Consider the following 70,705-nt stretch of genomic DNA (forward strand, 5'->3'; position numbering starts at 1 on the left):
TCACCACTGGAATGTGGCCCCCAGAAGGGAACGTGGCCCTTGGCAGAAAAGGATTCCATACCCCTGACCTAGCTAAACCAACATCCCGCTCTCACCGCATACCAACTAGACATCTGTGGGAATCCCAGAAGCCGGACATGAGCTCAAGAGCTCTCTGGTTCCATGTTTCTCACTGGGTGGAAGGTGAATTAAACTTTAAAGTTCCAAAAACATTTACATTCAAAATGTCTTGGGTGCGAGTCTCAAAAACTCTGAAGTCACAACTCTCTGTCTGAGAGTTTGTGGTGAGGAAGTGAAGAAGAAAAAACAAAACCTGAATGTAAACACCAAAAGGGTGTGACTTGTGTAAGTGAAGTGTGAAATAGCTATGTTCACCAGAAAGCTTTCCACACAAAAAAAAACACTAGAAAATCCTTGTGGATGGAAACGGACGTTTCAAGAATCAAAATCCCAAAATCCATATTTTGTAGGGTAGTTCTTCGGAATCTTGGAAGTGTACTTTTGAATTATGTTTTTCCATTGAGGCCCAGACCTCAGGAGGCTCCATTCAGCGCTAGCCTAGTTAGGAGACAGGTGACAATTTTTTCGCTGTTTTCAAAAAGTGGTACAAAAGAAACAACCACTGCTCGCAGTGTGAACATTCATCTGACTGTCACCCCTGGTAAATAGGTTGTGAAGGGCATGTGTGTGTGTGGTGTTTCAGAAATCTGTAAGCCCTGGTTGGTTGGTGTTGAGAGTGGGGCAATTGTAAATGCATGGGTGCATCGAGGGGGGGGGTGCCACTTTTGACTCTCTTAAAAGCTGTTGACTGGCTGGCTCAACAACTGGGAAACTCTGGATGAGCAGGGAAACTCTAGGCTTCCTAGAGCCCCGAGTAGGAGGCCTCTGTGCTTTCAGACCAAGTTGAATCTCTCCGGTGGCTGGAGCTCCTGGCATGTCTCTGCAGGAACGCATGGCTGACGCAGCCAAAGGATTCGAGAAGGTCGAGGAACCTGTTCTGAAACTTGATGCCCACAAAAGCGTAGAGCAGTGGGTTGAGGCAGCAGTGGAAGAACCCCAAGCTGGTGGTGACCGTCTCGGCCATGTCCAGTTTGGCCTCCCATTCGCAATCCTTCTGCAGGGCATTGAAGTCGATCAGGGTCTCGATAAACTCCACCAAGTGATAGGGCGTCCAGCAGAGGAAGAAGACGACCACCACAGCGAAGATGACTCGGAAGGCCTTGTTCTTCTTGGAGCCTTTGGAGTTCACGAGGCTGAGGATGATCCGGATGTAGCAAAAGGTCATCGCCACCAGTGGGAGGAAGAAAGCAAGAAGTTGGCTGAAGATGCGGATGAAGAACTTGGCTGAGCTTGAGCCTGGGGGGAAATTGAGGGTGCACGAGGTGGTGTTTTGGCGGGAATCAGGTTCAGAGGTCAGGTAAATGAAATCCGGAAGCGTGAGGAGAATGCAGAGGGCCCAAACGGCCAACGAGCTGAGGAAGATGAGAGAGGACCTGCCGCCGCGGTTGTACATGCGAATGACGTAAACAATGGAGAGGTACCTGTCGAAGCTGATGCAGACCAGGAAGAAGATGCTGGCGTAGAAGTTGATCTTGAAAACACTGCCAACTATCTTGCACATTACGTCCCCAAAGACCCAGCTGTGCATGGCCTGGACAGCCCAGAATGGAAGGGTCAACACAAGGAGGACGTCGGCGACAGCTAGGTGCAAGATGAACACATCCGTCCCAGGTAGGGATTCCTTGGCACGCAGCAAGACGGCAATCACCATCACGTTCCCACAGAGCCCCAGGAGGAAAATCAGGAAGTAGAACGGAGGCAGGAAATAGCGCCTGAAATCCTGGGTGCTGTCGGAGCCACAGAGCAAGGTGTCATTGTTGCTATCATAGTAGCTGAGGTATGTGTTGTTGTCCATGAAAGAGGCAATGTCAGCTTCCTCACTTGGATTCCAGACGTAACTCTAAAACATAATAATAATAATAATAATAATAATAATAATAATAATAATAATTGTACCATGGCCATCTGGCTGGGTTGCCACAGCCATTCTGGGCAGCTTGCAGCATATACAAAAATATAATTAAACATTCAAAGAAAATTCCCATTACAGGGCTGCCTTCAGATGTCATCCAAAAGCCAGTTAGTTGTTTATTTCCTTGACATCTGACTGAAGGGCGTTCCACAAGGCGGGCGCCACTACCAAGAAGGCCCTCTGCCTGGTTCCCTGTAACCTCACTTCTCGCAGTGAGGGAACCGCCAGAAGGCCCTCGGAGCTGGACCTCAGTGTCTGGGCTGAATGATGGGGGTGGAGATGCTCCTTCAGGTATATTGGGCTGAGACCGTTTGGGACTTTAAAGCACCAACACATAGAATTGTGCTTGGAAACATATTGGGAGCCAATGTAAGTCTTTTAGGACCAGTGTTATATGGTCCCGGCAGCTGCTCCCGGTCACCAGTCTAGCTGCTGCATTCTGGATTGGTTGTAGTTTCTGAGTCACCTTCAAGTTATCCAAGTGGGAGAAAACCAGGGCATGTGCAACTCTGGTGAGACAGTGTGCAGGCAGGCAGAGTTGTTGCCATTGGAAGCTCTCTTTCCTTCTCCCTGCTCTGTTAGGGTCAGACAATGCCTAGCATGGAAGATTTGTGATCAGATATCTCAAATCTTTTATATATTAAAAAAACCTGAAACGCAGCTGCTGGGTCAGGAGTGGTAAGCACTGTCAGTTTCCCCGAAGAAGCAGTGTGTGGAGGGAGGGCTTAACCCCTTTCCACCTACATTATTTTTCTGGTTAAAAAACCCCAAAGCTGTACCTGGTGCTCCAATTACTGTGCACTTTAGCAGCTGTTGAGGGGAATATGATTTGGCTAAAACTGAGGGGAGTCAGGAGCTGGTGAGCTTCATTAATGGGCCTCCTACAGAGATCGAATTCAGCAGTTTGCTCAACAAAAGTATATGTAATAAGAGCAGGAAGGGGATAGAAAGAGCAATTTTGCAGATCAAACCTGAAATAAAACAATATACCATAATATTGGTCTAACTCTTCCTACACTAGTCCAAGCTCCCCGCGCTCCTCCTGGGGATGGAGAGGAGTTGGTTTAACCTTCGGGTTTGCTAGTAAAACTGAATTACTGCGTCGCGAAATGATTCACGTCTAAAAAAGTGTGCCGCCAACATGAAAAGTTTGGAAAGCTCTGCTTTAAAGGGATTTGGGACTTGAGCAATGGTTGGCTCTTTCCTACCCATCACACATCCAGGTCACATTTGTCACACAGAGCTTTGGGCACCTCTGGGAGGTTAGGGGAAATGGTTTTGTGGTGTTGATTCACCACCAGATTTCTTCTTCGCCCTGCCTGACAGAACCCGTTTGTGTGTACTGCTCCTCTTCTCCCTTCCATGTTCTCTTATTCTCTTATTCTCCTTTAGCGAGCAGCCCTTTTCATTACAACCAGGCCATTTTCACACCATACACCTTTAAAGTGCTGCAGTACCACACTGAACAGTCATGGCTACCTGCAAAGGATTCTGGGAGCTGTGGTTTTGCTCAAGAGGCTCAGAGTTCTTAGAAGACCCCTATCCCCTCCCCCCGCTACATTTCCCAGAGTGGGTAGGCAATCGACCCCTCTTCACAGGAAACTCTGGAAATTGTAGCTCTGGGAGGGGAATAGGGGACATCTCTTGACAACTCTCAGCACCCTGAACAAACTGCAACTCACTTCTTCTCGTGGAATAAATGTGCAAATGCGAGCGTGACCAGAATGCCTCTCGCACATGCACACCACTGCCTCCGAAAGTTTAGAGTCTAGGTTCCACTGGGACCCCTCCCCTTATTTGACCCTCATCCCACTCCTGCGTTGCCTCACCGGCCCCACAATTCAAAGCTTAGTTCTGAGAGTAGAAGAGGGGACGCTTAGCTCGTTGGTTCCTTGTGGTGTACACACTTCATTTCACTTGCCCCTCCACCATCTCTGGTGAAGGCGGTTTTGCAGATTTTCAAGACACCACCACATCTTTCGAAACCTGTCAACAGAGTCATTCGGGGAACGAGTGATCACAGCACAGAGGAAGACGTTTCTCTTGTTGTACCTTTGGCTCTCCAAACAGGTTGGTAGTTTGTCTCCCCCTCCCCAAGTATGGTATTATTGATTTGTTATTTAATTAGAGCATTTTTGCCCCCCCAAAATGCTCCTGGAGTGGCTTACAATCAATCAAAACTAGACAGCCCCTCTCCGAGAAAACGTAGGTGCCAATTCTTAAATAGTAGTTCTTATAATGGCCCCCTCAGCTCGGGCGCACGAGGAGGTGCTTGACAGAGCTGGTTTGGGGGCAAACCTACTGCTCATCTCTCCCAATGAGGCAAAAGTAATGCAAAAGCGGAGTTGTCCTTTGACTCCCCTGCCCTTGCTTGAGGTACCATACTTTTCTGCTTATAAGACACCCCCATGTATAAGATGCCCCCTAATTTTGTTGTTGTTTAGTCATCTTAGTCGTATTCGACTCTCCGTGAACCAATGAACCAGAGCATGCCTTGGAAACTCTCACTTCCTTCTCAAAGCTTCTACTTGTTTATGTCCATGGAGTTTTCATAGCAAAATACTGGAGTGGATTGCCAGTTCCTTCTCCAGCCCCCTATTTTGGGGGGGGGGCAAATTTAAGAAAATGGGGTGAAATTGCCCAGAGTTGTTGAGCTTTTTGGGGGGAGGATTGCGCGCGTCAACGAGCCCACCAATCATCTGAACACAACACAACAGGAGCCGCAAATCGCCCACTCTATGGCTGCAACAACAGCAAATCCGCAGCAGCCCTGGACGCATCCATGACTCACTTGCAAAAACGCTGCTGGCAATCTCTGCCTCCCGTCTCTCATCAACCCCCCCTTCCCCCCGATGCACTATCTGTGTATAAGATGAGCACCCCATTTTTTAGGTTAGTTTTCCCGGGGGGGGGGGGGACCTCATCTAATATACGGAAAAAATATGGTAATGTCATCACCGTGTGTGTGTGTGTGTGTAAAAAAGAGAACAAAAGATGGGAAGTCAGAGATGGTCGCTGAGTTTAAGACTCCAAAAGCCCTTTCAGGGATGATGGTAGCATTGCCCCTAGAAATCAGATAGGGGAGCAGTGAACTTTGAGGTGTTTGTTAGTCGGACATCACTCAGCTTGTACTCATGTATAAATGCAATCCCATCCATCGCAGAATCGTCACAGATCTCCTTCCAAGCAAACAGAACCTGGGTGCAGGCCTGGTCCCCAGCATTTTCACCATGTGGGGAAACTGCAGGTCACAGCTTGGAGGCAAGGCATTTTCCTTGCACACACAGAAGCCCCCAGGTTCAATCCCTGGCTTTTCCAGGTACAGCTGGGAGAAACCAGTGTGCGAAATACTCTGATAGGTGGACAAAATAGTCTGACTCAGCATAAGATACGCCAAAGTGTGTCCTACCAATAAGGGACCATTGCCAATGGCACCTGCACATTCTAATTATCTCTCGCTTGGACTACTGCAATGCGCTCTATGTGGGGCTACCTTTGAAGGTGACCCGGAAACTACAACTAATCCAGAATGCGGCAGCTAGGCTGGTGACTGGGACCTACATTGGCTCCCAGTATGTTTCTGAGCGCAATTCAAAGTGTTGGTGCTGACCTTTAAAGTCCTAAATGGCCTCGGTCCAGTATACCTGAAGGAGTGTCTCCACCCCCATTGTTCAGCCCAGACACTGAGGTCCAGCGCCGAGGGCCTTCTGGCGGTTCCCTCGCTGCGGGAAGCCAAGTTGCAGGGAACCAGGCAGAGGGCCCTCTCGGTAGTGGCACCCACCCTGTGGAACACCCCCTCACCAGATGTCAAAGAGAAAAACATCTACCAGACTTTTAGAAGACATCTGAAGGCAGCCCTGTTTAAGGAACCTTTTAATGTTTAATAGGTTATTGTATTTTAATGTTCTGTTGGAAGCCGCCTAGAGTGGCTGGGGGAACCCAGCCAGATGGGCAAGGTAATAATAATAATAATAATAATAATAATAATAATAATAATAATAATATATTATTATTATTATTATTATTATTATTATTCACCCCACGGCCATCTCTGCTCATGTGTTTTATTTACTTATTTTACAGGGTGTGTTGGAAATTGCTCTAATATTTGATGAGTGGTAGTTTAATAATCATAATCATACAGTTGGAAAGAACTCTAAGAGTCATCTAGTCCAACCCCCTGCAATGCAGGAATCTCAGCTAGAGCATCCATGACAGATGGCTATCCAACTTCCGCTTAAGAACCTCAAAGGAAGGAGAGTCCATCACCACCTTCATGAATTTTACCCCGCCCATCTGACTGGGTTGCCTGTGCCTCTCTGAGCGGCTTCCAACATAATAGAAACAAACGTCAAACTTTAAAAACTTCCTGATACAGAGCTTCCTAGAGGTATTTTCTAAAAGTAAGATAGTTATTAATTTCCTTGACATCTGATGAGAGGGCGTTCCACAGGGAGGGCGCCACTACCAAGAAGGCCCTCTGCCTGGTTCCCTGTATCCTCACTTCTTTCAGTGAGGGAACTGCCAGAAGGCCCTCAGAGTTGGACCTCAGTGTCTGGGCAGAACGATGAGGGTGGAGACGCTCCTTCAGGTATAGTCTAATAATTTTATAAATGAAGTTAAGCAGTAGGAAACCCACTGTCAGGATGCTGTCAGCGGCTCATGGCTGGTTGCCCAGGAAAGTCTAAAGACAAGGGAAGGTTTCTCACTGTCCTTTTTCATTCAATATTTACAGAGAGGGGCTGTAGAACCCAGGTTCTTGGATAATGGCGTTGTCCCGAGTGAATCTCCACACACCACTTCTACGAGTGCTGCTACGTGCCCTCTGTCTTTGAGCTCTTTGCTCTCCTACTTTCAAGGCTCGCCGGGTTCTGGGGGATGGAGGGTCTGGAATACTTTCCAAGGACACCATGTGTGTCAGCTGTCGCCCCGCTTCCTCCTCCTCCTCCTCCTCCTCCACTCCCATTATTTCCAAACTTCCCCCCTCATCTGCCTCCAAGCTGTGACCGCCCGCAAACCCCTGTTGTAAATCTATACTGTCTTCCTCTTCCTCCTCCCTGGAAGGATCAGGCTGGGGAGGCGGTCTCCACTATTCCTCCTCTGCCCAGTCCCTGACACCCACCCACCCAAAAATAAATCCGGGCTGGGCAGTGAATCCTATGCGACATTTGCCTAAATTCGTACTTCCAGATAGCCTGCTTGACCTTAAGGGTGTAGCAAAAACCCTGCTGAATCAGCTCTTATCGGGCCTAGAATGTTGATTCCCACAGTGGTCAGACAAAGGACTCTTGAGCAGGAGGACACAAAAGAACAGCTTTGCGCGCCCTTCCTTTCTCTATTTCTCGCCCTCTCCTCTTTCTCTCATCACCTTCTCACCCATCTCTATTTCATCCAACCTTATCTGCAACCTTATCTCTCCCCCTACACTGTCAGCAACCATTTCCTCTCCACACCTTCTCTCTCTCTCTCTCTCTCTCTCTCTCATATCTCTTTTGCCACTGCCCATCTCCATGTCTCCCTCGCTACCTTCTCACTGGTCTCCCTCCCTTCCTCACCCCCTCAACTTCCTCCCTGACACACATCGCACCCTTTGAAGCAGCTTCCCCACCGCAAGCACAAGACAATGGTTGCTGCACATCATTCGCGATTCTCCTGGATCCAGCACTGTACATAATAAGTTCTAGTAAACGATCCTGGCCTGCAGGACTGCATGCCAGAGATGGCAGTTTAGGAGTGTGTGTGTGTGTGTGTGTGTGTGTGTGTGTGTGTCAGCCATGAGAAATAATACCTCTGCTCTGTCTCATACACACCAAACACACATGTATGTGGGCTGCATTCCTGCAAGAGAACCAACTTTTGAGTTAACCCAAGAATAGTAACTTTCCAGAATGCGGTTTAATGCACACATACTTCCAGGAAACATGTCTCAAATGTTGCTCTAAACAAGTTCAATGCAGGTAACAGCAAAAAGAAATAAAGAAAAGAAAAAGAAAGAACCACACACACATCTTTCATCCTTTACTCCAGTGTAAATCTTCCCTTTTAAATTAACTGAGCTTTCCCCCCCAGAATCAATTGTCATTATGCTCAAGGAGGGACAAGTATGGCAGTTTGTGGTTCCTCCTCAGTTTCTCGTTTTACACATTATTTTTCAAAGCACTGTTATATACTTTAATGTCTGATTTCCTTATATGTGCAATGTAATGCACACTTTATGCTAGCATATGCATTTTTGCAGACATTACAGTGGTACCTCGTGTTAAGAACTTAATTCGTTCTGAAGGTCTGTTCTTAACCTGAAACCGTTCTTAACCTGAGGTACCACTTTAGCTAATGGGGTCTCCGGCTGCCGCCGCCGCACAATTTCTGTTCTCATCCTGAAGCAATGTTCTTAACCCGAGGTACTATTTCTGGGTTAGCGGAGTCTGTAACCTGAAGCATCTGTAACCCGAGGTACCACTGCACTTGAATGAAGAACTGCAAAAGTCGGATGCGTGGGTTTCAAAGGACGGCTGCCTTTCAGTTCTTGTGCTGTTTCAGAGAGCGAATTGAGTGAGCTTGCATTTAAGCGCGAACTGGGTCATATTCCACCCTCCTCCTGAATTAAGGTGCAATGCCGCTCTTGATTCCGGCCGACTCGTTTCAAGTCAACCAGGAGGATGAAATCTGATCACCCTAGGCAGCCGTCTTGTGGTCTCTACAGCTTCAAACAGGCCCAGTTAAAAAGATTAAAAGAAGAAGAAAACTACTTTTGTCACTGTCAGCCAAGATGCCACAATCATGTCCCTCGGAACGTGAAGAGATCAAAGAGATCTCCTGCTGTGAAAGCATGCGGGGGGGGGGCTTTGGCTCCCATTCAGCTATGTGCACCCCGCTCTTGCCAGAGCTGTGCACTTCAAAAATGCAGCAGTTGCACCAGCCAGCTGCTCTGAACAAAGATAAGTGTGGACGAGCCTGGGAGTTCACGGGCAACAACACATGTGCAATCACGAAACCAACGGTCCTGTGTTCGATTCCTGGCACCTCCAACTCTGAAAAGAATCAGGCGGCAGGTGAGTCACCCCAGAGAGTCACGTCAGTCACAGTTTCCAGCCCTGATAAGTCTGTTCTGGCAAAAACAACAAAAGCACACACTTTACATTTATAGCACTCCCCCCACCAAAGAATCCTGGGGAACTGTAGTTTGCCTGCACAGAGCTTAACTTAACAAACTACAGTTCCCAGGATTTCTTGGGGTGCGTGCATGTGCTTTAAATGTATGGTGTGCGCATAACTGAAGAGAATCATCATCATCATCATCGAAATTAAATAAAGAAAAATAAAACAGAAGAGCCTTGAGGTGTGACATCCCATAAATGTATGCCGCATAGGTCACAGATGGACAGATAAATAGCCTGACCTGGTTTGTATGCTGCACAAGTTGGAAGGAGGAAATCAAGCTCCTTTGCCTCTCTCCAAACAGCTGATAGGAACAATCACGAGTTTTTCTTCAAAGAAGGACTCTGCACATGCCTCTAGGGCAGTGGGATAAGGGAGGGAAACATAGGGGGTGCCTTATTCTCTGTCGGCATCTTGACCCACTTAGCTCAGCATCATCTTCTCCGACCTGCAGTCGCTCTCTAAAACTTAAACTGTTTTCAACGTATTTTGAAATGTTGTAACCCACCCTGGGACCTTAGGGTGAACGGCAGATAATACATTGAAACAAGATTTTTTAAAAAAATAAATAAATAACAAAACCATTACTACAGTCATGGCAAGCGCAGTCAAAATCCAACTACTAACAAGAAAAACAGAAAAGAAAAGCTATTGCAGGTCATGAGTTGCGAATGAAAGTCAACTGCAGCAGCAGTCTCTAAAATAGTTATGAATGAATCTCTGTTGTACAGTCACAACCACCCACCCCATTTATTTCAGTATAAGAGAGTGTCATAAATATCCCCTCGTGGCTTATCCATTTCATCAGTAACATCAATTTGTTGCTGATGAGAGTTATCTTCTTTAGGATCAGAGACATATATAGTGTCAGCGGGAATAGGTTTAGAGGAGGGTCTCCCTTTTGCTCCTCTTAAACTTTGGAGGCAACAAATCTGAGACTGGAATCCTTCGAACATCAGGGAGTGAGCTTCCTTGAGCTCAACAGGACTCCTTACTCCTCAATTGTACGCACATAGGATCAGGCTGCAAAATAATCTCAGAAGGCAAATCTGGATTGCTGGCTCTCCATGCCTTTTGCAATGTTGTTTCTCGCTGCACAACGGGTCGAGCTCTTGAGTCTTTAAATGTCTCAAAGGGGCTTATTAGAACGGTGATGCTGGAAGTTTGAATCTAATATCTGGGATGTGGCACCTGTGGTTGTCTAGGCGATGCTGAACTCCCAACTTCCGTGAGCCCAGCCAGCATGGTCAGTGCTGGGAGTTACAGTCTAACAACATGTGAAGGGCTACAGGTTCCCCATTTCGGATATGAATGCAGCCTGATAATCAGCTCCATTCAAACAAGGCTAGCAGTCTAGTGAGAACAGTTCCTACCTTCAATGTCCTCTGGCAAACTGTGCATTCCTAAATTATTTCACATGGGGTAGCTCAGTTGGCAGACCAAGAGACTCTTAATCCCCGGGGCGTGGGTTTCTGCCCCATGTTGGGAGAAATATTCTGCATTGCAGGGGGGGGTTGGACTAGATGACCCTCGGCCCCCTTCCAAGTCTACCATTCTATGATTCTGTCCCCGCACTTGTTTTTTCAAGGTATCAGGCTCCCCACCCACCCATGCTCAGTAAAATTTTACGTTCCCTGCCCACCGCTTTATGCAGTCTACAAACCTGTGTAGCCCCATCAAAAGCCAGACAACAATATCATCAGCTAAGTGTTATTGCTAGGTTTTCTTTCATATTAATAACCCACTTTAAGCAACTTCTGTGTGGATGGGGAAAATGACACACACACACACACACACACACACACACACACACACACACACACACACAACAATTAACCCAGTTTTAAGAGCAAAGTAGATTGGAAGCAGCACTGTCTATGCCTTATTTGATTATACAATCACAAATATAACCAGAGATGGGGAAACTCACCATAGCTAGAAGTGGTTAGACTCCACGTAGCCCAACAGAGTACACGGGAGGAGGTTCTGCAGAGGATGGAGCCTTTGATCTGGCCTAGACTATTTTATATCCTCTCTCCGCTGAGCGGAGGGCAGGAAGTCTGCTGAGGTAAAAGTATGGTATGATTGCACAGCATGAAAGGGGGCTGAAGATTTGCCTCCCTCCCCCTGGCCTGCCAGGCTCCTGACATCGTGCAGAGTGCATGTCCCCCTCCTCTCAGCGACGACTGGATGGGTCGAAGAAGCCAGGGCAGAAAGAAACCTCCCAATGAGGCTTTGAAAGAGGTACTTCTCAATAAGAAATTCAGCATCAAGTGGAAAGTAGGAGTGAAACCTACTTTCCCTCAGTGGAATCCATTATGTACATTAAAAAGGGGGAAGAAAGCTGTGTGTGTGTGTGTGTGTGTGTGTGTGTGTGTGTGTGTGTGTGCATACTTGAAGCCAGAAGCTGATAAACTATTTCATCACAATGAATCATCACAGTGGTACCTTGGGTTGATAACTTAATTCGTTCTGGAGGTCCGCTCTTAACCTGAAACTGTTCTTAACCTGAGGTACCACTTTAGCTAATGGGGCCTTCGGCTGCTGCCGCCGCACCGCTACTGTGCGATGTCTGCTCTCATCCTGAAGCAAAGTTCTTAACCCGAGGTATTCTTTCTGGGTTAGCAGAGTCTGTAACCTGAAGCGTCTGTAACCCGAGGTACCACTGTAATTGATTTAGGATCACCAACTGTTTTTACCAGACCTGCTCCCCTCACCAGATGCAAACATGTACAGAGATTTTGTATTTTTAAGCACATGTAGAAGAGAGAGATCGTTGTCTCAAGTGCATGAAAAGATGAAATCTTCCTCCTAAGTGTAGATCCGCGTCACCCGGAATAGGCATCGCAAATGTTTATTAAACACATAAATTGTAAATTCTTAAATTCTAAGTTCATAAATTCTGCCAGAATGTATGAACCTAGCGAGGATGACGGCAAGTATTAGGAATGTCTCAAAACAAAAAATTAAGGAGGAATGGAAATACGTGGAAGAATATTTTTGTAAAGAAGGTATGAATTCAAAACTGGTGATTTGCCTAGATTAAGACTCATAAGAAATTAATTGCAGTAACAAGAATTTAAGGGTAACATAGTTTGGTTTAATCAATTTTATTTAAGGAGGAAGAAGCATAATAAAAGAAGCATTTGGAAAGAGGGAAGCGATACAAAAATGTTGGGAGGTTTCTTAATTTTTGTTTTGTTTTTGTGTTTTGTGTGTGTTTTTTCCTTTTTGATATGTGTATGTGCTGATTTGTCTGATTCTGTCTGATTTGATTCTGATTCTGTCTGATTTTGTCTGATTCTGTCTGATTGTTATGATTTGATATGAAATGTATGATTTGTTTTGATTTGTTATGATTTGATTTGAATTGTATGATTTGTTTTATTTTGTTATGATTTTGAAAGGATTTGACTGGACTGGATTTGTTGTGAATTATAGATGTGTGTGTTTGGTTTATTGTGATTGTTTTAACAAGAAATAGTTTATTTTAAATCCAAAATAATAATAATAAACACATAAATTGTTCGGAACATGGCAGGAATCCACCCAGCACTCGTGGGAAAATGTGGCACCATCTCTTAGAGTAATCAAATGAAACTTTAACACATGGCATGATAAAAGCCTGCGATTTTATCAGGGCAAGTTACTTGTTTACTGTTGTAACAATTGTTTTCTCAAAATGTCCTGTATCTTCTGTACCATGAAAATCAAGCACAGGTCCAGGATTTAAATCTCCTACGTTTTCTGCGCAATTCCGGAGTTGGGGGGACAGGTCTGCCCCCCTTGCTTCCCCCTTCCTGTCCCACCTGGGATGCTGGCTCCGCTACCCTGTGTGAGCCTCGGACCCCACTTCCTGCTTCCCCACTTGAGACGGAACTCTCCCTGCTTTCCCCTGCGCTCGGGGATGGGCTGGAACTCAGGAGGGGAGGGACTTCGCGATATCCCCTGTCCCTCACAGCTGAGCATTCTATTTCTCTCTCTCCCTCCTTTGGGCGTGTCCAGCTCTTTTCCTGGGAAAACCTGAGTTTTGCTGCTGAATCAGAGCAAATGGCAAATCAGGGGGGAAACTGATTGCCGTTTTCTCCAATTCAACGGTAAAACATGGGTTCGCCCAGCGAAAGCACAGGGACCAAAAGAAGAGAGAACTGCTTGGAAAGTAGGGTGCAAAGGGAATTCTGGGGGAGCCCCCAGTCTGCACCAATTATGCTTGGTTCACTGAAATATCACACATCACACATCAATGAAACCAATCCCTTTCTAGCACAGGGCTAAGACTGGTAAAAATGGTTGGCAACATTATCCTGAAGGTAGGCTGAACCCAGCACCAAATCTTGGCTGGACTGAACCTAAACCCAACGGGCATAACCTTAGTCAAAGTGCAACCCAAACAGGAACATTTTCTTGCTATGTGCCTGCAGTCAACTCTACTTTATCTGTTGCCTTATTATGAAACAAACAGGAGTAGCTTGATCAGAGAGAGTGTACTGGCTGGCTGTATTGACACTTGGAATCTTCTTCTTCAATAATAATAATAATAATAATTTATTTATACCCTGTCCTTCCCTGTTTAGAACTGGCCAAGTTAATCCTGCTAAGGCCAGCAAGGAGACCAGGGAAGAATTTTAATGTGGGGACCCAGGAGGGTTTCTTTATTTTTTTAAAAAAAGGAAGGGAAAAAGGAGTGGGGGATCAGGCTAAATTGAAAGCCAGGCGGAATAGCTCTGTCTTACAGGCCCTGCAGAAGGAGATCAAGTCCCGCAGGGCCCTATTCTCATGGGACAGAGCATTCCACCAGGTCAGTGCCATCATTGAAAAGGCCCTGGCCCTTGTGGAGGATAATCTGGCTTCTTTAGGGCCTGGGACCCTTAAGCTGTTATTATTTGTGGACCTTAGGGTCCTCTGTGGGGGATACCAGGAGAGGCGGTCCCGTAAGTAGCTAAGTAAAATTGTCTTCCATGAATGCGGTCTTAATGGTGTGTCCGTAGGTGACTGTGGAGGCCAATTCTGGATCCACACATCCTTCCACAGTGGGGACATGCATAGGTTTCTGGGCAGGAGTCAATCACAGTGAGGACTTGCCAAATGTGCCTTCTTCTTGGCTTGTTTCTCCCTTTCATTCTCAGTTTGTGCTTCTTCAAAGTCCATGATGCCTTTGGTAAAGGCTATTTTCCAATTGCAGGCCAGTGTTTCCCAATTTTCTGTGCTTATACTGCGTTTCTTTTTAGATTTGCCTTGAGAACATCTTCAAAGCTCTTTTGTTGTATTGGAATAACCCAGGCCAGACTGAAGAGAAGTGAAACTCTTGATTTTAAGAAATGCGACAGTTTCTTTTCCAGGCTCAGATCGTCAAGAAACTTAAAGGGATGACTTGTGTCCATACATTCAAGACGATACAAATAAATGAATGTTCAGCCAGAATTCTGCCAACGGGGCATTTGAAGTCATATCTGTAGAACTGATGAAACCAGGAGGAGCAACTGTGAGTCGAGAACCCGCAACCCGCTTGGGGAAATAAAGACACAAGGACACAATGTATTATAGTTAATGGGTGGGAAAGGCCACAACTTTATTGGTTACAGCATGTGAGTGGTATTGGCTTAGGCATTGAACAGACTAGATGACTCCCCCCGCTCAGTGTGGAGTCATCAAAGGTTAGCAACCAGAAGGTGGAGCCTGTTGATGCAAATACAACTGGAAGCTCCCCCTGATGCCACCGGGGGTCGTGCCATGGCCCTAGCCACCAGCAGGGCATCGGACGGGATCCACAACCGCCAGATTCCTTTAACGGAATACCCTAAAGATGGGGGGGTAGGCGATGGTACGAACCTTGGCCCCTCCGACACATCATGGATATACCAATGCCTAACCGCCAATGAAGTTGTGACGATTTGCTACGAGGTAGACGAAAAACCAAGAGGCCTGAGCCAATTTTGCCAAATGGACAAAAAACTCCTACCAGACCCCTTGGGCAACCAAGGCGACCGTCCGTAGCAACGTCAAAAACCTAGCCTGACCTAAAGGGAGGGTGGGTGGGAGATCTGAAGGAAAAACCTGGCACAAAATGGAGGCTGAGGTCTGCCGCGGCTGCAATAAGTGCACCAACCCCGCCCCGAGCCAGCCCTATTGGCTGGCTACCGGAGGCGTGGCACGGCAGCGAGGGCATGTAGGCAAGGGGCTGAAACACCCCCTTGCCTATGTGGGAGCGGCTTCCACTCACAACCCCTCCCCTCTGTAAAGAGGAGAGACTTTAACTAGCAGAGGTGTGAAAACATTCAATTGTGGACAGCCATCAGAAACATTTCTGGTTGTTCCTTTTTAAAATTAATTTTTTTAAAAAAATTAAAACATGCCAAGAGAGAACAGGAATAAATATGTATAGCTAATTTACCACCGTTTCATAACTCAGCCAATCTGAGTTTGTTCAGGAGGCCCACAAGCTGGCCATCTCTTACCTGCACCCAAGGTTGTCCATCATCCCCTGCCCTATAATGGCCAGTCATTTTGAAAGAGTGAATCACACATCCATGTGCATCATGGGAAAGGGCAAGAACTCAGTGGCAGGGCATCTGTTTTGCATGCAGAAGGTCAGAGGTTCAACCCTCAGCATTTCCAGGTAGGGCTGTGAATGTTCCTCACCTGAAATCCTGGAGGGCCACTGCCATTTAATGTAGACAAAAGCTAGATGGACCAACCTTTGACGGGTGTAAGGCAACTTCCTCTGTTCAGCGATATGAAAGTTGTTGTTGTTGCTGCTGCTCCTGCTAGTATTATTATTACTATTTTCCACATCTCCTCCAAGGCACACATGGTTCTCCCCCTTCCTATTTGTGTCCTCACAACAACCTAGCAAGGTAGGTCAGGCTTAGAGAGACTGGGACTGGCCCACAGTGAGTTGAATGCAGAGGCACCAGTTTCTCCAGAGGATTGGGGGAGCCCCGTGTGACATCGCATGACGTCCTCTGAATATTCAGGGCGCCGAAACTGCCTTGGCCCCTAGGAGTCGGTGCTTATGGTTGAGTGGGGGGATTTGAACCCTAGTCTTCCAGGTCCTGGTCCAACATTCTAACCAATACACTTCTTTCACACAAGCTGGCTACCTGCAGCAGGAGTTGAGAACCCTCTTTCAGCCTGAGGGTTGGCTTCCCACCTGGCCAATCCTCCAAGTGCCAAAGGAGCAGATTCCAGAGGCAAAGTGGAGTGGGTGGGGCAAGATGTTGTGCATCTTACCTTGGATGCAAGTAACAGAAGCATCCGCATTGCATGGCCCCTTGCTGAAATTCTTGAGGGGGCCTCATTTCCTCTCCGTGGAGTTCCCAAGAGGGCTGGTTGCCATTCCTGCACTCCAATATCTTGAGAACGTCAGGACACATGTATGCACAGCAGATTGTTGTGAAACTGGTTCTCGCTTCTGCTCAGCAAAAGTGGGAAGTGCGTGGGGTGGATCTCTTGCCAGTCATGCTTGGAAACAGAGGAGGAAGACCTCAGGAGCCGCTCAAGAGCTGCAAGTGGAGATTTGGCAGAGCGAAATGGTTCACATTGGCAAGAGTTGCAGAGATAAGGAACACTGTCTAATTTGAAATATCTAGTCAAGCTGTTGTCTGCAGGTGGTAAGAAAAGTCTTCTGGATGAGACAAAATGGCCACCTAGTTCAGGATCCTGTTCTCAGAGTGGCTGAAACAAAAGACAGGTAAAAGGGGTAGCAGAAAGATGGAGAGAAGGGGTCGACCCTCCCACTTTTGCTCTGCTGCAGGCTTCATCCTGCCCTCAGTTGGTGTGTGGCCCTGAAAGATAGACTCTGAAGGAATGTGTACAAAAACCTGGTCTACACTCTAGCTCTGTGATACATCCACATTTCCTCCAGTTCCTTAGACAGGGATTTACACATCAAGTACAGTGGTACCTTGGTTTACGAACTTAATCCGTTCCGGAAGTCTGTTCTTAAACCAAAGCATTCTTAAACAAAGGTGTTGTTTCCCATAGCAGCGGGGGACTCAATTTACAAATGGAACACACTCAACAGGAAGTGAAACATGTTCTTATTCCAAGGCAAAGTTCACAAAACAAAAAGCCTACTTCCGGGTTTGCTGCATTCTTAATCCAGGTTGTTCATAAACTATGTGTTTCTTAAACCACTGTAATCTAAAATTGGCAATACCTACCCAGTAAAGAAACAGAGGGACAAAGTCAAAGTGTAACCCAGAAGAGGGTTGGTGTGATGTAGCAGTGAGAGTTTGGGATGTGGACAAAAGTGATCTGAAGTGAAGACCAAGGGAGCAAGAGTTGCAATTCCCAAGTGCTGGAAATATTTCCAAACAAATAGCCTTGAATTTTGTTGGCATCCGTCTTGTCTCGAGAGTTAATGGAGGAGAGTGCCTTTGGGGGGGTGATGTCAAATGCTTAGAAGATTGCAGCACCCGCTGTGGCTTTAAAGACTGATATGGGAGAGACATGTTGTGGCAGATGGAGGTGTCTGGTTGTGCTTCTGCAGATGCACCATAGCGTTTCTTCTCCCAGAGGTCATTCCTCCTTTGGTCACTGCTATGGTTGCACAACCTGACTGCAGTCGTCTGCAAGGGTTTCCCACACGGCAGGCTGATGCTAAGACCAAATTCTCTGTAGACTTGGACAAAAGGGTTGATGAGTCTCTGTAGAGCTTCTTGGTGTGCTGTCTAGGTTGCATCATCTGCTGGCAACATCTCTCGGAGAAGGGCCCGCCACGATTTTTTCTTCATGCGCCGACGTGCCAGGTTGAACAGACCCTTGTTTCTCTTTGATGCAGCTTTGAGCTGAACGCACATGAGAGCAACAGGGAGAAAAATATGCCAAAGGTAGCCTGGAACCTGCAAGGAAGATGTTTATTAATTAAAAAGTGGAACACGTGAGATCTTATTTATTTGTCTGCTCAATTCTTCCAACTGATGATGTTATCGTAGGTGATTTATTTGCAACAATCCTCAACGCCACTTTACGTTCAGCTAAATTGGTTTGAACCGAATGAGATCGTTCCTTTTGTATGCCTTTCTTTAAATTTAATAAAAAAAACATTCAAACCAACAAAACCAAAAGTAATATGCACAGAGCAGTTGCTCAGCAGGTTCTTCCCCCCACAATCGGAGCTCAGATTCCCAATTTGCATAGCAGACGTAGGAGGAAATAACTCTCTGGTTCAGCTCTCCTTCCCCTCGTTCTTCATATGGTCTGCTGCATTCAGGTCCTTAAAAAAAGGTAGGCAAGCAGGTAGGTAGAGTATTGCAAGCCTGTTCAGATATATAGAATATTAGCATGTGTTTCAATCTGTTTTAAAGCCTACTATTGGTATTATTTTTCGAATGTTTAAAACAATTGTTTTTACCTATTTTGCCAACAATTTTATTGCGCTGTTCTTTACACAAACCACTTTGAGCGTTTCTTTCAATGATCACGCGGCATAGAAATGTTACAAAATAAATAAATGCGGTAGGTGCTCGTGGTGTGGAGTTGTTTTGAGCTCTTCTGTTCTGAACATCTTCATCACACCATCTCGGCACCTGCTCAGGCCCCTTTAGCATCAGTTCTGCCTTTCCCCAGCCAGGGTGGCACTCTGGAGCTCGACAGGAAGACAGTGTAAGTCACACATGGGGGTTTCGTTTTCACACCTTCATCATCACCCATAAGGCTGGCAGGTTCTCTGACCTCCCCTCTTCTCTTTGTGGTTTCTGATTTCGCACTTTGCTTACTTTGCAGCCAGGTGGAAATACATCAGAAAGGGGGGGGGAGGGAACCAGGGCTGTAAAAGAGAAAGACGTTACGTGGCATGAGCTCAGCAACGGTTCCACTTCTTATTTGTGTGCAATTGTCAAAGACATGGCAGTGGTGTGAGGATATGTGCTGCATGGGTGGGCGAAATCAGTTGCAGAGGCTCCAACTTCTCCTTCAACCACACAAGAGTTGGCAACTTTCTGGTATTTTACCTGTGTAGGAAAATAGAAAAAAATTCCTTCAGTAGCACCTTAAAGACCAACTAAGTTTTTATTTTGGTATGAGCTTTCGTGTGCATGCACACTTCTTCAGATACACTTGAAACAGAAGTGTCAGACCCTTATATATATACAGAGGGTGGTGGGGGTGGGTGGGAATGGGTGATGGGCTGATGGGAGTGGTAAACCTGTAGATGGCTGTTAACGACTGCTGATGACTGCAATTAATCCTGGGGGGGGGAGCAATGGCTGAGGCGCTATAGAAAGCTTGATCATGCATAATGAGATAAGAATCTGATGTCTTTATTCATCCCAGGTGGCTCCATGGTTTTAAGCTTGGTAATGAGTTCCAATTCAGCAACTTCTCTTTCCAGTCTGTTCCTGAAATTTCTCTGTAATAAAACAGCTGCTTTGAGATCTTGTATAGAATGTCCTGGGAGATTACCTGTGTAGGGTTTTTGTTTTGTTTTGTTTTGTTTTGTTTTGCATTGAGTTCGGTTTCGAGTAGGGACATTTGATTTGGCTTGCATTTAAAGGTGAACTTTCCTAATTTGCCCATTCTGAGACAACGTGCAAACTGGAACACACCCGTCCTTTGAAATTCTCACTTCCCTGAATTTTGCAGTTCTCCAATGTGTACAAAACTGCACATTCCAATGTGAAGTGTACCGGTGAAGGTAGCATAGCAATGGGCAAAATATTATGGCAAATTGCTTTGCTGAAATGTGTATCTCAGGCAAAATTACGTACAAAATGTGTATATTAGGAGGAATTCACACTAAAAGGTTGATGGATCATCATGAGGACCTTTTTTCCGCAAACTGATGTGGAAATGAGGACAAATTATAAACTGAGAGAAACAGAAGTTGACAACTTCGCTCATCCCTGTCCATAATCATAACATAAAGAAAGATGGGGGGGGTGCAAGAATCACAGCCAATGCTTTTTAATGTTGACTGGAAATTTGATTAATCTTGCCCCATCACATTGCAACCCACATACAGACAAATGGAAAAATTGTACTGAAACCAAGGTTTTTTGTATCAAAGAACTGGTTCACTCATTCATTTGATATTGATTGTTTGCTACGTTCCCCCCCCCCAAAAAAAATATGCTTAGAGTGAATAATCTAATTGCAGAGCAAGCATGAGGAGACCCATCTGCTTACCCCCTGTCTAGCACTCCACTTGATGTGGCTGCAATGAGGGTGCTATGATGGCAAAAGGAAGGGTCTTTGTCCTCCTTATATGGTGTCTTCCTTGCCTTTTCTAAATCACCCAGGAAAGGGAAGTGAAGAGCAGGAAATTAGATGAACAATAAATTATTCTACTATTATTTTCCTGTTGTTGTTTTCACTGTAACTCTGTCTAGGACCTAAATCTCCTTCGAGGTGTCTGGAGTCATGATGAGAGGCTGCCTGTCCCCTTCTGGAGCAACCAAAAGTTGGCGGACCATTCCTGTCTTCTGAGGAACGGTGTGGCATGCCCTCTGGAATCCGGGGAGAAAGGCCAGCTCAATAGCGGCACAATGATGCCTTGGAGCTCTATTCTATATCCAAAGCTCGTGCACGGGGGGCGGGGGATCATCAAATGCCTGAAATGGAGGCGTTTATATATGTTACTAAAAAGGCACTCGAACAATTGCTAATTGGGTGAATGGTGACTTCTACATTTTCATTCTCAGTTCTCTCTTCGGAGAGAGATCTCAATGATTTGAAGATCTTTGGTACTTCACAACTTCCCCTTGGCTAGGAGGAAGTGGACAAGCACCACCCATGTGGCTAGCACATCTGGGCTCTTTCTGGTCCAATAGATGTTTTGGACTTCCCTTTTTAGAACGGTGTGGATTGTGCTCTATATAGTCCCACAACAAAGAATTGGGGGCCCCGCTTTGCTAAATCTTTCTTAAACGAATTCCTATGCCCCACAAATAACCCAGAGATGCATTTTAAATAAAAGCACACATTCTACTCATGTAAAACACGCTGATTCCAGGACCGTCCGCGGGCCGGTTTTAGAAAGCGATTGGGCCGGATCCGGGGCCCCGGGCCTTCGTTTGCCTACCCATGTCCCAGAGGTTGCAACAGGTAAATAGACTTGGTGAAAGAAAGAAGAACATGAGAGAAAGGAAGGATTGAAATGGGTGAGAAGGTGGGAGAAGATGCCAGCAGAGAGGAAAAGGCAGCACACAGGCCGCTGTTGATAAAGGATTTGGAAAGAAGGTAAGACAAGGAACAGAGGGGCAGCAGAAAAAGTGCCGAGAAAGGGCAAGGAGGCAAAGAGAAAGCAGGAAAACAAAACCAAGGCAGGTGAAAGAGGACACGGAGTGCAAGAAGGTAGGAGAGATAAAGGCAGGTGACAGAGAAGGAAAATAGGTTTTGAAAGTAAAAGAAAGCTGTAGAAGACACAGAAGATGATCCTGTGAAAAAGCCCAGAAAGCAGAGAGAGAACACAAATAGTGAAAGTTTGACCAACAATACATGAAATGTGATTTCATGTATTGAAAAAAATAGCATGTCACTATAGTTGCATGTGAATGGTGGTGAGATGCTAGCAAATGAAAATTTGCAACCATCAAAGCTGTTCATTCATTCATTTAGAAACAAAGCATGCCATTTTGAAATTTTATTATTATTTTCAAAAAAAACTGGACAACCGGTTTTTGAAGAGCAGGGAAACTTTGTTCCATATGCATCAGGAAGGAAGAACGGTCGGATCCAATCTGTTCAGAAAGCAACTCTGATTCATTGCTTTCTTCTCCACTGAGAAGCACAAGCTTCCAAACACATGAGTGAAGCCCTGCATTCTGTCCTAGGATGACATGCAAAAATTGTTACTTTAGTCAAAACTGGTGCCCTTGACAGAAGCTCTCTGCAAAGAATTGGGTTCTGAACACAAAACTCTGTGGTTACACATAGAAGTGAGGTGACTGCCATGAGGGAAAGGGTTTGAAAAGCCATTTGAACTTCAACACAAAGGTCTTGAGAGATAAATTGTTCGCATATGCTCCATTAGTTGACAACTCCTTGTGCCTTTTAAGGCTGGCACAACTTGCGGATGTGTTCAGGTGTAAAAAAAAAAAAAAAGCATTCAAAAATACTAGTAATACTGAAACTTGTTCACATGTTGAATGGTATAGCACACTCTGCTGGGCAGAAGAAGCAACTTATGTATATGAAGCATAAAGCGAGAAGCCAGTCTGCATGTGTGAAGTGTGGCTGCTTGCAGTGTGAGAGAGAAAAGTGGGTGCTGAGGGTTCAGGTTCTGGGGGACTCCCAGAAAACCCCTTTGCCACCTGCCACCTACCATTTAAACCAGGAGAAGCCAACAATGTGCCCTTCAGATGTCCGACTACAACTCCCATCAGCCCTAGCTAGCCAGCATAATCAGTGGTCAGGAGTAATGGGAGCTATAATCCCAATATCAGGAGGGCTCTGTGTTGGCTGTTCATGATTTAAACCAAGACTGGTAGGAAGCCTTATGTAAAAACAACCCATTGGGCCATAGTATTTGCGAATTGTTCACTTATAAAAAGAGCTAGGGTTGGTTCGGTTCAACCTTTGGAAATGAAAGCCATTGCTATATAGCCCCATATTTTGACATTTTTTGACCTTTGGGGCTGTTTTTCCTCTTCATTTACCACCCTATAAGATTCCAGCCATTGCTAGCAAAGAAAAAAAAATCCTTTCCTTATGTCATTTCTTTATTGACCCTCCCAAATAATTCAATAAAAATATAACCCAAAATTCTTACGAACTGAACTTTAATTTATTTCCAGATTGATTGATTTTGCCAACTCACAGTCGCCCTACATGTGTGGGTGTGGGGAACAACCTTTTCCTCTCTAAAGCGTTTGCAAACACACACACACACACAGAGAAATATATACAGTATTTCTCCACACTTCCTGTCCATTGGCCAAGCTAGCAGGAGATGTGCCAAGGGCACTTTGCACTCAAAAGAATGCACACAGCAGAGAGTTAAGTCTTTATTATCAAAGATAACACTGACAGTTACTTCTACAGCTCTGGATACAGACGCACACCAATCTAGCTCCCAGGCAGCTATTCCACATCCTTGCGATCAGGATTCACCCATCCAATCCATCAGGTCTGCCATAAAATCATTCAGGGGGGAACTAAACAATGAGTCTGCTGGGTCCAAAGTGGGGGCTTGGGGCCACCATAGAATATGTCTTGTCCCTGACAGCCTCGTGGAGGCACCTCTGGCTGAACACTTCATCACACATCACCATTCAGATACAGATTTTTTATTTACAGTATTATGGGTGAACCAGAAGAAACGTGGGGTTGGGCAAGATTTTTGAACGGCTATTGCGTCAACAAGAAACCTGTTTAATTTATTTGTTTAAATCCATATATCCTGGGGGGGTTGAATTCAGAACTCGACTTCAATTGTTTTATTTAAAATCAGTTTTATGTAAAATCCATTGTATTTAAATACTATTTCAAAACCATCCAAATCTGTTCTATTTTAAGTCTGTCGCTTTATGGGCTGTCTTTGCATTGTGATGCCAGAATTGACGTACTGTTCCTCTAAGTTTCTTTACATTGTCTGCAATTAATTGTTATTTGAGACACTTGTGGTGAACTTTATATGTCCTATGCATTTGTGTTGCGCTATCCAGTGAGCATTGATCCACTAGCATGATCCTTACTGGTATGAATATTTAATTGATAATTATTGGGTATGTACCTCTTTATATATTTTGTTCTACTGTATAACGTACATGCAGGTTGCTCAGTTTTGTTGTCATTTATTGCTTACAATGCAATGCAAATGTATTCCATTTCCAGCTGATGAAGACTTTATTCTGAAACAGTTGAACTATTCCAGGTATACTGTCCTTTTGGGACATTTGTTAGACGCCTTTCTTTGAGAGACGGCTTGGTGTTCCTCGCTATTCATTGATTTGTTTGATTCTTTGTTTGACTCTGATATATATAAAACATCTTGTAGTTACTTGTATATTTTGTGAGATGATGTGGCAGTTACCTCAACCTGCACAGAACCCCCAGACGTTTCACGGTCCGTTGGTACCTGCACCAACCACGTTTTAATTCCACTGCCACCAACCAGTGTATGTCTGGTAATCTCTCCACTCACTCCAGTCAGGGATAACGTTGGGAAAAAACTGGGTTTATTTAGATTTAGTACATAAGCATGTGGTTTCCAAAAGATTAGTTCTTATTTTCTTTCATAACAGTTCGTATACTGACCTATACCTATAGCTTATAATCAAGAACAGTTCCAAACTCTCTCTCCCTTCTGGTTACCTCGCTACCTCTGCCTCACCCTCTGCCTCTCTCAACTGCCCCCTCAAACCTTCCACAACCAGCCCCAACAACAACAACCCTTCTCCTCCCAGGGGTGGGTTTATATAGTCCTCCTAACCCCGCCCCCTAGGGTTCTAACTGGCTAATCCCTTTAACTTCTTCTATGCTGTCCCTAATTTGCATAGCTGCCAAGTTTTCCCTTTTCTCACGAGGAAGCCTATTCAGCATAAGGGAATTTCCCTTTAAAAAAGGGATAACTTGGCAGCTATGCTAATTTGGGTGATCGTCACAGATGAGTTGTATGATATATACATCATTTTGAAGTGGTTTATTCACATATTTTGAATGACATCATAACCAATTATATATTCACTAACAGTTATTAGCCAGCGTGTTGTGTTTGTATTTTTGTAAATCGTGGTAGACTCAGCAGGTTCAAACTTTGCCTGACCTGCTTCTGAAAAACCCAGCCACATCCCCACATCTATCACTGGCCCTGCTGTGAATGCTCCTTGAGTGTTTTCTCTGGCTGGAATGCCTCCCTGAACTCCAATAATGCCACTTCCTTGCCTGGAGGGACAACACAGGTGTGTGCTTGTGCAGAAACTAGCCTACCGGAGGAAGGCAAACATTACAGTATATCCTGCTCTGCTCGCTTTTGCCTAAGGCTGTATCCACCCCTGGCACGTGGGCTGAAAATTGTCTCTGCCAATCTTAATATCATCAAAAGTCTCCGTTTGATCTTTTATGGTGTGAAGCAACCTCCAATCTGCAGGCCATATTTGGCTGGCTGCTGGTCCCAATTTGGCCTGCAAATCCTTTCTTCCCCCAGTCCATGTCCACTGGCCCAACACCTGACATAACTACCAATGCACAATGGCAGGCTTATCTTAAAGTGTGCTCCTGGTTGTGCATGGGCAAAAGGAGGATTGCCCCATTGGCAAGGAGGATTGCCCCTGATGTAACATGCATTTTAGAGAAATTACATAAAAGTAACGCAAGAATTCCTAGAGGATCACACTTTTCTGTTATTTATTTAGCACTTTTATTTACATATTTAAAATTTCCAAGCTTGCTTGTTTCACTTCTAAACCACATTTGCAGGTGGCTAATCAAGCTATTAACATGACAAATTAAAGCAGAAGAATATTAAAATGGACTTATCAGTCAGCATAAAAAAGCAACCTAAAAGCCAGCATAAACACAAGCAGCATAAGAACATGCAGGTCCTGTTGCCCACCTGCTCACTATCTGCCAGTTCACTTATCCAAACAGAAATAATCATGCCCAAACCTCATTATACACCCCACAGATTCAGATATCCAAAGAGCCGAAGTTTGTCCACTTCCTTACTTGTTGTGCTTGGCTGGTCAGTGGCAGCCATTTTCGGACAGAAACCGTGGGGAAAGGGAGTGGGGAGAGAGATTGGACAAATCTGTTTCCCCCACACACACACACTTTGAATTCCCTCTAGCTGGTTGGCTGCAGCCATTTTAGGAAAAGAAACAATAGCAGGAGGGGACCGAGATAACTGATTCCTAAAGGCATCAATGGAAATTGTGGATTTGTTTGCAAACATTTGCCTAACGAATGATTTCCAGGAAATGTATTGTGGGCAGCTAGCAGGATCTGCTGGTAACAAAGCATTGGTGGTGACTGTTGAAGGGCCTTGAGTTTACTTGAGTTTACTTGAATTTACGATGTTTATTCCTCAAGCCTTGTTGTTTTACAGTCTCCCATTGCCCTCACAACAGCCAACAATAACAGTATATAGTACAGTATATAGAACAGAACACTACAATATACAGTATACAGTGGTACCTCGGTTTATGAACACAATTGGTTCCGGAAGTCTGTTCATAAACTGAAGCGTTCATAAACTGAAGCGAACTTTCCCATTGAAAGTAATGGAAAGTGGATTAATCCGTTCCAGATGGTCCGCGGGGTACTTAAACTGAAGCGTTCATAAACTGAAGCGAACTTTCCCATTGAAAGTAATGGAAAGTGGATTAATCCGTTCCAGATGGGTCCGCGGAGTACTTAAACTGAAGCGTTCATAAACTGAAGCGAACTTTCCCATTGAAAGTAATGGAAAGTGGATTAATCCGTTCCAGATGGGTCCGCGGAGTACTTAAACTGAAGCGTTCATAAACTGAATCATGGGTGTAATTGGTTCCGGAAGTCTGTTCATAAACTGAAGCGTTCATAAACTGAAGCGAACTTTCCCATTGAAAGTAATGGAAAATGAATTAATCCGTTCCAGATGGGTCCGCGGCGTTCATAAACCAAAAATTCATAAACCGAGGTGTTCATAAACCGAGGTTCCACTGTATAGTACAGTATATAGAAACCGTGCAAATATTTTGCTAACTACCGATTTTCTTGACACTAATTAATTTTCCTTCATTCTGCACATAACAGCTGAACTCCATCCTCAGTGAGGTCAGGAAAAGAGCATCCATCCCTTTACCCAACCAGCCAGGACTTCCGTTTTCCAAAGGATCACGCAGGCTCATCTTGGGTCTTCACTTTTTTAGTTGACTTTGCTTATGGAGCACGCTTCTCTTCCTGCTGAGTGGCAGAGACAAAAGAAAAGAAAAGAAGTCAATGTCAAGTTATCACCAACCTAGGTGGGCTTGTGAAAGACTGTCATAAAGGAAATGGGGTCAAAGCTTGCCCAACCATGAGGAGGCTGGGATGACTGCTTATTGCCATTGCAGTGCTCAATACAGTCATACCTCGGTTTACGTACGCCTCGGTTTGAGTATTTTCAGTTTAAGAACTCTGCGGACCTGTCTGGAACGGATTAATCCACTTTCCATTACTTTCAATGGGAAAGTTCGCTTCAGGTTAAGTACGGACTTCCGGAACCAATTACACTCATACCTCAGGTTAAGTACGCTTCAGGTTGAGTACTCTGGGGACCCGTCTGGAACAGATTAATCCACTTTCCATTATTTTCAATGGGAAAGTTCGCTTCAGGTTAGGAATGCTTCAGTTTAAGTACTCCACGGACCGTCTGGAACGGATTCATCCACTTTCCATTACTTTCAATGGGAAAGTTCGCTTCAGGTTAAGTACGCTTCAGGTTAACTACAGACTTCCGGAACCAATTGTGTTTGTAAACCGAGGTACCACTGTACATATGGCATTAAAAGTTGAGTAAAAGCAAAGTTTTTGTTTTTGTTTTTTTAAGGATAAGTGCTCTGAACAAACCCAAAAAATCCTAAGCTTTTGTTAGCCAGCAGAGGCAGTGACTTTTTAGGAAAAAATATGCCTTTGGACATCATGGTAAAGCCCAAAGGTCTGCAGGCTGTATTAAGATGGAAGGCAGAGGTGCAATCTCATGTAGGATACACTATATTGGCTGGCATGGGGGAGAAATCTGATTCAGTTTGCACTTAGGAAGTGAACCTCTTTAATTGATCCTAAACAGTACGCAAACCAAAACACGGGCATCCTTTGAAAGTCATTTTTCCAAATATTGCAGTGCAGTTTCCAAGCCAAATAATGTGTGCAAAGATGCATATAGTACATTTTAAAAACAACAACATAAGAATGCATTCTGTTAGGGAAAGTTGCTTTGCAAAAAAAAAGGCCCATTAGGCAAAATTGTACACACATGTGCATATCACAATAAATTCAATTAAACTGCTAATGAATCTTCATGAGGACTTTAAAAAAAAAATATAAACTGATGTGCAGACTTGAACTTACTGAAAAATCATTACCAGCTTCATCCATTATTGGGAAAGAAGTGAAAATAAACACAGGGAGCTGACTTACTTTGTCATATGTGGTGTCACCGGAATCAGGAGGGCTGTAAGCGGGTGGAGCCTGGAACACAAAGATATAGATACCAGGGGATGAGAGCAGATGTTGAAAAGTGCATGGCTTCAGACAGTGGGGACTAAGCTTTAGAAATCCAGCCCACTTGCATCATAACAGTTTTCTTGTTTCAACTTTTCATCCTCAGAGACCTGAAACTGCTATGTAGTCTCATCCATCTTTTCCAACTCTATGCTGAATCATTTACAGTAAAAACAGAAGTCAGGCATTCTCCCAGAAATCATTAATATCCTGTCCAGAATCTTGCAGGTAAAAAGGTGAGGGCCTCCTCAAATTATTTTTGAGGAGCCTCATTTCTTTGACAAATGGCTGTTTCCCAGGTTAGATGCCCCATAAACCACACAGGCAAGTTTAAGTTAAGGACAAAAGAGGAGAAAAACCAACTCACTTTAGTCTCAGAAAATTCAAAGTGGTTCACTGAGACATCACCTTTGATCTCCAAGGTCTGGACTCTTTTGGGGGGAAGACGGTGCTTGTACTCTAAAAAGTGATTTCCATTGACATATACCTACAGGAAAAAATGCAACAAGTAGTCCCTCATTCAATTTCCAGTTGGCAGGTACAAGAAGAAGGCTTCAGGTGTTTTAAAGACCACCAGGCTTAATACAATGTAAGTTCTTGTGGGGCATACCTGACTGTCAGCTATTTCACTAAAGCTTATTCCAGAGTAAATGTTTTCCCAGAGGCTTAGTGGTTCATTGCACCAGGGCGCTGGCCTCTAAGGGGCACCCCAGTGAGTGGGGGAGCTGCGCGGCTTTGCCAGCGGCCCCCCCTTTCCCTGCATGTCTGACAGCTGCGCTTTGCCAACCATATGGCTGGCAGGCATGCAGCTTCCTTCCCAAGCCTCTACAGGAGGAGAGCGATCCCTGCAAAGGCTTAGGATGGAAGCTGCACCCTGCCAACTATATGGCTGGCTGTCATGCAGTGCGCTCTCTCTCTCTCTCTCTCTCTCTCTCTCTCTCTCTCTCTCTCTCTCTCTCTCTCTCTCTCTCCCACCCGCCCTATGGTAAGAGGGAGGTGGGTAAGGGCGAAGGCGAAGCGGAGCGCGAGGAGGAGGGAGGGAGGGAGGAAGAGGAGGAGGAGGAGGAGGAGGAGGAGGAGGAGGAGGAGGAGAAGAAGAAGAAGAAGAAGAAGAAGAAGAAGAAGAAGAAGAAGAAGAAGAAGAAGAAGAAGAAGAAGAAGAAGAAGAAGAGGAGGAGGAGGAGGAGGAGGAGGAGGAGGAGGAGGAGGAGGAGGAGGAGGAGGAGGAGGAGGAGGAGGAGGAGGAGAGGCGCCCCCCCGACTTGCCCCCTTTCTTCCTCCTCTAGCCAGCGGAGGAGTCTCTGCGCTGGGTTTGCAGCCCTGCTTGCAGGTCCCCTTGCCCGTCTAGCCCGAGCCATGAGTAGCAGCAGCTGCTGCCCTGGTTTCTCTCTCTCCCTGGAATCGTGCCCTGTGTTTAATGTTACGGGCAACTCTATCCCAGGGAAGGGAAGCCTCCTCCCTTCGCTCTTCTTCTTCTTCTTCAGGGCTCCTTCTCCGGCCCCACCCCACCCCACCAATAAGGTCCCTAGGGGTTGTAAAGCATGCAAGACCATTTAGCACCAACCCCATTCATTCCACCAGCTGGCCATCACCCACTCACTCCAAGCCCTGCGAAAAATATCATCACCATTATTATTATTATTATTATTATTATTATTATTATTACTATTACTACTACTAGTAGTAGTACTGCCCTCCACCCATAGATACCAGAGCGGCTCACAGCCTGAAACTACAGTACTAAGCACATGCTGAAAACTAGAACAAAGGCAAACCAAACCAAGCCAGCAACACTCCTTCTCCCTTATTTGTGAAACAAGCCTGTTAATTGCCTATCAAACTTAAAAAGAAAAAGGCACTGAAGGTTTTTGAGATCAATGCAAGCTAAAAAGCATTGCAGGGAGTTGGGCTAGATGACCCGCAGGGCCCCTTCCAATTCTACATTTTTCTGAAAAACACACACCTCGCCCCAAGCAACTGTGTGTGAAACTTGCTCCCCAGAAAGTGTGCCTTGTCTTGCTACCTGTGGATTTTGGTCTCTCATCAGCCCCCTCCCCCCAATGTATTCATATTCATATTTCTTTCTCCCTAATCTCCAATATTACATTTTTCCTCTGGTTGAGACTTAAAACAGAAAGCCCTAATTCCCAACTGTGTTTCTTGCTGCAGTCCTACTGTCTACTCAGAAGTAAGGTCCTATTAGATTTAGCAGGGCTTACTCTCAGGTAAGTGCAGTTAGGGCTGAAAACTTTGTGACCCAAGTTTTGGGTCCTTTTTAGGTTCAGGATGTCACTGCTTTACACCCACACCCACTCCCCACAATATTTGAAAACGTCAGCTTTGTACTTAAACCCAATTTGGCCGGGAACTTCATTCTCTGTGTCTTTATTAATTTATTTAAAGAACAACAAACTGGTGATTGCTTTCACTTTTTGATATGTGTTGATTTGAATCATGAGGATGAATTAGAAGAACTGCTGAGTCTTGAATGAGTCTTGCTTTGGAATTGAGGACTTCATTAGATTTTCTTCTGCCTTTTCATTTCATTTCATTTTCATTTGTTCTAAGGGCTTGTTAGAGATAATGTGTAAGCGTGGTGTCAGCTCCCTAAAAAAAAGGTTTGACAACTCTGGGAAATGCGGGGGGGGGGGCGTGCCGGAGGGATCTTTGCACCACAGCCCCGGATATGCTTAAGATGGTCCAGATGTTTTCTATTTAATTTAACATGTTTTTTGCCCTTCCTTTCTGCCATTTAGATCATCAGTGCAGCTTACACTACAGAGGTTTACAGCCTCAGCTTGGGGGGGAGGGGGGCTAAGCTTCTACCTCAGAGCTTTCCAAACTTTTCATGTTAGTGACACACTTTTTAGACGTGAATCATTTCGTGACACAGTAATTCAGTTTTAGTAACAAACCAGAGGTTAAACTAACCCCTTTCCAGCCCCGTGAGGAGCGTGGGGAGCATTTGCACGACACACCTACACAAAGCTCTGTTTTTCTATGTGTAAATCTTCCACCCTAGAACAAAGGAGCAGACACTTGGCCTGCTTTAGCCTTATTTCTACCCAGGTTTTATGTTTTCTCTATACTGTACTCTTTGCTTCCGCCACTAGATGGAGCGTTTTCTTTTTTTCTGCAGCTTTACATTTACTATTAAAAAAAAATTAAAAAGCAACGCAACTGTCACTTTCCAACTGCCACTTCCCCAACATTCTACCCCCTCAGCCCCTGCCTTTGTTTGCATAATACCTCACACAGATTTGAATGCCGCATTTGTAATCAAGAAAACAATTCTGAATATTTAGCTGCTTATAGCTCAGAAGTTAGATTAGTTGTAAGGTGCTTTGGGTTGTTCTGAGCAAGATAAAGCAACTGAGAAATTTAATTAAGAACAACTGATGTCATTTGTTTTAGCCCAAGCCTGAGAAAAGTGTGTGGGTGAGTCAGAAACAAGATTTTGGGTAGGTAGGGAGGCAGCGTTGTGGTGAGGCAAGCTCACTAGCCCTATTATTTCCTTTTAAGCCAGTTCCCACAGTGCTGAATAAGGTAATATTTTACCCACAGGGACACACTCACACTTCACTGCTAGCCTACACATTCACACTAAGGGCTTATCCCACATTTCTCCTCCTCCTCCTGCTTTCCCCTGGGGAAAACCACTCTTTACCGCTGAATCAGAGCAAACAGCAATAGAGTTTTCTGTGGGTTGCAGTTTGCTCTGATTAATGGCAAAACACTGATTTTTCCTGGGGGGACAAACAAAACACTGCCTGGACCTGTGTCTAGAAAGTGTGGAGCCAAGTTTCGTGTGGACATGCCCTGACATAATCAATGCTGAGGCAACTTGAATTCTGATTGGCTGGTTAGTTCTAGACCCTTAAATAAACTGCTTTGAGGCCTTTTCCCACCAAAATCAAGCAGCATATAAATTTTATGACTTAAACAAATAATAAATAAAAAAGCAAACCCCTGTATTTCTCCTCGGTTATTTACCCAGCATTGTTGCACCCCCACACCAATCTCCACACCAGTGCGAGACTCCAGGGGTCCCAGCAGGGTTCGTGTTTCCTTTGGGAAGGAGGCACAGCAAAGACTGTGGTGTCTTTATAATAGATGGTTTATTTACACATATATACAACCTGAGCCTACGATGAGTCCTGCTTCTCTCATGGCCACGATTCTGGATTCAAGCTGTCAGCCCACATGGTGCTTTGATCCCTGCCTTTCTCCAGCCTGCCACCTCTTACATACTGACACCTTTTTCCCCTAGCTCACCTCAGGCAAGCTGAGATCCTAAGCGCAACTCTGCTAACTGACACAGAGATGGAGAAGGGGCCCCATCCCTCTGCTGCCTGGTACAGAGTCTCTGCTAACAGAGTCCCTGCTTTGTTTGCTTAGCGACTCGACCAGTCTCAGCAACTGAATCCCTGCTGCATCTGGGGATTGGTTAAATCCTAAAACATTTCTGGTTCTAGGAATATAGGAGAGTCTTCCTCTCCTCCTCAGCCTTTTCTTTTCCAGCTGACACTCAAGGTTGCTTGCTATCAAATGGAGTAACGTGGCTCACCACCCCAGTCCCACAGCACCTGATAGCAGCCACTCTCAACATCTATGGTCATGTCAAAAGAATTGTCCTGCGTGAAAGGTGTGCCGGTGGCAATTTCCTCTTTCCCCCAGAAGTCTTCGTCGCTCTCCCAGAACTTCCAGAGCGGTTTTTTACTTTTCATCTGCGTGTTGCACACGACCACCGGCTTTAACTGATCGAATCGCGGATTGAAGTGGAAGGCGATGTCGCCATTGGGGCACAGGAAATTCACTGCAAATCTGAAATGTGAGAAGGGCAGAAGCACTGTTGACTTCTGGAATAAGATTTATAATGAACTTAAGAAAGTGCTAAAAGGCACATTTGTCAAGAAACCAGAGGCATTCCTAGTGGGCATTGTAGGGAAGGAGATTCCCAAGAGAAAGGTATCTTTTTTCATGTACGCCACCGCAGCAGCGAGACTTTTGATTGCTAAATACTGGAAACAGCAAACGTTACCAACGATTGATGAATGGCAGATGAAGATGATGGAATTTATGGAACTGGCAGAGATGACCGGACGAATCCGCAACCAGGGAGAACAAGCAATTGAAGAAGAGTGGAAAGATTTTAAATTGTATTTAAAAAATTATGCTAAAGTAATATTTTAAGAATAGAAATTAAGTGGTAAATAAATCTGTGGATTAGGTAAAAGAGGTTATTCTAGAATAGAAAATAAGAAATTTAGTATTAAAAGTGAATATTTAGAGGTAGAATTTGCTAAATTAGAAGTGTGTTTGAGAAACACAGGGACGGGAACCCGAGGAGGTCCCAATATACACTGTGATAAAGATAAGTTATACAGTTTTTTATCTTTTTTTATTTTGTGGTTTTCTCTGTTTTTCTTGATTGTTGTATTTTTGTGTTTTTTTTGTATTCATATCTCCCCTCACCCTTTCTAATTTTCTGTAAACCCTTTTTCTATTGTGAAAATCAATAAATATCTATTAAAAAAAAAGAAGCACTGTGAGGAAGGAGAGAGCGGTCAATTGCAGAGGAAACGGAACTGAAAAGGCCAAGTGGACAAAGAAGCAGGAACAACAACACACATGTGGTGGGGCTGTGAGGAGATTAAGAAATTTTGGGGAGCAATACATAAGGAATTTTTAAAAATGTTGAAAATCCCAATTGTTAAAAAACTAGAGGCATATCTCCTAGGCTTGATAGGGAAGGATATACCGCAAGTGAAAAAAAAAGAATTTCTCTATATGCAACTACGGCAGCCAGGGTAGTGATTGCTTCTAAATGAAAATCTCAAATCATGCCCTCAAAAGAGGAGTGGATTTGCAAATTAAATGAATATTTAGAACTGGCAAAGATACCCTCAATCATAGGATATCAGTCAAATAAAAAATTAAAAAAGGAATGGAAATGTTTAGAAGATTATATGTTAAAATATTGTTCTAAGAAAGATATGCTAATATGCCTAGAATAAAAATGTAAAGTATATCTATGAATTGGAAAAAAGAATAGATAAAAGAAATACATAGGATGATACATTTTTAGAATGCAAAGATAAAGGCGGAAATAGAGATTCAAAAAAGTCGAATTGTGGTGAAGGGAAGCTATAGGTGTGGAGGGAGTACCGTATTATATGATAAGTATGTAATATTTGTTTTCATTTTTATTTTTTGGATTGTTTTCAATCTTTTCTTTCTTTTTTGTTGTTGTTTTCCCCCCTGTATTATTTAAACAAAAATAAATAAACATGCAAACCAAAAAGGGGGGGAAGAAAATTGAAAAAAGAAAAGGCCAAGTGGAGGGGAGAATGGAGCAAGAGAGAGAGGCAAGGTTTGGAAAGGGCAGGACTCATGAAGGCTGACCTGAGGGAGTACAACTGGGAAGTGGCACACCACAGCAAAATTTCTGTGCACCTATAGCATGCCCACTGCTTATCCTCACCGAGTCTTTTAAGCATGAATATAATTCTACCAAGGCATGTACTTGCCAGTTCTCTGAATTAACCCTCCAAAGAATAACAGGCTGAAGTTTGTTCCCAGGTCCTTATCCCCGATTCCCGGTTCCTTCCTTGACAAAACAGAGAGCTGAGGGAGCAGCTTGAATCAGGACTTTCGGGGCATGTGCCCCTGCAGTCCAATACACCTCTGTGATAAGATGCTCATTGGCTCTCAGCTATAACAACGCAAAACCAGTAAAATAAAAAATAAAATAAAATTCCAGGGGAAGACATATTCATTAACATCCAAATCGCAAGATTTGCTCTGGCCATTGAGAAAGTGCAAGCCAACTTCCTGTGATGGGAAATGGCTGACTCCTATACGATAGGACCCCAGCCGTGCCAGGAATTCAGGGCTGATATGGGGGTAATTAGTCCTGGCAGACTCCCCAGGGTGGGGGAGGACTGTCTTGAAGGCCCACAGATTGTCTGAGATTGTCAGCTTGCATCAAGGTGCAAGCGGCAGGACACTGGGTCAAGATCACAACACGGCCGGCACTCTCCCAAGCCACTCCCACAGCCGAGAATATCTGCTCTTATAAAATAATTAGATTCGGACAATTAGCAGACATAGTCTGGACTGTAGGAGACGGAAAAAACCTGCAGATTTTTACAGCCCCTGGCTTAGACTTTAAAGTTCGATTTAAAGGAGACTCTTATCATGATATTTGGATCTATGCGGTATGTGCTCTTTTTTTATAATACTGTATTACAAATGGCTTTTCTATGCCAAGCCCCATTAATAAACCTAATTTATTTTGAGGAGTACAGATGGACTTTCATTTATAATTGGATATTTAATTGCACAGCATTATTCGACTCGAGAGACTTGAAAAGGAAAAGAAGAAACAAAATGGCGCTGACTTATACAGGTTGGCCTCTAATAAATCAATTCCTGTGCATTCTAAAATGGCGCTGATTAATGATGCAGCACAGAAAAACTTGACTTTCTCCCTGTCTTGAAGGAAGCAGATATGTTTGCTGGCTGATTTTGTACCTGAACTGAGTTAATAAGTTGGATAACATGCAGTGCAGCTGTTTGCAATATTTAATCATTGGGTAATCATTAATCATTTAATCATTATTTCATATTTTATTACAAAGGAATGTGGATTCTGAGCCTCTGATAACAAGTAGGCGACTATGGACAGATACTTAAATCTACAGGATGGATTGTGTTTTGCCTTGTGTTATTTTATTTATAATTCTTGTTTATTTATTTAATAAAATTTATTTTAAAAAACCTGCAAAGTGGTTTACCAAAACAAAAAACAAAAAAAACCACAGCAGTAAAATAAAAAAAATTAACAATCCTACTTTAAAACATACAAAAGCTAAAATATTAAGATTATAATTACTTCAACTTCCTAAGCATCTTGGTATGCTTGCCTAAAGAAGAATGCTTTTAGCAGGTGTCCGAAAAGAGTCTAGCAAAAGCACATGCTTTGTTGAAATTTCAGCCTTCACGACATAGGAAAATGGCCAAGTAAACAGCCATTTTCGTAGAGGAGGGTCACAATATTAACTGATAATGCATGAAATTTCATATAATCCCTAGTGTAGTAAGATAAGACCTTTGGAGCAGGCCTTTTCAAAAAAAAGTTTTTTTTATGAACCGCCCTAGTAGGGCAGTAATTGTTCCTTGATAATTTGTCACCCCCCTCCATAGCTGTCAACTTCTGGATTGGAAAATAAGGGATCAGCAGCAGCGCGGCACTGGAAATCGCTTCTGCGCATGTCCAGACATGCGCAGAAGCGACTTCCGGTGCCAGCTCTGCCCGATTTCCGGTGCCCAGACATGGGCAGAGCGGCACCGGAAGTCGCTTCTGCGCATGTCCAGACATGTGCAGAAGCGACTTCCGGTGCTGGGCTGTCCGTGTCCGCATGTCTGGGCACCAGAAATCACTTCTGCGCATGCCCGGCAAGTGAGTGAGCAGCCAGCCGGGAGGCGGGACATTTATGGGGTATTTTTTCAATCCAGGGTTGCAGCAGGAAACAGATTTAAATTCGGGGGTTTCCCTCCAAAAACGGGAAGGTTGACAACTATGCCCCCCTCCATGATGGCACCTGGGGCGGATCTGTCCCCCCCACACCCCTGACTTTGATTTGTTTGTTGTTTCTTTCCTGTGGTGGTCTATTGGAACAACGAATGGCAATGAAATCAAGTGGCAAAATTGATAACACATTCAAATCAGCAACAAAGTTTTCAAACTTTTTAATATATATTTTCAATAAGCATTTATTTATTTATGGAGTACTGTTTTTGACTACACAACTCTGAAGTAAATTATTCCTAAATGAACTCAAGATTCAACAGCAGAACACAGCAGCTTCACTACCCTGACAGACTGCATACATCACCCCACATCCATGATTTTGGTTACAGAGGAAAAAGGGTCAGGTCTGAGAGGAAGAGATGGATGGGGCAGGACAGTTGCCGAAAAACAAAGGGAATCGAACATGACCAGGAGGCTGGACAAACCTTTCTGTGTATGTTCCGACAAAGCCTTGGATAAAAAATCTCTTTCCCTCACTGAGGCCTCCAACATTGGTCCAAGAAGCAGCAACAGGAAAGCTCTGTGGAGTGGGGAGGAAAGTGGAAAAATAAGGTCATCACATTCTCGATCCAATAGCCTAAAACTCAGCCTCAAAATCATCCCAACCGTCATGAAGAGAACTCACATTTTAATGGAAACGGTTTATATCAGCTGCATACCTGCTATACTTTTAAAGCACATTCTCTCCTCACCTCATTGTACTTTGTTAGGGGTTGCTAAGAATTATAACTCTCTGAGGGATAATACCCCAATGCCTAGAATTATTTGAGGGGTGGGGAGGCGTGTCGAATGTATTTTAAAGGTAGAGTTTTATGTATCCGTTGTTTGAAATGAGAATTTGTTTTAAGAGCATAGCCTTCAAGGGCCCTGGGTGGAGACGAGAACACTCCACAGAACCCCAGCTCAGCTTTCGAGACTCTACCCCCATCTTCTGTGCTAGTATAAACTGCATTTATATACTAATATTAATTCAATCATCCTTTATTGGCATAATTTAGACACCACATGTTAAGGCTGAGCCAGGAGCCCCACCACTCTCCCCCACGAAGAAAGGATGGTTCCCCCTCTGACGTGCACTTTCTCTGCACCCCACTCACTATCTTTGAGCTGGTTCGTCAGCTCTTTGTCTCACATTTTTCTGGCGTGAAAGTGAAAGCAAAGCTTCATCTATAAAACATCGACCTTCCTCAGGAAAGGGGCAGGACACAATGCTGGCAGCTCCTTTTGAGCAAGGTTCAGGCCATAGGGAGAACATCCTTGTGGAGGGGAGGGATGGGCCAGTCTGTCCATTTTGGTTTCTCTCAATTTCTCATTTTTCCAATCCTAAGAATAGCTCTCTACATTTCCACATCAGGTGCAGTTTCTTTCCCCAAAGCCCTCATGAAAACTAAATCAGCATTTTGGTGTCCATTCTTGTAATATACCGTATAACACGTTCGTATGCAGTCGCGCCTCATACACATATTTTTGCAAATCGATTTCCCCTAATACAACACATTTCTGTATATTATTTTCATATGTGCGTTTTTATTTCTGCATTACCCCAGTATTCTTGTGCATATTATTTTCTACACTGCAAAATTCAGAGAAGTAAGTTCCAAAGGATAGGAATCATAACTCTCTGAGGGGTAATGTCAGAATGCCCAGAATTCTTTGACAAGGAAAAGGTGTATCGAATGTATGTTAAAGGTAGAGTTTTATGTATCTGTTGTTTAAAAAAAGAATTTGTTTTAAGAGCATGGCCTTCAAGGGCCCAAGATAGAGATGAGAACACTCCATAGAGCCCTAGCTCAGATTTTGAGAGTCTACCCCTATCTTCTGTGCTAGTATAAACTGCATTTATATACTAATATTCATTCATTCATCCTTTATTGGCATAATTTAGACAATAAAAATCATAAAAGAGAGGGTGGAATCTACAAAACATAGGTAATCCAGACATATTAAACACATAAAACATAGAAGACTCAGTACTAAAAATTAAGGAATGGGAAACCTCAGAACACATTCTCAGCTAAGGAATTTATGATCAGTACCAGGACCAAGATCAAAAGTATTTTTGCCCAAAACTCACTCCTGGTTCTCCACCCCCAAACCCCTGTGTCCTTTTTCAGCGACCTAACTTGGGGTCAGGTAAGCTTTTCAGTAAGAACAGATCCTGTTAGAAAACTGGAGTCATAAACTCTTGCCGATTTGACACAAATAACTCCTGAGAGATCTCAACCTGCCTTCTGCTCACCTGAGTTCCTGAGAGCAAAGGCTCTTCTACTCTCTGCAAACATCTTTAGGCTGCTTTCCCATGCCCCGCAAGCCCCATTTAACAATGGGACTTACTTTAGAGTAGCCAAACTTTCAACCATGTAGGTGATGTCACAGAACATGGGATGGAGAGGAAGATTTCTATCCTGAAGAAACTCTTACGCAGATTCACAAAACTTTTGAAAAGCCAACAACATGATTTCCCCACAAGGCGAAACTGAGGCAGTGCTCTGCTAAGGAAAGGGGCAGGAAATAGGGGGAGTGTGCCAGCTAAAACAAGGCAGTTAAGAGCCGATCCTTTCCTTAGAAGTGAACTGCGTCACACTTCAAGAAAGATACTGACACTTTTCCTGATGATGGTAAAGCAACAGCTCAGTGCTGGGGACCAACAGCACATGTTAAGGCTGAGCCAGGAGCCCCACCACTCTCCCCCATGAAGAAAGGGTGGTTCCCCCTCTGACATGCACTTTCTCTGCACCCCACTCACCATCTTTGAGCTGGTTCGTCAGCTTTTCTTCTCACGTTCTCCTGACGTGAAAGTGAAAGCAATGCTTCATCTAACAAACATCGACATTCCTCAGGAAAGGGGTGGGACACAATGCTGGCAGCTCCTTTTGAGCAAGCTTCAGGCCAAGGTTCAGGGATGGGCCAGTCTGTCCATTTTGGTTTCTCTCGGTTTTTCATTTTTCCAATCTTAAGTATAGCTCTCCACATTTGCACATCAGTTGCTGCTTTCCCCCCCCCCCAAAGCCCTCATGAAAACTAATCAGCATTTTGGTGTGAATATCTTGTAACATACGGTACCTTATAACACGATTGTATGTGGTCATGCCTAATAAAGTCTTACCTTGGTTGTCAAACGGAATCTGTTCTGGAAGTCCGTTCTACTTCCGAAAACGTTCGACAACCAAGGCGCGGCTTCCAATTGGCTACAGGAGCTTCCTGCACTCAAACGGAAGCCGAGTCAGACGTTTGGGTTCCAAAGAACGTTTCCGAACCGGAACACTCACTTCTGGGTTTGCAGCATTCGGGAGCCAAAACGTTTCATTCGCAAGGCGTTCAGAATCCAAGGTATGGCTGTACACGTATTTTTGCAAATTGATTTCCCCTAATACAACACATTTCTGTATATTATTTTCATATGTGTGTTTTTATTTCTGCATTACCCCAGTATTCCTGTGCCTATTATTTTGCTGCAAAATTCAGAGAAGTATGTGCCAAAGGAGGGCTGCGTTTCAGTTCTCATATTGTTATGGGAAGCGTGAATTAGGTGTGCTCTCTTTCAATGCAAACTGAATCAAATTTCTCCACAATCCCTAGTGAAGGTGCCAAAAGCCAGTGCAGGAGGATTATGGACTCTACCTCCTCTCCTCTAGCCTTGAACCCTTGAGGGGAGGAGGCAAGGGAAGGAAAAGTTAGTGACAGATCATCTGCAACATGCATCTTAAACATTGGGATTATCGAGCAACAATCAATTGAACACCATAATTAGCCTAGGTGCAGGGATACTTTTTCAGTCCAGGGGCGAGGGTCCCTTCTGGGCAATTGTTTTGGGGTGAGCACATGCCAATGGTGGTCAGCGCCAGAGGCAAAAGTGCACAGAGCAGCAAATGTGAATTTTACCTCCACCACACAAGAAAATAATGTAAGCCTGCTGAATCATGCTATCTAGTCCAACATCCTGTCTTCACATTGGCCAACCAGATTCCTGGGAGAAACCTGTGGGGTGTGAAACACATAGCAATCAAGTACAACATTCCTAGAATGGACATGCTAGTGGGCGCTTTGTACCAGCCAGGAGTCTAACTTCCTGTTTCCTCCTGAGCTGGGACAAACTTCCTCTGCATGTGACTAGAGGCCTGTGTGTGTGAGGCCTAATCTGGGGAAGAGGAGTACACCATCTCCTTTAGCTCCTCTCTCTTCTCCATTTTGTTTTTCTACATGTTAGCACAAGTGACTGCCTGTCACCAGTCACTTGGGACTAACTCCCTTATGGGATAGTTCTGCATGTACATATACTTTTGTAACCTAAGTCTGCCTTCAGGGATCAAACTGTGAACTGAATGATTGTGAGTAAACTACTTTTATATTGACTTTAATAAGATTGCCGTGTCTATTCTTTTTAAGAGGGACAGGAAGGGATCTTACCAGGAATCTTATACTGAGAGGCTCAGACGAGCCTGCAACAAGCTAACCACTGTGTATTTAAAGGGGAATGTTTAAACTCTGCTAAGCTATAGAACTTGCTAACGCAAGTTAGGAAGGATATCATTAAACAATATATCCTCTCCTGCCTCCCTGAACATTCCCACAAAACCGGCAAGCAGGAATCAGGACTCAAGCATAAGGGCCTTCTCCCTTCCTGTGACTTCCAGCAATTCAGAAGCACCACTGCCTCTAACTGTGGAGGTGGAGCATAGCCGTGTCGTGGCTATAAGCCATTGATTGCATACCCTCCAACATTCCTCATATGAAAATAGGGGAAATGCTTACTCCTGACCTGCCTTGAAACCCCATTGTTGTGCCCCCTACCCCCACAGAGCATTTCCACCCCCACTTCACCAGCACACCCACACCCTCTACCGCCCGCCGAAAACCCATCAACCCTGATTTGATTCTATTCTTTGGTAGAGTGACAAAAAGGGGGGAAAACACACACCAATAAATAAATTTTAGAAAGGGGTAAGATTAGATGTTGACATACAAAGCATTTTTCCATTAAAAAATTCAAGACTTCTTTGTTCTCCGCTTCCTCTTTCTTCCCACCCAGGGCAGCCCTGCCCTGCCCTCTGCCTGCCCCTCAGCACCAGTGCACCATGTGGGGCTGGGCCTTGGCAGTGGCAGTGGCAGAGAAAGGAGGGGAAGGGATGAGGTGTGGGGCTCCCTCCCCACAGAGCTGCATCTGACACCTTGCTTCTGGCAAGTGCTGGACACACAACGCTTTGCCCTGGCTTTTGAGACTTGAGGTGTTTATTTTTTTGGCCCCACCTTATTTCTGTCACTGCAAGTTTTTAAAAACAGTTTTAAACATTGTGTTTTAATGTTGTAACGCGTCCTGGGACCTTAGGGTGAAGGATGGGTAGCTAATACTAACAACGGGTTAAGATTTATCTGTGGATTGCTGTTTCCATATGCACATTTGTGTTTCCATATGCACATTTGTGTTCCCACATTTGTGTTCCCTTAAACCACAGAGCCTAGGGCTTGCTGATCAGAAGGTCAGCGGTTCAAATCCCTGTGACGGGGTGAGCTCCCGTTGCTCGGTCCCAGCTCCTGCCAACCTAGCAGTTCGAAAGCACATCAAAATGCAAGTAGATAAATAGGAACCGCTACAGCAGGAGGGTAAATGGCGTTTCCGTGTGCTGCTCTGGTTTGCCAGAAGTGGCTTTGTCATGCTGGCCACATGACCTGGAAGCTATACGCCGGCTCCATCGGCCAATAATGCGAGATGAGCGCGCAACCCCAGAGTCGGTCACGACTGGACCTAATGGTCAGGGGTTCCTTTACCTTTACCTTTATCCATACATGGACACTTTCAATTTTATGCCTCCAGAATCTCCGCCCACCATAACTTCTAGAAACCTCAGATCCATTATGGGCATGCCTGCAAGTATTTGTTAATTTTATTTTTTTAAGGAGAGGACTGATCTGTTGCAAAAGATATTTTCTTGGAGCAGTAATGGTTTCTCCTCCTAAATTTCACAGACTCTTCATAATCCATATGCAAGAGGCCATCAAAGCTCAGACTCATTTTTATATACTAGACAACAATATTTCTTCCAGAAATATGAAGTTTCATTCTCTTTTATTTTATTGTAAGTAGACATGGTATAGCAATTTATAATCCTTTTAAAACATAAATTTGTTTTCTGTTCTGTGCCTTCTTTCTGAGCATTGTCTTCTCTTTACCCTCTTTTTGTTTTGTTCCTGTAAAAAACAACAACAACAACCACACATAATTTTAAAAATGCAAATGAATTACTGGCACCACAGGTACCTATTCCCCATTCATTACAGCCCAACAAAGTGGTCCAGAATGATACTGTGACTGATTGCATCATCCACCACTGAGAGATCCAGGAGATTCATCAGGGTCTCAGCCTCCCTTGTCTTCCAGGGAAGATCATCCGCTGGAGCAAGGGGAGCGAATGCTGTGTAGGTTGCCATACGTCCGGAATTTCCCAGACATACTCAGTATTCAGCCCTCATAAAGAGCATCTGGGTGGAAATCGCTAAAATGTCCAGGAAAATCCAGGTGTATGGCAGCCATGTTGGTAGTGTGTCCAGATTTTCACTTTTTGAAATATGGCAACTCTATCAATGTACCCACTACGTTTTGAACTACAACTCCCGACAAGCCTGGCCAATGCAGGGAATGATGAGAGTTATAGTCCAAAACCTCTGGAAGGCATTACATTGGCTATCCCTGCCCTACAGCAACCAAAGCAGTTTAAGATTTCAAAACTAGGATGGACATCACAACGGAACTGATCCAAATAACCTGCCTCCATCCGAGCATATGTGGAGTTGGGCCATCCATTGTCACATTGTCCTGATATATCAGATTTGGCCAGCATCAAATTATTTGAGACTGGTCAGAAGTATCAGTAGGTGTTCCTATATAAGAGAGGTCTGACTGACTACTGCAGACTTTCCTCTTCCAACCAAGTTGAAGTTCGTTCCCAGTCTGCATCTGTATTGGAATTATTTTCAATGTGTTTTTATGGCTTTATCACTTGTTGCTTTGCAAATCTGTCTCCTTTGGGAGGAAGGGTGGGAGATATAAATGTAATGAATAAATAAACTTGCCCAGCAACAGCTCCTTTAAGATTAGATTGCCTCATTTCTAAGGCAAATGACAAATGGCTGTTTTCCTTACCGTAAGCAAGAGAGAAACCATGTTGACAAGTTTTAAATGGGGAAGGATAGGAGGCTTTTAAAACCTGCAACTCACCCTAAGAGACTCTCTGCAAATTGACATCCCCTTTGATCTCCAGAGCCCGGACGCTATGAAATGGAATGCGGTGGGTGTATTTCAGCAATTCTTTACTATTGACAGAGACCTAGGGAAAGAACAGAACAAGAAAATGACAGCACAGGCTGATTTAGGGCAGTACGACTGGTACCTTTGCACAGAGTGCAGAGCAATTGTCATCTAAGGCGTGTGCTATCGAAATTACGTATCAAAACTAACAGTGTTTCACACATATCATAGACTTTATGGAAGGTTTTCTTAACAAAACATCAAAACTTATATTAATCTTTCCTCAAACACCTATCCATTAAAAAAAAACTTTGGAAAAACTTTAAAAAGTATAAGTTAGTCAAAAAATAGTAATTTAAACAAAATGCTTATAAAAAATAAGATAATTACTTAACATTTAGCTTCTATTGCACATTAAATCCACTGAAGTCAAAAGAAAAAGTATAAAGAGATGTTGTTCAAAATGTGCCCTTTGAGAAGTTTGGTTTTGGCAATTGCAAAACAATATCCTTGAAATCAATGCTTGCCTTATCTTCTACAATGGGGAAGGCAAACATCCAAGATCCTGGTTTTTTTCCTGCGATATGACACAATAATCGGATATTATATTTAGAAATGACTTTGGCCATGTACTAAACAACATTTTTTTTTTCAAATTTCATGAGTAGGAAATCAGTTTAGAGATTTCATGCAAACTTGTATATTGGGACACTATTATACACTAGTGGGGCACTTTTATGTGTATCAATGTGCCCCGTGTCTTAGTGTATCAAAGTGCCCCAATGGACATTTTCAGAAAACTAACAATTATTAATAAAACCACTGAACTTATTTAAAAAACATGTGTAATCCTGATTACTGAGTGGGATAACTTACTTTTGGTATTTTTATATCTTAAACTAAACGACATAAAACAGCACTGGAACACTTTTACATTTCATGCAATTGTTTAGTTGGCTATGCTAAAAACACACCTACTCTTGTCAAACGCAAATGGCGAATTGGCGGGCGGCACGGTCGCAACTGTCGCACTCACACATGTATAGACACGTTTTAGTGATGTCACAACACGGATAATGTTTCTCAATATTGAAATATTGTTGGTGTTTCAATGTGCCCCTTGCATCAATGTGCCCCGACTCCCCCTACACTATTCTGGCCACAGCAGTCATGTAAAGAAATAGATTAAGTGCTCTCTTTTTTGCATATAGTAAAGGGGCCCCTGACCATCAGGTCCAGTTGTGTCCGACTCTGGGGTTGCGGCGCTCATCTCACTCTATAGGCCGAGGGAGCCGGCGTTTGTCCGCAGACAGCTTCCGGGTCATGTGGCCAGCATGACAAAGCTGCTTCTGGCGAACCAGAGCAGCGCACGGAAACGCCGTTTACCTTCCCGCCAGAGCGGTACCTATTTATCTACTTGCACTTGACATGCTTTCGAACTGCTAGGTGGGCAGGAGCTGGGACCGAGCAATGGGAGCTCACCCCATTGCAGGGATTCGAACCGCCGACCTTCTGATCAGCAAGCCCTAGACTCTGTGGTGTAACCCACAGCGCCATATAATCATCTCTTATAGCCAAGAAAAAGGGCTATATTGGGGGTTTTTTAGGGAACTTAAATTTAAAGATCCTTTTAAGTTCCACATGCATCATGTCCCAATAATCTTTAGCAAATTTGCACAACCACCACATAGATCATTCTTGTCAAGATGTTCACATCCATATCTCTAAAGGGGATGACGAAATGTCATACCCCTGCAATTTCTTCTGACTGTCTAGACGCAGGGCTTTTTTTCAGCCAGAACTCATCAGAATTCAGTTCCAGCACCTTGGGAGAAATTGTGGGAAAAGACCCTTAAATTTACGGCATGTACTGTTTTGAAAGAAAATATGATGAAAATATGTACCATGTTTCTCATATTTTAAGGCATCCCTACAAAATAAGGCATGGCAGGATTTTCAAGACCTAGCGAAATATAAGGCGTAGCCCGAAAATAAGACATGCTGGTATGGCAGGGCACGCCATGCCAAGTCCCAACCCAGCGGGACCCGGCAAAGGTCTGAGAGGGCGGCTCCGGGAAGCGAGGAAGGAGCAGGCAGTGGCCGACAGCAAGAACCTTCCCCGAGGGAAAACGGGACGACATGCCCAGGCGAGAGACAGGAGGAGGAAGAGGGCAGCGGCGGCAGCAGCTGCAAGCAGAGACCCAGACAAGGAGGCAGCCGGGAGCGCAAGAGGGAGCGCAGCCGGAGCCGGAGGGCGAGGAGGAGCCTCTGGCGTGGGGAAGCCGGAGGGCGGGCAGGCAGGCAGGCCGGGCGGCTGTGGCGGGGCAGAGGATCCGCCGGTGGGAGCTGGGAAGGAGGAGGAAGTGATGCGTGTTCCGGCTCCTCGTGTACTGCGGCAGCTCCGCCCGGCCTGGCTCCTCCTTCCCTAGCGTGCGCTGTGCTTGCGCTGTGCTGCTCTCCCGCCGTCTCTTCCGGCTCAGCCAGAGCCGAGACAAGGACACGGGGAAGGAGGAGGAAGAGGAGGCGGGGCCTCGGCACCCATGGCAGCCTCCTCCGGATGGGAGCAGCACTACACGGTGGGGAGCCCACCCTTTGCTGGCTCGAGCTCCAAGCCGGCAGCGGGCTGCTGCCTTTGCTGGTTCCCGCTCAGTCGGGGCTCAGCAAAGCACGCACTTTGCCAAGCCCCAACGGAGCGGGAGCCGGCAAAGGCAGCAGCGCGCGCTTTGCCAAGCTCCAAGCCGGCGGCGGGACGCAGCAAGAGCTGCAGCGCGCACAGCTTGGAGCCCCAACCCGGCAGGACCCAGCAGCGTGCCCTGCTGAAGCGCCAACAAAGTGCACAGCAGCCAGTTCCGGGCGCCGAGCCACAGCAGAAAGAGGAGGTACCGTAATTTTTTTAAAAAAATAAGACACCCCCGAAAATAAGCCACAGGCTTATTTTCTTGAGTAAAAATGAATATAAGACATGACTTATAATATGAGAAACACGGTATAGATGGTATTTAACTCCTATTAAATTATCAAAGATGTATCGTATTTCTGATAATAAGTGTTGGAAATGTAAAGAGAAAGAAGGGACCTTTTACCACATGTGGTGGACATGCCCCAAAGTAAAATACTTATGGGAAAAGATTTATAATGAAATAAAAAAAGTGTTGAAAAACATGTTTACTAAAAAAAACCCAGAAGCCTTTTTACTTGGAATAGTAGGGAGAGAAATCCCCAAGAAAGATACTACATTCTTTTTGTATGTCACAACAGCTGCCAGAATACTACTTGCCAAGAACTGGAAGACACAAGAGACACCCATGATAGATGAATGGCAAATGAAGATGATGGACTTTATGGAACTTGCCGAAATGACTGGGAGACTATGCGACCAGAAGGAAGAGACAGTGGAAGAAGATTGAAAAAAAATTAAAATATATTTGAAAAAATATTGCAGTATATAGAAAATTATTGCTCTTAGTGAATATAAAATAGGCTATAAGCATTAAAAGTAAGATTTTGATGAAGAGTTAATGTAGAATTTAAATAATTGGTTAATAGATAAAGAAATAAATTAATAGTCGGTTACTAGATGATGAGGAATAAACTGCTAAAGATGTAATTTAATGAAATTCAGAAAGGAGCGAAGGAAGTCACTTGAGGATGTTAATGAAAATAAGGTTAACATAAGGGAAGTATGTATCTGTTTTTGTTTTTAGATTTGTTTGTTTAGTTGGTATTGTTGTATTCTGTTTTTTCATTGTTTGTTGTTGTTTTTTTATAAAAATGAATAATAATAATAATAATAATAATAATAATAATAATAATAAACCCAGTTCCAGCACCTCTCAGGAGGGTGCCATTGCCATTCTAAGAGAACGAGGGAGGTGTTTATGGTGAGTTCCGGCAACTCTTTTTCTAGAAAAATAGCACTGCCTAAACATAAAGCCATTTTGCCCATTACAGAAAAAGTAAAGCCATCTTGAGCCACGAGAATTAAAAGCCCACAGGCCATGAGAAGACTGTTTGATGAAGAATAGATAAGGCGCACCGGCAGCCTCACCCTGTAGCAGTCGCTCATTACATCGATGAACGTCGTAAAACTGGCCCCCGCCTCGAAAGGAATGGGACAGCGTTCCTCTTTCCCCCAAGTTCCGTTTTGCATCGTATTGCAAACCACCTCCTTCTCATTCATCCGTGGGTTGAAGTGGAAGACGATGTTGCCACTCTCGCCCAACAGATTTAACAGTGAACGCAAACCTGAAATGCGATATTGACACTGATGCTGCGCAGGAGGAGATGGTGGGGTGGGGTGGGGTGGGGTGGGGTGGGGTAGAGTAAGGGGGGGTTAAGAGCGGAGGAGTAGTGGCAGAAAGGAGTAGTTTGAGGCTGGATTAAGAAAGGATGTCCTGCAACTCACCTTAGAACGAGGGACTCGAAGTTGGAAGGGACCCTGAGGATCATCTAGTCCAACCCCTTGAAATGCAGGGATATGCAAATGTCCCATATGGGGATCAAATCTGCAACATTGACATTATCAGCACCATGCTCTAACCAACTGAGCTATCCAGACTTTGGGATAGGATCGACCATTAAAGCTTATTAAATACATACTAGTGTAGGGGAAACTGCTTAACGCAAAGATGGCTGTAGTTTTCACCTCCTTAAAATGTGTTGCATTTCAATGCACACAAGTTTCTGCTTAAAAGAATAAGATGGGGAGGCTTGCTCACCCTGAGGACCACATTCGCTTTCTGGACAACCTTCTGAGTGCCACACCCCAGTGGTGGGCAGGGACAGAGGCAAAATGGAAGAAGGAGCTGTACTTATTAAGTAATATAATTTTACCTGTTGCACAGCAGATTAGTTTCTCCATCAGCCTTCACCAACTTGGCGTCTTCCGGATGCTGTTGGACAGCACCAGGTTGTGTCCTACATCCACTCACTCATCCATCCCCATCCTTCCCCACAGGAAGCAAAAGGCATGATCAGAGTTTGAGGGCAAATTCCAGCCAGGCAAAAACACTCTGGATATGAAGCAGGGCCAGTGAACGGCGTGGCCTGTGGAGAGCTCCAAGGGCCAAATGCAGAGGCCTGGAGGTCCACATTCAGACCCCAGGTCTGAGTCCCCCATACTAAATTGTCACAGAGTGATAGTGTGGTGTGTAGCCAGTGCAAAAAAAAAGTGGCTTTTTAACAGCTGCACAGAAGAAAGAATTCTGGCAAATGTGATTTGTCCTGAAGGGGTGGAAAAGTTGTGACAAGAATTGACACCCTGCAAGGGAACATTGGGCAGGGAGCAGCTATAGAATGAACTCTGGCTTCCTATTAAAAATAACAACTTGTGATAGCTGTCATTATTGTAATGAAGTTGTGACCGGTCCAGGCTTTTAAGTTAGGGTTGCCAGACTCAATAGTGGACAGGACTTCTGTGCCTTTAATTGCGCTGCTCTCTTTTGAGTCTGGAAACCTTAAAGAGAAACCAGCAGACCCTTTCTTTAATTTCCAAGCAAAGGGTCTGCTGGTTTCTCTTTAAGGTTTCCAGACTCAAAAGAGAGCAGGGCAATTAAAGGCACAGAAGTCCTGTCCACTATTGAGTCTGGCAACCCTATTTTTAGTCCCAGCAATTTCCTCAGGAAGACCCATTTTTTACTGCTGAATTGGAGCAACTGGCAATAGGGTGTTGTTTTTTTGCGGATTGCCATTTGCTCCAATTCACATGGGTTTCCCCAGGGAAAACCCGAGGACACAACAAAAAGCCTGGGCAGTTGCCTCGAAAGCATGGAAGCAAAGGTGAGTGTGAATGAGCCCTCAGTGTTGCTCATAGTACCGGGTATCTTTTCTATGTGACAGAAAGTCAAAATATAGTCTGAAGAGTTAATCTCGGTGCGGTAGAGGGTTTGGGCTCCCTAAGATAACTTTCTGACTTAAGTCTGGGAAATTCTTTAGTAACAGAAGAAAGATTGGTGTAGGAGGGGTAGGGGCATTTGTTGAGGGAGGCAAAGAGGAGACAAACCCTTTTGTGGAATGCAGGGCCTGGCCTTCGATGTAAATCGCCATCCCTCCACGCAAGGGCCCGTGGAAGTGTTGCAGAAAGGGAACAGCCTGTGGAGCAGGAAAGCAAAAGTCATCACATCCTTGTTCCTATTCTCCAAAATGAACTATACAGTTATCATCATCATCTATTATATTATCTCTACTGGAAGTAGTTGAGTTTTAAAAATCAGGAGGCTGCTTCTCAAATAGGCACACTTGGTCATAGAGTTGGGGACACCCTAGGCAGAGACCTTAACTTGGGGATAAACTTGAAGCCACTGGGGGACCTCAACTCCATGCCCACCACAGTCCCAAAAATTATCAGGCCTTCCAGCTAATGCTATTCTATTGGCCTTGGGGGTGGAGAGAGCCCAGCATGTTAAATGCAAAGGTGCATTTAACACCCTCCTCTGATTTGGAGAGGAGGAAGGAATGTGAGCCACATCACTGCTGAGGTTTTTTTTTTTTTTTAATAAAAAAAAACTTTATTAATGTTAAAGAAAAAATTAAGAAAAACGATACAAACCAGTAACCAATAAAAAACATATATCACATTTCGTTATTGAGTCTTCTTTGTCCCTTTTTTCCCTCTCCACCCCTGTCCCTCCCCGCCCTTATCCCTCCCCCCATATTTCTCCCCCTGTTTCAAGCTTATCCTTTCCTACCATAAGATCTTAACATACCAAAATTCATTGAGTTGAAAAAGGTAAGTAATATATACATGCTGTATTAACAAAGTTATATATCATTTTAGTGAATTGATCATAACAGAGTTGTTAGACGTCTAAGATTATGTTTGGTTTTTCCAATTTTTCCTTAATATAGTTAAAAAAGGGTGCCCAGTTTTTTTTTTATATCGTCTGAATTCTTTCCTCTAGTTTCTTCATAATGTTTTGCTAAATTATAATAATTAAATAATTTTATTTGCCAATCTTCTTTGCTCGGGATTTCCGGGGTTTTCCAATTTTTTGCGACTAATAATCTGGCGGCTGCTGTCGCATAGCTGATTACACACCTATCATTTGTTTGTATGTCCTCAGGCATCATTCCAAGGAGGAACATTTCGGGACTTTTCTTAAAGGAATATTTTAGCATTTTTTAAAATTCCTTATATAGCATTTCCCAAAATTCCTTAATTACACTACAATTCCACCACATGTGGATAAATGTTCCAACCTCCTTTCCACACCTCCAACACAGATTGTTAACCCCTGGGTACATTTTAGACATTTTTAGTGGGGTCAAGTACCATCTATTCTGCATCTTTAAGATGTTTTCCTTTAGGTCGTAATTTGGTGTAAAATTTGAATCTTTCTTCCACAGGTTTTCCCATTTCTGCACTGGGATAGCTTTCCCCAGGTCTTGACCCCACTTAATCATGTATTCCTTCGTCATTTCTTCCTCTGTTTTCCATTTTAGGATTATCTGATATAATTTTTTTATTAATTTGGTCTTTTTCACTAGTAATATTTCCTCAAATTTTGACATTTCACCGTCAAACCCCAATTTTTTGTCAATTTGTAATCTTTGGTTAATTTCAAAATATTGTAACCAGGTGGTCAGTAGGTGTTTTATTTCTGCATATTCTTTTAGTTTTAAGGTTCCCTCTTTTTCTTCCAATAATAATCTATATGTGGGCCAATTGTTGTCCATATTAGTTCTTTTTACGGCAACTAATTCTAATGGTGAAAGCCACCATGGAGTCTTGGGCTCGAAAAACCTTTTATATTTCTGCCATACTAGATACAACGATTTCCTAATTAGATTGAACATAAAAACGTTCTTTTTTTCTATTTTATCTTTCATTAAATAACGGTGCCAGCCAAAGGCTAGCCCTTGGCCCTCCAAATCTAAAAGGTCCGTGTTTTTGAGTTCCACCCACTCTTTAATCCATGCAATCGCAGCCGCATCGTGATATATTTCAAGGTCTGGGAGACCAAAGCCTCCCCTGTCTCTATGGTCTATCATGATTTTGTATCTCACCCTCGGTCTTTTCCCTTCCCAAATAAATTTCATAATATCCTTTTTCCATTCCTCAAAGATTTTGTCTTTCCCCAGAATTGGTAAATTTTGAAATAAATAATTCATTTTAGAGACAACACACATTTTGATTAGAGAGATTCGACCCATTAACGATAATTTCAATTTTCTCCATTCTTCCATATTTGCTTTTATCTTTTTCCACATTACTCTATAATTTTCCTGTACAAGATCTATTCCTTTTATTCTTGTTTGGATGCCCAAATATTTCAATCTTTTATCAATTTTTAGGCCTGTTTTTTCTTGGAGTATCTGTTTTTCTTTAATTTCCAAATTTTTCACCAGCATTTTGGTTTTCTCATAATTTATTTTTAATCCCGCTAATCTGCCAAATTCATTTATTTTCTTAATTGCAGAGGGTATACTTTGGAGTGGATCTTCGGTGGTTATAATTATGTCATCTGCATAAGCCTTTACTTTAAATTTTTTATTGCCAATTACTATTCCCTTAATAGTTTCTTCTTGCCTTATATTTTTTAATAGAATCTCTAATGTTAATATAAAAAGAATAGGCGACAAGGGGCAGCCTTGCCTTGTGCCTCTTTCAATATTTATTTTATTGGTTGATCTTCCGTTTATTAATATCTTGGCTCCTTGGGTTTTATAAATTGCTTTTATTGCTTTCTCCATTCGTTCTCCCAAATTTAAATTTTCTATTGTTTTTATCATGAATGCCCACGATACTCTATCGAAAGCCTTCTCGGCATCGATTGATAGAATGGCTGCCTGTTTATCTCTTCTGTTTTCAAGGCATTCCAAAATATTTACGATGTTTCTAATATTGTCCTTTGCAAATCTACCCTTTACAAATCCAGCTTGATCTTTGTGTACTAATTCTTCCAGGATTTTATTTAGTCTACCTGCCAAAATTTTTGCGAATATCTTATAATCCGAATTTAGAAGAGAGATTGGTCTGTAATTAGATGGTAAATCTGTGTCTGTTTGTGTTTTAGGTATTAATGTGATCTGTGCTTCTGTCCATGATTTGGGGATCCTCCCCCTTATAAATATGCCGTTCATAACATCCCTGAGTGGGGTTAATATTATTTCCTGGAGTTCCTTATAATATTCTGCAGGCAGTCCATCTGGACCTGGGGTCCTCCCATTTTTCATAGATTTTATTGCTTCTGTTATTTCCATTAATGTAATTTCTTTATTTAGAAATGTCATTTTTTCTGATGGGATCTTTGGAAGCTGATATTTTTTAAAATATTCTTCAATCTCTTGGCTGCCTGCCTCTTCTTTTTGGTATAGAAATTCAAAGAATTTATAGAAAACTTTCCTGATTTCCTCCGTCTTATCAAAAATTTTCCCCCCTGATTTAATTCTATTTATTATTTTTTCATTTTCCCTTTTTTTAATCTGCCAGATCAATAATTTACTTGGTTTATTTGCCCACTCGAAATATTTATATTTCCAAAATTTTAATTTTCGTTCCATCTCTTGATCAATTGTCTTTTCAAATTCTGTTCTCAATATTCTTAATTCATGCTCAATACTCCTGTCATACTTTTTATAAAGGGATCTTTCTTTTTTCTTTATTTCTTGTAATAGATTTTCTTTCTTTAACTCCTCAGCCTTCTTAATTCTAGCTGCTTGTTCTATAAAATATCCACGCATAAAAGCTTTCCCCGCGTCCCACATTGTATTTATATCTACCTCACCATTGTTATTTAGTTTGAAATATTCTTTCAATTTTTTAACTGCTTCTTGTTTTATATTTGTTTTTTTCAACATAAAGATATTTAGTCTCCAATTTCTTTCCTTTTGTTCTTCCTTTAATGTTAAACTCATTGCGTTGTGATCTGATAATGTTTTGGGATTAATTTCTACTTTTTGAATTCTTAATGATAATTCCTTTGGTATCCAAATCATATCTATTCTGCTTGCACTTTGGTGTCTAGCTGAGATATGCGTAAATTCTTTTTTGATGGGGTTTTTATGTCTCCAAGCATCTAATAGATTTAAATTTTTAGTCAGATTCAAGAATTTATTTGGTAATTTCGTTTTATTTTTCTTAGTATCCCTTCCACTTTTGTCAAATTCTGGATCAATTATTCCGTTCATGTCCCCCATTATTATAATCTTACATTGATTGTATTTCATTATTTGAGATTCTAATCTTTCTAAGAAGGCTATTTTACTCCCATTTGGCGCGTAAAGGCCCACCCAGATCCACTGTTCACCTTCAATAATCGTCTTTACCATTACCATTCTACCTTCATTATCCGTCCATAGAATTTCTGGATTCCACTTCTTTTTAACATAGAATACTACACCTCTCTTTTTTTTGGCATCCGCCGTCGCGAATTCCATTCCTAATTTTCCGTTCTTTAATACCCTCAAATGCTTTTTATTTATGTGCGTCTCTTGAAGACAAATAACATCAAAATTTTGCTTCTTTAGTAGATGTCCCACTCTGTTCCTTTTTTTTTTGTTATTTAAGCCATTTATATTCCATGACATAATTCTTAAATCCATTTTTCTTTATTAAGATTTTAGAGGAAGGAAAAAGAAAAAGAAAAGAAAAGAAAAGGGGAAAGAAAGAAAGAGGGAAAAAGAAGGGAGCGGGGGAGAGGGAGTAGAAGGGAAGAAGAAAGTAGGGAAGAACGTAGGATGGGGGAGGGGAAGGGAGGGGGAAGGGAAGAGAGGGTAACAGGGGAAGGAATAATTATTAAAAGATAATCAAATTGAATTCTATACTAAGCAGAACATAGGAGACAAATCTTAGTTTCCTACTCTTACGTGAGTTTCCTTAAACAGTCATAATTATTAAATTGCTATTGAATAACTAGAATAACTAGAATGACCAGTACATTATGTTTTCTAGGTAGGGAGGAATTGATATTTACATTGGGGGCTCTTGTGTTTTATAAATTGTCCTCTCTATTCATCCTTCCGTTTCGCCGTCCTCTTTCTCTTCCTCCTCCTGTGCCCCCTCTCCCTCATCTTCTTCGTCGCTGTGTTCCTCCTCTCTTTCATCATCAGTCTCATTTTGTTGTTCTTTAGTCAATTTCATTCTGTCTCCTCCTAATTCTTGGGAGTAAGTCCTGAAGAATCTATCGGCCGCCTCTTGTGTGTTAAACCTCCTCCATCTTCCCTTGAATGCAAAGGCGATGCCTTCCGGATACTCCCATTTAAAGAAGACTTTTTTGGCTTTTAGGGCCTTTGCTAAAAACTGATATTTCTTCCTTTTGTGCACCAGCCTGGGGGGGATTTCTTTCATTATAATTATTTCAGTCCCATCCATCACAAATTTTTTCTTTCCCTTGGTTTTTAATATTTTATTTCTGAGCCACATCGTGGTAAACGTTGCTAAACAATCTCCAGGCCAGTTATTTGCTTTAGCCTTTTTAGAGTTGATTCTGAAGGCTTCCTCCAGTTGGGTCTCCATATCTAACTCCTCCAGGTTTAGCCATTTCGCCAGAGCCACTATCAGTCTTTTTTCAATATCTTCATTAGGTATCTCAGGGATGTTCCGGAACCTTAAAACCTTCTCCCTCATTTTCATTTGAAGCATAGCGAGGGCATCCTGTGTAGCTTCCCAAGCTTCCTTTTGGTCTTCTAGGTCTTTTTTCATTTTCTCTACTTCTTTTTTCCCTTCACGTCTTTCTTTGGAGAGATTTTTCAGAGAATTTTCCATTGTTTGATTTTTTTCCTGCACTTCTTGTATGCTCTCTATCGCTTTGTTAGATGTTTCTTCTATTTTGGTAAGTTGTTCTTTAATTTCTTGTTTATCTTTCTCATTTGAGTCCATTTTCCCTTCCATTTTTCCTACTTTATCTTCCAAACTTAGTAATCTTTCATTCATATCTTTCTTCATTTCTGTCAGGTCTTGTTTGATCTCTCCAATGTCACTTTTTAAACTTAGAATCAGGTCTCTAAGATCAATTTCATGCTCTGCTGTTGCTGATGACACTCTTCTTTGGGAGTTGCTGGCTGAGGTCTGTTTCTTTTCTTTATTCATTTTTTTAAAAATTGCCCGCACTGCTTCTTTTTATCCACTGGGTGTCGCTCTTAGATCAAATTCTCCACAGGGAATATCTGTTGGTCTTACAGCCTCCACTTGATGTCACTATTTTGCTTAGGGAGCTATTTTTCCGTTGGTCAGTTATTCTTCCTAATATGTTACCCACGTCACTTCTTGTTACTATGTCGCCTTGTCTGCTTAGTCATTCTCTTTAGCGCGTCGTCGCCATTTTATTTCAGATACTTTTATTCAGACAAAAAAAAAGAAGAAAGGATTAAATTCACTCTTTAAAAGACCAGTCAGAGCGGATTTTAGTGTAGTTCTCTGTATTTCGTATTTTCCTCTTAGATCGTCTTCAATCTCAAGGCTTACGATCTCCCGTCACAGCTCTGTCCTGCGTTGTATGAGTAATATATAAGATCAAAGCCCAAACAGGTCCTATTTTAAAAAGTTCTTGTTTCCCCCTGCTTGCCGATACTTTGTTTCTCCCCAGTCAGCGTCTCTTGTGTGCGCGGTGTCTGATCATTCAAATCCTTCCCTCTCCCCGCTTCCCTTTATACTCTTTGTAACAGTTCAGATTAGCTGGGGGGGGGGATGATCTTAATGTCGATCTCCTTCTGGTGTCCTTTATCTTATCCACGCCCGGGGATTAATAGGGGTTATATATTAAAAGGGGTTCTTTACCGTCGTGCACGCAGCTGGTTTTCGGCTTGTGCTGGAAGCGTCTTGTCTGTCTTAGTACCCAGGTCTCTCCCCCTCCTTCTGCCGGTTGCGAAGGTCTCCGGGAAAGCCTTTTGGGGACTGCCGACGTGTCGGGAGAGGATCGATCACTGCTGAGGTTAACTGGAAGTCAGAGATTAGGATTTGCCATCAGGAAGAAGTTTCTGATGGTACAGAAAGAGCTTTTCGATAGCAGAACAGACGCCCTCAGAATGTTGTGGAGGTTTTTAAGCAGAGGTTGCCTGCCCATCTGTCAGGGGTGCTTCAGTTGAGATTTCTGCATGGGCGGGGGTTGGACTAGATGACCCTCAGGGTCCCATCCAGCTAAAACATTCTGTTATTCTATTATCTTAGCTTTCCCCCCTCCTCCCCCCCCCCGCCCTTACTGTGCCTTGAACAGCAGCCTGGCAGACAAAATATTTAAGGAGGCAAGCTTTTCCCATCACCCAATTCCATGTGCCATAAACCTTGCTGGGATCCCTTGCAGATGACTGCAGTGCCTGGAGACAGACAGACAGGTCACGTATCCACAGCAGTGATTAGAGCAGGAATGACCAATAAAACATGTCTCACCCGTATCGGTCTCTACTACCAAAACAGGCACTGTAACTCTTCAACTGTTTGACTTTACCCCCAATGGCATTTCCCTCCACTGTCCCGCCAGGCAGATGGATGACAACTTCAATTCCATGCCAGAGCTCTGCCTACTTATTTTCTGCATTTCCTATATGTTTGAATCAATATCTGACCCTAGTTGCAGGTCACCATTCCACCTGCAAGCTTGGTCAGGTTGCCTGCAAAAACTCTGCTGTGAAGGAGGCAGGAAAGGGACTGTAAATCTGCTTGGCCACTTCTGATCACCTGCTTTAGAGATCTGCCTCAGCGTTTGAGATGCATGCTGTTATTTAGAAAGCTCCTGCTTTGTGCTGCATGCTGCACGAACATAATCTATTGAGAAGATGCCCATGCCATCCTTCTTCCCATTGCAATCCCAAAAGCTTTCATCTACTAAACATCTTATTTCTATACTTACTGGATACAAAATAGGTGAGGAAAAAGCCATCTTATAGCGCTTGCTGGAACTGTCCGAATGATTCTTCACCTTTTTCTACCCTCCAGAAACGAAGTGAACGGAGATGCTTATATAGAATTAAAGTTTCATTTCCTCAGGAAGCAAAACACGTGAAAGCAAAACCACCAGGACTGTTTTACCTTTAAATGAGACAGTTCTTGGAAATCTGCTTTGCTGCACAAGCTTTTTTTCCCATCTGCACTACATTGCCCTGTGACTGATGTCAACAATTTCAGAAAGTTGCTAGAACTGTGGTTTTTACTTTTTAAAAAATACTGTTTGATGACATACCTCTATGCTCCTTGGAAGCCCAGAGCACTTACTTGAATCGTTATGGTTTTTCCTTTTATTTGTGATTATTTATTTGGGGGGGGGGAGTGTTTTCATTCATTATGAAACCGTTTTTAAAATTTAAATTTGAAGAAATGTTTATGGGTATTGATGCTTTGCTTTGTTGTTTATCATAATAAATGTGAGAGAAACGGGTTTCTTTCTGGGTTAGAAAGTTTGCACAAGTATTAACCCCCTCCAAGGGAACATTGGGCAGGGAGGAGATATAGAATAAACTTTAGTTTTCTTTTTAAAATAACAACTTGTGTGAGCAGTCATTATTGAAAGGAAGGGTGTTCCTTACAAATACTGAAGATGTTATTGTTTGTATGGTTATGTATTAAGATAGTTTGTACATATGTTCATGATAAATCTATGTATATACTAGCTGGCCCTGCCACGTGTTGCTGTGGCTAATCCCTGTGACTGCCACCACCCTGTGTCGATCCATGACATATCCCACCCCTCCTCCCCCCACCCCGGCTTTTCCCTGAGATTTCCCCCAACCTGTCCCGTCCCAGACGTATCACATCCCCTTCTTCCCACCACCCCCGGGTCATCCCTTTTTGAGATTGGAATTATGACAACTTTCCCCTGCAATATAAAGTTTTGCTGTATCAGGAAAACATGATCTATTTTGTGTTTATTTGTAGGACATATGTCGGGGTTTCTATTAAGCCAACCTGTAACCGGATTTTTGCACTGCTCCTGCTGCTATTAGAAGCTAAGTCATGGTTTGACTTACCATTATATGTGCAAACCCAGACTTATGGTTTGTCTTGTTCCAAACAATCCACAAACAGTAGGCAAGTTTTGTTTCCTTCTTTTGCTTGGGAGGTACAAACCAAAAGTCCAGGTTGACATGTAAAATGTTTTTAGTAGTGCTGCACCAGCAGGACCAAGGAAGGAACAAAGTGGTCACACTTTTCTAAATGTGGCCTGTCAGGCTTGCTAAATAATTGTTTGGCTTAGTGTGAAATTGTGAAGAAAGGAAGAAGTTAGTTAACGTTTTGAAGTGAGGTATTTATTTTTGTCTTTTGGAGAGGCCCAGGGCTGTTGTGGAGGTGGCCTGGTCTGTGGGGGTGGCGTTATCGGTGGCGGCAGGATCCGTGGGGTGGGGTGGGGTGGATCGGTGTGATCTCCGGTGTGGGGGTGGGTCCCGGGAGGCGGCGGGATCAGCGGGGGTGCGATCCATGGTGTGTGTGTGTGTGGAGTAGTCTTGTTTGGGGGGGAGGGGGTCGCAGGAGGTAGTTTGGAGAGGCCTAGCACTGTTGTAGAGGCGGCCTGGTCCGTGGGGGTGGCGTTATCAGTGGCAGGATCTGTGGGGGGTGTGTGTGTGGAGTGGGCTTGTTCGGGGTGGGAGGCAGCGGAATTGGCGGGGATGCGATCCGTGGGGTGTGTGTGTGTGTGTGGAGTGGGCTTGGTCGGGGGGAGGGGGTCGCTGGTATGTGATCTCCTGGGCGGGCGTGGGTCCCTGGGGAGCAGCCTGGTCTCGGAGCGATCTCCAAGGCGGGCTTGGTTCCCTGAGGAGCGGCTTGGTCTTGGGGCGGTTTGCTCTTTGTTGGAGGCGTGGTCTCCGGGGTGTGAGGGATTGTGGGAGTATGTTTGTCCATTGTTTGTTGAATGTCCACTAGAGGGCGCAATTTTTTTGACCACAAATCCAGGTTTTTACCTGTGTTCGGTGTGTCAGCTGGTCAGTGTAAGTGCATGATTACCTGCTCACATGTGACTCTGAGATTGTGGCCAAATTTCAGGACAATCGGGTAAGTGCTTGTGGGAGAAAAGTGGGGAATAACACACATGCACCTTCACCATGACTCCTGTCCTCTCCAGTCAGCTCAGGAAGATGTGACTCCTCTGGGGAGGGGGAGATGCAGCCTTGACGCTTCATTCCTGGGCATCTCAGCACAGTCTTGGATGTACGGTATATAGATTGAAGAAAGAAATGTAACATACTGCATTCTGTGAATCAATATAACGTCTTCTGGGAAGGTCCCACCTTCTGTATCATGTGTGTTACATCAGTGGAGTTTGCTGCCTTCTTAGTAGTTTGGTTTTTGTTCGTTTTTATCCTCAGCTGAACACCAAAATGTGCAGCTAACCCAGGGACAGGGAACTTTTGTCAGCCTGGGAGGGGGGTCACATTCCCCTCTGAGCAATCATCTGTGGGTTGAGCACATGGGCGTAGGCAGGGGGGGCAGGAGGGGGCAATTGCCCCCCCTAGAGGCAAAGGCTGAGGGGCGCAGCAGTGTGGCAGCCCCAGGCTCCCGCTCCCGGCGCGAAGCTCCAGAGTCGCGCAGGGAACGCGAGCCTGTGGCTGCGTCCTCCGCGCCTCCCAGGTCTTCGGAGGAGGCGGCCCCAGGCTCCCGCTCCCAACGCATTCAAAAGCAATATTGCCTCACTGTGGAGGTGGAGAATAGCCATCACGGTTTCATAGAATCATAAAATTGTTGAGCTGGAAAGAACACCAAGGGACATCTAGTCCAACCGTCATCTTTCTTCTCTCTGGGGCACTTCTCTGTGATTTATTCTAGCTTAAGTATTTTTGTGGGGAACATTTGTTTAAAGGTGGGTGAGGGCAGATATCAATATAAACAACTTGTAATATTGGTCTCCACTGCACATGTTCCAGCTTGTCAATATCCTTCTGAAATTGTGGTGCCCTGATATGGACACAGTACTCCAGGTGTGGTCTGACCAAAGCAGGATAGACTCAGAGTGGTACTATTGCCTCCCTTGAATAAAGCCTAGAATAGCGTGTTGTTGTTGTTGTTTAGTCGTTTAGTCATGTCCGACTCTTCGTGACCCCATGGACCATAGCACGCCAGGCACTCCTGTCTTGCACTGCCTCCCGCAGTTTGGTCAAACTCATGTTCGTAGCTTCGAGAACACTGTCCAACCATCTGGTCCTCTGTCGTCCCCTTCTCCTAGTGCCCTCAATATTTCTCCAGAATAGCGTAAGGGTTTTTTTGTTTTTTTTTGCTGCTGTATCACACTGTTGACTCATGTTCAGCTTGTGGTCCACTAAGACATCTCCGTCTTTTTCACATGTACTGCTAGTAAGCCAGGTGTCCCCCATCTTATTTTGGTGCCACTGGTTCTTGCTGCCTAAGTGCAGAACCTTGCATTTGTCCCTGTTGAAATTCATTTTGTTAGCTTGTGCCGATGTCTCCAATCTGTTAAGGTCATTTTAAATCCCGATTCTGTCTTCTGCAACATTAGCTACCTCTCCTAGTTTGGTGTCATCTGCAAATTTGATGAGCATCTCCTCAATTCCTTCACCCAAGACATTGGACAACAACGGGCCCAGGACAGAATCCTGTGACACCCCACTTGTCACTTTTTTCCAGCATGATGAGGAACCATTAATGAGCTCTCTTTGGGTTCAGTCACTCAACCAGCTATGATGAAATTAAACTACCAGTAGCTATGGAAAAAAAACTGAAAACCAAATGAACACTCGCGAGGAAGCCTATTCAGCATAAGGGAATTTCCCTTTTAAAAAAGGATAACTTGGCAGCTATGTCCAGAGCACTCTCACAGCTGGCATCTGAAGCCATGTACACATGTTATCAGCAAAAACTGCAAGGTTTTTAGCGGGGGCAATAAGATCTATTATTTGATTATTGATGTAAACCCCCAAAATGTATTTTCTATAGTTAGGTTTTTACCTCTATCCTCAGTACATTTTATTTTATTGCTATGGCTAGCCGCTGATACAAATAAAGATTCTTCTTCTACATATGATCAGCCACAATCCATATCTATCGTGTAGTTTCTTGATAAATGCTGCTGTTTGAGGTGTTTCGCCTCATCCCAGCTTCCATCCAGTTTCAGAATGTAAGCCATGGTTAAGCTGTGGTGTGTACCTTTGAGGCAGCCACTGTACGTGCTCAGATGACAGCTTTATGAATGAGATTTGAAGGGATTGCAGGCTCAGGAAAACCAAACAGATAATGCTCCTCAGGTGAAGACATCTCTAGTGTGTACTGCCATGTGCAAAAGCAACTTGAAATGCAGTAGGTAAGGGAATGAGCTTGCTGTAGTTTAAGCTGCTAATGATCAAGTAGTCCCGGCTTTAAGTCTGAACTTTACAATGACCTGGAGAACCAAAAGTTCTAAAGGTTTCTTTTCTTTTAGTTATTGCGTGAAAAAAAATAAAAATAAAATTCAGTAGTCCATTCTAGTTCATGAGAAAGTTAAAATCTTACTATATAAGGACATGTTGGAAGGAGATAGTAGCAAAAATGAAACAGCAAGGAACCCTTGAACTTCCTCTCCAGGCCATGTTAAAGTGCAACTCTTGCAAGAAAAACTAAAGATGAATTAACTATCCATGGCTCGTATTGGGTTATTTTGGAAATAACTGCAGGCCTATCTCCCTAAATCCAGAAGCAGCTGGGCTAATTTCCTAGCCAAAGTGGAGTTTCACGCACACACATGCACACAAACACAACAGACAGTCTGTGATGATTACTTGCAACAATCCTGGCAGTTTCCTGTGGTCAGAAGACATCTGTCCTGAGTGACCTGGGTCCATAAAATCCTTACACAGGATGCACCATCCATGGGCATAAAACAGGGACATGTGGTGGAGTCCCTAAAGGTAAAGGGACCCCTGAACATTAGGTCCAGTCGTTACCGACTCTGGGGTTGCGGCGCTCATCTCGCATTATTGGCCAAGGGAGTTTCCAGGTCATGTGGCCAACATGACAAAGCCGCTTCTGGTGAATCAGAGCAGCACACGGAAACGTCGTTTACCGTCCCACTGTAACCTATTTATCTACTCAGGGCCGTCTGGCGCCCTGGCGCTGAGGTGCGGAGATCGCTCCGGTGCCCCCGCCCTCGCAGCGTGCAGCACCCCCCCTGCCGGCCCGGCGCCCTGGCGCCCCGCGCCACCAGGACTGCACCTAGAGCCGGGCCTGTATCTACTTGCACTTTGACGTGCTTTCGAACTGCTAGGTTAGCAGGAGCTGGGACCAAGCAATGGGAGCTCCCCCCGTCACGTGGATTCAAACTGCCGACCTTCTGATCGGCAAGCCCTAGGCTCTGTGGTTTAACCCACAGTGCCACCCGCGCTACAATATAGTACAATATAGCATATATTCAACGCAAAAAAACAGTGACAATTTGTTGTTGACAAAGGACAGCTGGACATATAAAGGGCCCCATTACCAGTAGCTTAGAGCCTCATCAAACCTAAATCTGGCCCTGCATGTAGCCCAGCATCCTGTTTTCACTGTGGCTTAAGAGTTGCCTGCGTGGGAAACCAGCAAGCAGCTTTCAAGCACAAGAGCGCTCTTCCCCTCCAGTGGCTTCCTGCAACTGTGGCGCTTTGTTGTTGTTGTTTTATTATTAAAGATTTTCAGAAATATATGCAATGTCTCTCATAACATGTTTACAAATCAGTTTCATTTGTTGAGACATTGGGAAGAGGGGAATAGAAGTAGATGGGGGGCAGATGGTGGGCCAGGTGACGGTGTTTCTATTTTACTTAATATACGGGGGGGGGGGTGTCAGCGTCACTTGTGCAGGTTCTCTGTTGTTGCCTTGTGTTCCTTTGGTGGAACTGTGGCGCTTTGTTGTTGTTTAGTCGTGTCCGGCTCCAATACTTTGGCCACCTCATGAGAAGAGAAGACTCCCTGGAAAAGACCCTGATGTTGGGAAAGACTGAGGGCACAAGGAGAAGGGAATGACAGAGGACGAGGTGGTTGGACAGTGTTCTTGAAGCCACCAGCATGAGTCTGACCAAACTGCGGGAGGCAGTGGAATACAGGAATGCCTGGCGTGCTATGGTCCATGGGGTCACGAAAAGTTGGACACGACTAAACAACAACAAACAAACAAACGACTAAACAACAACCTCTGCTAAATAAAAAACCTCCAAGGAAGGAGAGTCCAGTCCACAACTTCCCCAGGGAGACCAACAGCTCATAATGTCAGAAAGTAAGTCGACGAGGTCATTTCAATCTGTGTTAGCAGGTTAACTTTGTCGTGTTTCAAAATTGGGTTGTAGATTATTCTTGTTTCTTGGTAAATCGCTTTGAGAGTGAATGGGTGGGTGTCTACGATGAAGCGGTGTATAAATTCTATGAAATTAAGTAAGCAAGCGCGTCTTTGGACACACAACCACCGCCCAACCGTGAGCAATCCCTTCCCTTTCTCCCCTACTACGCCCTTGAGAGCTCCCGAGGGAAACGCGCTCTACACCAGCCGAGCGGCCCCTTTTATAGCCTCTCCTCAGCTCAAAACTTTTCGACGGTTGGGCTCGCGAAGGGAGGGAAGCCGAGGCGGCGGCGAGAAGGGATTGGCTGAGAGAAGGGGACGGCTCGCGCCAGCCTTCAGCCGCCAGCGCGCATGCGCCACGTGCTGCTGCTTTTTTAAACCTCTAAACATAAAGCGAAGCGCTGCTGCGGCACGTGATCCGTCGGTGTCATGTGACCAACTCAAAGGTGGAGACGCTTCTTCCTGATCGAAAGGTTGATTTTGATGTGTGGTTTTTTGGGGGGGACGGAGGGTGTATGCCGTACCTAAGGCAGTAGGAACAGTATTAATAATAGCAGCAGCAGCTGCATTTATATATAGAGAGAGAGTAGCTGCAGTTTTGTGTGCATTTACTTCAGGATAAAGCTCCCTTGGAGTTAGTGGCGCTTACTTCCGAGTAGGCATCCGTTGGGTCAGGCTGTGAGAGAAAAAAAATGGAGAGGAGAGGAGGATGGGGGGTGTTGCGGCTGTTTCTGCAAGGGGGTCGCCTTTGCTTGAGCTGGGGTGGCAACGCATCCAGTTTAAAGACTCCTGCATGTTATGGGGCTGGACTAGATGACCCTTGGGTTCCTTTCCAACTCTACAGTTCACTGATTCTGTGAAGTGGGGGGGGTGTTGACGTTTCCTATCTGCATTTAGCACCTTAAGTACACACTGAGCAGTCACACAGGTAGCCTGGCCACATTCTTTCTCGCTATTATTATTATTAATTGATTTCGTCAGTTGCTTTATCGTGCCCAAGGCAACCCAGAGCAACTTAAAACTATTTAAGTGAGATGTATGGTATCTCGCCGCTGTGGTAAGATGCATTTCCATTTTAGTTACAGTAGGCTTTTAAAAGCAAACAGTTTAATAGATATAAATTAGCAAATGCTGCACAAAGCTCGTTTGTGGTGGTGTGTTAAAAGTAACAACCCTGGGGTAACCCATGTGAGAGGATTGGGTAATGATATGCTATAAGACTGCTGACATTGTGAATGTGGAGGGGATGGAGGAAGTTTCTGGGCGAACTTCCAGAAGCCACATGGTGGGCAGAGTGAAAGTGGCATAATCAGAGTTTGAGGACACCTTCCAGCCTGGCAAAAGGAAGATGTGAAACTGATGTGAGAGGCTTGGAGGGGCACATTTGCCTCCCAGGTCTGAGGTTTCTCACCTCTGTCTCAAACAGTGATTAGACAGCTGTCCCTGAGATGACAAAAGAGGGGATGATGGAGGGAGCCACCCCTCTTATGTTCTCTCCTCTGTCAGTACATAGATGGAACTGGTCTCTGGACATGGAGGATTCGTGGAGCAGTTCCTTCATTTTTTGTATAGCCCCACCCCATCAACCTCCCACATCAACAGCACTGTCTGTACATCCTATTCTTAATTACTGCTCCATAATAGGATATTAGGGATTATCCTGGTAGGTTGATCTCCATCACAAATTCTCAAAATTGAAGTTGCTTTTGTTTCTTTAGGTAATGCAAAAATGACCACCCAGAGGTACAACACTGTTGTTCAGGGAGAAGCCTCAGAGACTGATTCAGAGGAAGAGGTTTATCTGTCCTCCATACCCCAGGCTTCATGTCCCAACCTCTCCGGCGTAAAAATTGCTGGGGAGGCCTCTGAAACAGATGAGGAGGAAGATGCTAGCCCCTGTAGGCCAAAAGCAGAGCCTAAATTGATCAGCACGGACTTGCCTCCACTGATAGTTTTCAGGAATGAGGATCTGGGGTCCCCCACAGCGGTTGAAGAGAAGCCTGCCCTTCGTATCAGACATCGCGGCCGCTATAGCACTTTGCTACAGCAGAAGCTGATCGAGAGTAATGCCCGCTTGTACTACGATGTCAGCAGCACCGTCAAGCAAGTGTACCAGACTGCTATCAAGGAGATTGGGGCCATAACTGGACAGCTCAGTAACTCCCAAAATGGCATCATCAGCGCATCACACAACATCCGGCTTGTCCTGGAGGACTTGCGTGCTGTTGCAGAAACGATAGACATCATCACCAGCTGCAACCTGCTGCCTGATATCCAGATAGAGCTACCTCCAGTAAACACCTAGCAGCTGGTTCTAGAACAATAGCTGGCCAATTAACTGCTTTTTGCAGGCAGCTAAAGGTGTTGAGAGACAGAGAGACTGCTGCAACCCTGGCCATAAGGTGCAATAAGAAACTGGAATAGAAGCTTTTGACTCAAAACTTTTGATGCCTAGTGTTTCAATCACACTTGTATATCCTGTAATAATCTTGCCTAAATAGTCCAGCATGGTAGAGTCAAAGAAAATTAAACTGCTCTTGATAAATCTTTTGTTGCGCTTCAAGATATATTGAATTTTTAAAGCTAATGCTTACCATATTTATACTCGCACCAACATGTTAAAAGCTTCCATTTCATGTAATGAAAAAACCTAGTCTACCTGTCCACACATACCTCTGTTCATTTGTGACATGTGAATAGTCTGAGAAAGAGAGGGAAAGCCTGCCCACCTACAGACATATTTAATGTAGGTCAGGGGTCAGCAAACTTTTTCAGCAGGGGGCCGGTCCACTGTCCCTCAGACCTTGTGGAGGGCTGGACTGTATTTTGGGGGGGAAATGAACGAATTCCTATGCCCCACAAATAAGCCAGAGATGCATTTTAAATAAAAGGACACGTTCTACTCATGTAAAAACATGCCGATTCCTGGACCGTCCACGTGCCGGATTTAGAAGGCAATTGGGCTGCATCTGGCCCCCGGGCCTTAGTTTGGGGACTCCTGATGTAGGTGATTAAACAAGTGACTAGTACAGGGTGGCTCCTTTAAAAGAGGCCCCGTGGATACAGAGTACATATGTTCCACGGGGCCTCTTTTAAAAGACTCACCCTGTAAAAGCTTGTGATCCATGATGATGGTGGTGGAACGGGACTGGTTTGAAATTAGTTGTGTCTTTATAAAACACAATCCTCTGGATACAGAAGGCTGAGTATTTGTGGAATTCAGTGAGAGAGTTGTGTTACACCTTGCATTAATTGTGTGAGCTTGTTTTGTTACTTCATACTTTCTTTTGCAGGTGGTTATGGATTCTGCTCAGACAAAAATAGCACAACTATACAGAATATCATTGAATGCTGCAGTTTCAAGTATTCCATCTATCTTCATTGGCATTTATTTTTTCATCAAGGAGGCATATGAGCATAATTTACATAACTGCAAAGTGTGATTAAGGGTACAAAGGAAGAAGTAAATGATTATCTGAATTTGAGACAAAAAATTCTATCTGCTGTCCAGTTAGTAAAATCTCCATTCAACATCTTTATTCAACACCTGTATATTTGCATCAGTACCAGAAAAAAGGTTTAACAGATTTCACAAATATGGCTTCCCTACCCACAGGGTACCACATTTTTTTCTGCAAGTGATCCTTTCATACTATAATTCCCAAGGTTCCTTGTAGGGAAGCCATAATAGTGAGCATTAGCCTTGCAGGTCAGGTATGCCTGACGTGGTTTGAAGCAGCGCTGATCCACAGGGGGGAAAGGCACTACAAAAATGTATTTGCTTTTCTCTTTCAATATAGTTTATTTAAACTGTTGTGTAAGAAGAACAGAGACTCGTCAGTACTGGACACAGGAGAGGGTCACATCCCCAGCTATTTCCAGGTGGTCCACCTGTCCTGAAGGGATCCGATGAGTATAATTGAATATCACAATTCCATTCACAGTCACCTGGTAGTTAGTCTTTAGGTTGGTGATCTCCATCTAGTGGTAGAAAGTAAGAAATGTTTTATTCTGAGTTTTCAAACCATACTAATCCACGCACAAGAGGCATGGAGCAGGTTTTATTCATTATATCAACTTTATTAGGGTTGCCATACTGTTGTTGAGGGGTTTTTTGTTTGTTTGTTTGTTTTTGCAGAATCACTTCCGACATGGGTTGCTATACATCCAGATTTTCACAGACATCACAGTGATTTCCACCCGGGCACTGTTTCTGACTGCCGAATCCCGGCTATGTCTGGGAAATTCTGGGCGTATGGCAACCCTAATTTTATACCAGTTTAATGATTTCCTAAAAGGAAGCAGTTTGTTGAGAGTGCCAAGAATTCTGTCAGATGTATAGCACTACTTTCTAAAAGTAGAGCGCTCTCTGGGCCTCTGGTCCCAAGAAAAGTCCAGCCCCTTAGTCCCCATTAGGCTAATCTGGGGAGGGGGCAATATCTCCCTTCATAGCTGCTTAAAAGGCATTTTTGAGACAGAATGCTGGAATTGATGGTCTGATGTGGAAAGGCAAGTATAAGCCAGTAAAATGGCTATAGGAATACAGTATAAACACTGCTTTCCTTGATCAGGCCAAAGGTACACATGGTCCTTCTTCATGTGTTCCCACCTGCACATGAAGAGCAGGAGTAAGTGCCAATTCCTCTCTGCTAAAAGGGCAGGGGGCAAGGAGAGTGTTGGAAGGGTATTTCCAAGATCAGCTGTGGCAACTAGTACCTGCCACAGAATGTCAGAAGCTTCTGTGTAACTGTTGCAACCTAAGTTGGTATTGCTGATGAGGTGTGCCTTCTGACAAAGATCTGAAATGTAAACCAGTGCAAATGCTTTCCCCCAAAGGTATTTCTTACATGGAAGGCCTGGCCAGGGGAGAAAGGCATGGCAGCCAAGTGCCTCTCCTCAGAGCCCCAACTGCCATGGATGAAGGTGTTCCGGACTACTGCTCCCTCCTTCAGTCGGGGGTTGATGTGCAGGGCGATGTTGCCGCTCATTGTGTTTTTCAGGTTCACATGGAATCTGGGAGGAAGGAGGGCAACAATGCATATTCCTGGGGTCTCCAAAATGATACAACACGACTTTCAACCCAGCATAGATCTTAGAGAACCAAGTCTCCCTGACATCCTTGGCCAATTTAATGCAGTGGAAGCAATACAGAAGTTTCCCCACTTATGGACGACTGCATATATGCGCATTGCCGGGATATAAATAAATCAATTTAAAGGGCAAAAACAGCCTAAGAAGAGCAGAAAAACTGCAAAAACGACACAAAAAGAGCAGGGAAATGGCTAGCAATCAAGGAGCCTTTGCACAGACCTTTGAGGGCTGTGGAGAGTTGGGAGTTTGAGAAAGGAGGTTTGGAGGCAGCAATTGTGATGGAGTTTGGCAGATTCTTGGCGGAGTTTGGTTTTTTAGATAGTGTTCCCCACTATATACAATTTCATGCACACCTGGAAATGTAACCCCTGCCTACAAGAACTTATAAAATGGGTGGAATAAATAACTTCTTCACGACTTTGCAAATAAAGTTACGTGTCCACTAAAAATGTTTACTAGCCTGGCTGTTCCCAGTATAAATATCTAATGCTATCATCTTCTGTACACTTAACTTGGAGTGGGCTGCATTGAACTCACTGGGATTTAGTTCTGAGTAAATATGCGTAGTATCTGTTAGTTGCATGTGGCCTGAAAGAAAAACTTATTTTGATACTTTTTGTAACAATGTAACAATGCCGTAGCCTTGAGGATTCTCTCAGAAGTGACTGGGTAAATGACTACAGTATTTACAACTTGTACTTTCTTTTAAAAAAATACACAAAACAAATGGGTATTTGAGAATACTTACCTGAGAGACATTCTTCTTGAGCCTGCCTTTCTCTGCTTCTTGTTCTACAGCAGGCATCCCCAAACTTTGGCCCTCCAGATGTTTTGGACTACAATTCCCATCTTCCCCGACCACTGGTCCTGTTAGCTAGGGATCATGGGAGTTGTAGGCCAAAAATCTGGAGGGCCGCAGTTTGGGGGTGCCTGTTCTACAGCCTTCTTAAATAATTCACTTTTTCATCTGCTTGCCCTAAACCTCTTGGTCTGGCTTTTATTTCACTTATGGCTCATCCAGACTACCTTTTATGCTCACATTTCTAGGCACGGGTCTGGGATTTAAAGCTTTGTGTCCAAGCAGGTTTTCTTTTTTGTCCCGGTGGTTTCCATAGGGAGACCTGTGCTTTACTGCTGATTACAGCAATCAAGTTTTCTGCAGATGGTTATTTGCTCTGATTCAGCAGTAAAATGCGGATTTTTCCAGGGGAAGCACTGGGATTAAAAAAAGAAAAACCAACATCACTCTGACACAGAGCTTTAAATCCCAGATCTGTGCCTGAAAAGCACAATGTAACAGG

At 43.9% G+C, this 70,705-nt stretch overlaps 4 protein-coding genes and 1 long non-coding RNA gene across 14 annotated transcripts in view; 1 reads left to right on the forward strand and 4 right to left on the reverse strand.

Annotated features, from left to right (window-relative positions):
- Nucleotides 1–717: 717 nt before the first annotated feature.
- On the reverse strand, nucleotides 718–11,234 carry LOC118087291 (C-X-C chemokine receptor type 3-like). The gene is made up of 2 exons (XM_035119815.3): nucleotides 11,121–11,234; nucleotides 718–1,960 (listed from the first exon to the last, which is right to left on the reverse strand). The coding sequence occupies exons 1-2, from the start codon at nucleotides 11,121–11,123 to the stop codon at nucleotides 863–865; spliced, it is 1,101 nt and encodes a 366-aa protein (XP_034975706.1). The 5' UTR covers nucleotides 11,124–11,234; the 3' UTR covers nucleotides 718–862.
- A 14,226-nt stretch (nucleotides 11,235–25,460) lies between these two features.
- Nucleotides 25,461–39,700, reverse strand: LOC118086604 (galectin-5). Of its 4 annotated transcripts, none has more exons than XM_035118428.3 (6): nucleotides 39,658–39,700; nucleotides 37,337–37,431; nucleotides 32,902–33,139; nucleotides 28,683–28,802; nucleotides 28,232–28,282; nucleotides 25,461–27,013 (listed from the first exon to the last, which is right to left on the reverse strand). In XM_035118428.3, the coding sequence occupies exons 1-6, from the start codon at nucleotides 39,658–39,660 to the stop codon at nucleotides 26,993–26,995; spliced, it is 528 nt and encodes a 175-aa protein (XP_034974319.1). In that variant the 5' UTR covers nucleotides 39,661–39,700; the 3' UTR covers nucleotides 25,461–26,992. The 4 variants fall into 4 exon arrangements, with proteins under 4 accessions (XP_034974319.1, XP_034974318.1, XP_088528795.1 ...); XM_035118427.3 differs by having other exon boundaries at nucleotides 25,461–27,016; XM_088672669.1 differs by lacking the exon at nucleotides 28,683–28,802.
- Nucleotides 39,701–42,958: 3,258 nt separating this feature from the next.
- On the reverse strand, nucleotides 42,959–58,048 carry LOC148685469 (uncharacterized). Its single transcript, XR_015950705.1, has 4 exons — nucleotides 57,939–58,048; nucleotides 50,156–50,244; nucleotides 44,125–44,233; nucleotides 42,959–43,097 (listed from the first exon to the last, which is right to left on the reverse strand). It is a non-coding gene; the product is annotated as an uncharacterized LOC148685469 (long non-coding RNA).
- A 6,189-nt stretch (nucleotides 58,049–64,237) lies between these two features.
- On the forward strand, nucleotides 64,238–66,863 carry BLOC1S3 (biogenesis of lysosomal organelles complex 1 subunit 3). Of its 5 annotated transcripts, none has more exons than XM_088672670.1 (2): nucleotides 64,238–64,253; nucleotides 66,032–66,863. In XM_088672670.1, exons 1-2 carry the CDS (start codon nucleotides 64,244–64,246, stop codon nucleotides 66,616–66,618), a joined length of 597 nt encoding a protein of 198 aa, XP_088528796.1. In that variant the 5' UTR covers nucleotides 64,238–64,243; the 3' UTR covers nucleotides 66,619–66,863. The 5 variants fall into 5 exon arrangements, with proteins under 5 accessions (XP_088528796.1, XP_034974317.2, XP_088528798.1 ...); XM_035118426.3 differs by lacking the exon at nucleotides 64,238–64,253 and adding an exon at nucleotides 64,657–64,759; XM_088672672.1 differs by lacking the exon at nucleotides 64,238–64,253 and adding an exon at nucleotides 64,734–64,842.
- Nucleotides 66,864–67,686: 823 nt separating this feature from the next.
- Nucleotides 67,687–70,705, reverse strand: part of LOC118086602 (galectin-4) — a 16,859-nt gene continuing 13,840 nt past the window's right edge. For all 3 annotated transcript variants that reach the window (XM_035118420.3, XM_035118421.3, XM_035118419.3), the window contains 2 exons: nucleotides 69,161–69,326; nucleotides 67,687–68,294 (listed from right to left, as the gene is read on the reverse strand). In XM_035118420.3, the coding sequence (XP_034974311.1) occupies nucleotides 68,151–68,294; nucleotides 69,161–69,326 (310 nt within the window). In that variant the 3' untranslated portion in view covers nucleotides 67,687–68,150. The remainder of the gene's footprint in view (nucleotides 68,295–69,160; nucleotides 69,327–70,705) is intronic.

The sequence above is a fragment of the Zootoca vivipara genome, chromosome 6 (assembly GCF_965207765.1).
Source record: "Zootoca vivipara chromosome 6, rZooViv2.hap1.1, whole genome shotgun sequence".
Classification (NCBI taxonomy): domain Eukaryota; kingdom Metazoa; phylum Chordata; class Lepidosauria; order Squamata; family Lacertidae; genus Zootoca; species Zootoca vivipara.

Coding starts and splice junctions, on each gene's coding strand:
- LOC118086604 (XM_035118427.3), bottom strand. Junction 28,803..32,901: donor TTGAGAGTGGCTGCTATCAG/GTGCTGTGGGAC, acceptor TTTTTCCTGTAG/GTATATGTCAATGGAAATCA. Junction 28,283..28,682: donor TTGAATTTTCTGAGACTAAA/GTGAGTTGGTTT, acceptor TTTGTGTTCCAG/GCTCCACCCGCTTACAGCCC.